The sequence below is a fragment of the Oncorhynchus gorbuscha genome, linkage group LG11 (genome assembly GCF_021184085.1).
Source record: "Oncorhynchus gorbuscha isolate QuinsamMale2020 ecotype Even-year linkage group LG11, OgorEven_v1.0, whole genome shotgun sequence".
NCBI classification, from domain to species: domain Eukaryota; kingdom Metazoa; phylum Chordata; class Actinopteri; order Salmoniformes; family Salmonidae; genus Oncorhynchus; species Oncorhynchus gorbuscha.
Genome location: NC_060183.1, coordinates 69,903,933 through 69,976,021, shown reverse-complemented (window position 1 = coordinate 69,976,021; position 72,089 = coordinate 69,903,933). Strand labels below are relative to the sequence as shown.

At 42.6% G+C, this 72,089-nt stretch overlaps 3 protein-coding genes and 1 pseudogene across 6 annotated transcripts in view; 1 reads left to right on the top strand and 3 right to left on the bottom strand.

Annotated features, from left to right (window-relative positions):
- The window catches only part of sec14l7 (SEC14-like lipid binding 7), a 28,013-nt gene extending 19,538 nt beyond the window's left edge, over nt 1-8,475 (bottom strand). Inside the window, 3 exon segments of the mRNA XM_046290274.1 lie at nt 868-911; nt 8,065-8,140; nt 8,321-8,475. Coding sequence (XP_046146230.1) covers nt 868-911; nt 8,065-8,140; nt 8,321-8,374 — 174 coding nt within the window. The 5' untranslated portion in view covers nt 8,375-8,475.
- Nucleotides 8,476-8,713: 238 nt separating this feature from the next.
- Nucleotides 8,714-16,030, bottom strand: LOC124047940 (trichohyalin-like). Of its 2 annotated transcripts, XM_046368290.1 has the most exons (4): nt 13,179-13,225; nt 12,955-13,038; nt 11,455-11,475; nt 8,714-10,301 (listed from the first exon to the last, which is right to left on the bottom strand). In XM_046368290.1, the coding sequence occupies exon 4, from the start codon at nt 9,737-9,739 to the stop codon at nt 9,299-9,301; it is 441 nt and encodes a 146-aa protein (XP_046224246.1). In that variant the 5' UTR covers nt 9,740-10,301; nt 11,455-11,475; nt 12,955-13,038; nt 13,179-13,225; the 3' UTR covers nt 8,714-9,298. The 2 variants fall into 2 exon arrangements, with proteins under 2 accessions (XP_046224246.1, XP_046224245.1); XM_046368289.1 differs by lacking the exons at nt 12,955-13,038; nt 13,179-13,225 and adding an exon at nt 15,847-16,030.
- Nucleotides 16,031-23,464: 7,434 nt separating this feature from the next.
- LOC123989334 (zinc finger FYVE domain-containing protein 16-like) lies at nt 23,465-57,898 on the bottom strand. 3 transcript variants are annotated; one of them, XR_006830554.1, is made up of 17 exons: nt 57,610-57,897; nt 49,115-49,229; nt 46,359-48,520; nt 41,641-41,749; nt 34,260-34,436; nt 33,849-33,988; nt 33,338-33,677; nt 32,820-32,975; nt 32,202-32,426; nt 30,107-30,189; nt 29,051-29,155; nt 26,903-27,053; nt 26,205-26,448; nt 25,987-26,092; nt 25,647-25,823; nt 25,159-25,372; nt 23,465-25,086 (listed from the first exon to the last, which is right to left on the bottom strand). XR_006830554.1 is itself a non-coding variant. In XM_046290273.1 (16 exons), the coding sequence occupies exons 2-16, from the start codon at nt 49,182-49,184 to the stop codon at nt 25,214-25,216; spliced, it is 4,368 nt and encodes a 1,455-aa protein (XP_046146229.1). In that variant the 5' UTR covers nt 49,185-49,229; nt 57,610-57,898; the 3' UTR covers nt 25,067-25,213. The 3 variants fall into 3 exon arrangements, 2 of the variants coding, with proteins under 2 accessions (XP_046146229.1, XP_046146228.1); XM_046290273.1 differs by having other exon boundaries at nt 25,067-25,372; nt 33,849-33,952; nt 57,610-57,898; XM_046290272.1 differs by having other exon boundaries at nt 25,067-25,372.
- Nucleotides 57,899-64,246: 6,348 nt separating this feature from the next.
- LOC123989332 overlaps nt 64,247-72,089 on the top strand; it is a 26,513-nt pseudogene continuing 18,670 nt past the window's right edge.

Genomic DNA, 72,089 nt, shown 5'->3' with positions numbered 1-72,089 from the left:
AACACAACCTCAAGGCTTTGAACTTTGAACAAAAGGGAACACACATATAATGGAGCATTTTGGAAGCAGTGCACTCTGGGAAGGGATCAGGAGGCTTATACTGATACTTTAGTATCTCCTGTGTGTGTGTGTGTGTGTGTGTGTGTGTGTGTGTGTGTGTGTGTGTGTGTGTGTGTGTGTGTGTGTGTGTGTGTGTGTGTGTGTGTGTGTGTGTGTGTGTGTGTGTGTGTGTGTGTGTGTGTGTGTGTGTGTGTGTGTGTGTGTGTGTGTGTGTGTGTGTGTGTGTGTGAGAGAGAGAGAGAGAGGATGTGTGTGCGTGTGTGTGTGTGTGTGTGTGTGTGTGTGTGTGTGTGTGTGTGTGTGTGTGTGTGTGTGTGTGTGTGTGTGTGTGTGTGTGTGTGTGTGTGTGTGTGTGTGTGTGTGTGTGTGTGTGTGTGTGTGTGTGTGTGTGTGTGTGTGTGTGTGTGTGTGTGTGTGTAATAAGTAGCTTGAAAGATGCAGCTTGCAGGGTTCCATATTATAATCCACTGATGTAGAAGAAAACATTTCCATAGAACTAGATTGTTTCTATTAAACAATCACCATGGAGAACTTACAGACACCAGACAGTCACCTTGTTATGTCACCATCTTTATTATTACATTCTAGTCTCTCTTATCAATACAACACATGTTACTCTTTAATTACAGGGTAATGCATCATGGATACACAGTGTATATTAACATGCACATGGTAAATTGGATATGTAGACATTATTATGTCCAGTCAATAATTACAAGTCAACCTGAGGAAAGGAGCCAGTGTTTAGATATCAGAGAGTACAGGAGGACCTTGTTAGATCAACAAACACTTGAAACAGGGTCTCACCTTTCTAAGCATCGCCTCTGCTTTCTGAACATTGAAGCTTCGGGCTGGAAAAGAAGAACAACACTCTTGTCATGATACAGAATGAGACCAAACGAGATGTAACATAGACAATCATATTGGCCCTCCAAGCATGTACTCTCATTACCAGGCATAACATTAACACCTGCCAAATGCAGGTAGATGTATGTATTGGCAGGTAAGAACGTCTTTATGACCAGACTCGTAGGCGGGTGGTCAATTTGCAGGGCTCTACGGCTCTACAGTGCATTACATTTGCATTTGTGAATAGAAAGTCAAAAGTTAAGTCTGAACACGTGATATATAGCTGAAAAAACTGAGTGTACATTCTGAACCTTGTTTGAATTCAGTAGGTCACATGAGCGAGGAGCTACTGAAATTTGAACATTTGAAAAATTCATGTAAAATTGTATGAGATGAAAATGGACAAATGAAAGGTTGTGCAATGTGTAGGCCCACTGAGTGTACATTCTGAAACAAGGAGCTATTGAAATTTGAATGTAAAAAAAGTTTACAAAAAAGTGCTCCCTAACTAATTCAACTTGGAATACAAAATGCTGCTCACATTTCCACATGTTTATTAGCTTTGCAAAGCAAATTAATGTCCATATCGTGAAAATCAGACCTGTGCAATGTTGTGCACAATTTTTCCAATATGAGGACACTTATGATGACACTTATTTGGAGTCTGTGGCTCAAGTGGTTTGAAAGCTATTGAGGCTTGAAAGTGTGAATATCTGTTGAATATCCAACCAGAAACGGTCTTTATCTCGGTCAAGAGAAAGGGCTCGAGTGGCCACGTTACCAGGGTCACCTCCCGCCCTTAAAGTGGCAGCTGAACATTTTGTCCATCTGATATTTTGGTTAAGACTCACAAAAATGAAATGAAATTGAGCAATATAGGCGAATACAATACCTTCTTACTAATACTACTTTCTTGTTAGCAAAACATTACAAAGCATTGTCATCTCTTTTTTGTGTGATGTTGATATAATTTTGGTGGGAACCTTTTTTTAACCTTTATTTAAGTCAGTTTAGAACAAATTGTTATTTACAATGATGGCCTACACCAGCCAATCCCGGACGATGCTGGGCCAATTGTGCACCGCCCTATGGGACTCCCAATCACGGCCGGTTGTTATACAGCATGGATTCGAACCAGGGTGTCTGTTGTGACACCTCTAGCCCTGAGATACAGTGCCTTAGATCCGCTGCTCCACTATACCTGGTGATGTTCATGTTGTGCTGTTGAGATTGAAATGCAAGACATATTTCACGAAAGGGAGACATAATAAATTATTATTATGCTTGAGTGAAAAAACTCACCTATGGAAATTTGGTTATGCAAATATTCCTTAAGCATACAGTATGGACCATAGAACTGTCATGGCCTTGAATTTAGGTTGGCCGATGCTATTCATTTAATTAAGTGCAAATAGTGTACAGGGTACATAGTAACACCATCCAATGACAGTGAGACAGCGAATCTGACACAGTTGAATAAGCTGGATAAACGTTCTTTTGTAAGGATAAAACACAGGATAAGGGATAACACAAATATTGATCTATTCCATCTGCCTTGAAGTAATGCCCACTACGTGGAAGAGTCAACTCATGTGGACACAAATGTGCACACACACATGATTTAATAGATCATATTTAATGGCATACCTTGCCTGTAGTGAATGCTGATACATGATTTGCAGAATGAGTTTTAATCTTCTACGTTATAAAAGCCCAAAGCCCAATGCATGGCACCTAGTAGCTACTGCAACACTGCTATGTGTGTCTAATGACATTGTTCCCACACACCTGTGTGTACAGACAGTGAGTACACTACCATCATCCAAGTTGCAGTGATCTGGTCCCTGTGTTGTCTAATGACTATTACAGGATAGGTGTCCAGTTGCCTGCCTGGTTGTCTATGGGCTAAAGATACTGGACCTGTTCCCCTACCTGTCCACCTACCTCCATCAACAGGTCAATACACTTCCCTAAGAGACTAATAGGAAATTGAGTGTACTGAATTGATCAGAGCCTTTGTCCAACCACAGAAAATAAAATAATCACACACATTCACAATGTGGCACAGAAGCTGGACAATGAAATACAGTCATAGACAGAACAGTTCACTGTTTGCTGCTTAAAACATGATTTTCTAGAACAGTGGTCGCCAACCTTTTCTGAGTCAAGATCACTTTCTTAATCAAAATGCATGCCGAGATCTACCGCTCTGATTTTTATTATGTAAGCCTATGTAACATTAACCCATTAAAAACAGTACTGTAGCAGTGAGGTTTGTGCAGTAAGCTAAGGCTCATTACATTATCACTGCATTCGGGCTTTGCTTGAATTTACCTGCCAATGCATTGTTGTTCGGTATATTTTTTACAAATTATATTTCAAAATTTGAGGTAGGCTATATGATCACACCGGTAATAGATTCATTGTTGTATTACTTGTGAGGCATAGCTGAGTGAACATACATTTAAATGATTTACTTTTTATTTTACTGGGCTGATGGTGGCTGCATCTGATGGTCAGTCTCAGCGGAGACAGCAGACTGAAGGTCCGTCTCTCAACATCCCTCCGCTCTCCCTTTCCTCCACTGACACTGACCAAAAAGGGACACTGTCTTCCAGCTGATGGCGAAACTCATTATTATTTCTGCCTTGTGCACAAATTCATGTTGTTACTCATATGAACAGAGAAAGTGAAATATTCCTTGATATTAAAAAAGACCCAAGCGACTAATAATAACAACAACAACACAAGAATATAGATACACTTTCCTATTCATTCATTACTGCTGCACTGCTTGTTGAAGCGCTGAGTGGAAATAGGAAGAACGCGCATTTTATGGCTTCTAAAAGTGTTGAATATAAAGTGTTGACAGTGCTGAGTAAGAACTCAGTCATAAAAACATCAGATCTTTGGTGGATGTGTTGACAGTGGTGAGTAAGAACTCAGTCATAAAAACATCAGATCTTTGGTGGATGTGTTGACAGTGCTGAGTAAGAACTCAGTCATAAAAACATCAGATCTTTGGTGGATGTGTTGACAGTCTCTCTCTTGTCACGGCTTTAAACGTTTTGTCAGCCGTAGGCTGCCTGAGACTAATACAAAAAACAAGGCTTTATCATTGGGTTTTTTACTGAAATGTTTGGCGATCGACTTGAAATGCCTTGGAAATCGACAAGTGGATAGCGATCGATCGGTTGGTGACCACTGTTCTGGAATATAGGTAGCCTAGTGGTTAAGAGCGTTGGGCCAGTAACTGAAAGGTCGCTAGTTTGAATTCCTGAGCCGACGAGGTGAAAAATCTGTTGATGTGCCTTTGAGCAAGATACTTAACCCTCATTGCTCCTGTAAGTCACTCTGCTAAATGATGTAAATGTACACCAGCTTTTATAAAGATCAGGTTAGGGAAGTCATCTTATATTTATAATAATAATAATAATAATAATAATATAATAATAATAATAATATAATAATAATAATAATATATATATAATAATAATAATATAATATATGATAATAATATAATAATAATATATGCCATTTGGCAGACGCTTTTATCCAAAGCGACTTACAGTCATGTGTGCATACATTCTACGTATGGGTGGTCCCGGGGATCGAACCCACTACCCTGGCGTTACAAGCGCCATGCTCTACCAACTGAGCTACAGAAGGACCACCCTACTGTAGCTCAGCCTACTTTGTTTGTCAAAACCCGGTCTACTGGCTGAGTAAATATGCTCTTGTGGGCATAGGGCAGGAGGAGGAGAGGGCGCACAGTTCATCCCTATTGGTCAGGCCAGCAAGGTGCCCCATAAGCTGATGTTTACTTCCAAAACCTTATCAGAAACAAAGTGACCGAATGTCAGAGGTCACCAGGGCAGAAGCCACACTGGCAGCCAGAAACGCTAGAGACCCGTCTCTAGATACACAGACATGGATGCAGTCCCCAAATCTTACAAGATTCTTCACCTACCTATACACAAGTTTTGGAACAATCCATGTTTCTGATTATGTAGTGGTGCATCTTGTATCACACAGGTGGTTCTCTCTCTCTTCACCTCACCTCCCCTTTCATTTTCTCTGTGTGTGTGTTTCTTTATATTTATGTTCACAAATGTATTTGCTAGTATTTGATATAGAGGGCACTTTTTCGCTCTTTTTTACAGAATTGAGGCTAATATCGGCTGGGGGGGGGGGGGGGCTGTTTGAAGGGATCTGTATTATGTACTCTCATGTAGCCTGTAATTTTGTGTATGTGTGTATGGGGGGGGGGGTTGGGGGTAGAAGGGGCATAATATTGTTGAAAAATAAACGACTTCCTTGAAGACATGCTCCAGAACTTTGACTACTACTAAATCTCCCACTTTGGACTGGATGTGTAGTTCATAAATACAGTGGGACAAAAAAGTATTTAGTCAGCCACCAATTGTGCAAGTTCTCACACTTACAAAGATGAAAGAGGCCTGTAATTTTCATCATAGGTACACTTCAACTATGACAGACAAAATGAGATTTTTTTTGGTCCAGAAAATCACATTGTAGGATTTTTAATGAATTTATTTGCAAATTATGGTGGAAAATAAGTATTTGGTCACCTACAAACAAGCAAGATTTCTGGCTCTTACAGACCTATAACTTCTTCTTTAAGAGGCTCCTCTGTCCTCCACACGTTACCTGTATTAATGGCACCTGTTTGAACTTGTTATCAGTATAAAAGACACCTGTCCACAACCTCAAACAGTCACACTCCAAACTCCACTATGGCCAAGACCAATGAGCTGTGAAAGGACACCAGAAACAAAATTGTAGACCTGCACCAGGCTGGGAAGACTGAATCTGCAATAGGTAAGCAGCTTGGTTTGAAGAAATCAACTGTGGGAGCAATTATTAGGAAATGGAAGACATACAAGACCACTGATAATCTCCCTCGATCTGGGGCTCCACGCAAGATCTCACCCCGTGGGGTCAAAATGATCACAAGAACGGTGAGCAAAAATCCCAGAACCACACAGGGGGACATAAACCTAAACTCGTCGTGTTTGGAGGACAAAGAATGCTGAGTTGCATCCAAAGAACACCATACCTACTGTGAAGCATGGGGGTGGAAACATCATGCTTTGGGGCTGTTTTTCTGCAAAGGGACCAGGACGACTGATCAGTGTAAAGGAAAGAATGAATGGGGCCATGTATCGTCAGATTTTGAGTGAAAACCTCCTTCCATCAGCAAGGTCATTGAAGATGAAACGTGGCTGGGTCTTTCAGCATGACAATGATCCCAAACACACCGCCCGGGCAACGAAGGAGTGGCTTCGTAAGAAGCATTTCAAGGTCCTGGAGTGGCCTAGCCAGTCTCCAGATCTCAACCCCATAGAAAATCTTTGGAGGGAGTTGAAAGTCCGTGTTGCCAAGCAACAGCCCCAAAACAGCACTGCTCTAGAGGGATCTGCATGGAGGAATGGGCCAAAATACCAGCAACAGTGTGTGAAAACCTTGTGAAGACTTACAGAAAACGTTTGACCTCTGTCATTGCCAACAAAGGGTATATAACAAAGTATTGAGATAAACTTTTGTTATTGACCAAATACTTATTTTCCACCATAATTTGCAAATAAATTCATTAAAAATCCTACAATGTGATTTTCTGGAGAAAAAAATTATCATTTTGTATGTCATAGTTGAAGTGTACCTATGATGAAAGTTACAGGCCTCTCTCATCTTTTTAAGTGGGAGAACTTGCACAATTGGTGGCTGACTAAATACTTTTTTGCCCCACTGTACATAATATATAAGCAGAAATATGGTCTTGCCTCAATTATCTACAAAATCCATAGTTTGAAAGCGTCTGTCTTTCTGGAAGCTGTGTTGTGCCATTTTCCCTACATTTTCCACTACGTGGGCCAGCCCCCTAGCAATTTGAGTTCAACCAATGAGCTTCAACCCCTCGCCATATGAGTGACAGCAAGCAAGATGCCCATCATGTACACACAGCAGAGAGAGAGAGAGAGAGAGAGAGAACAATGATGTGGTGCACATATCTGCACGTATGTGACGTAGTGTAAAAGTGAACACTACTTTCAGAACTACTTGCTAAAAGGTATACAAAATAATCTCTCTAAAGTTGGACTCCATAACAGTAAAACTGCCAAGTCTGTTTGCAATCTTACAACAACATTACTAATGAACACTTTTGTAGGATATCAGCTGATGCTGGAGACACCGGGGAGTGTAGAAGGGGCATTATCTTAATGTTGTTTTGTGGGGGATGCTTGTGAACATTTTAAAATGAAAATATATATATATTGTTAAACAAATCTCCCGTCCTTAATTAAAGACATTCTCCAAAACTTGCCTACTAAGTATTTGTTAAAATCGCAATATGTACATTTTTGGGCGATTGTAACAGTTCCATTGCTGAGTGTGGGTTAACAATACCTCAACACCTTACACCCAATCTGATAGGAAAATTAGTGTCTCTCTGCAACTGTACATTTACAAAAAATGTCACCACCATGAATAGGAGTCAAATATCATTTGAATACATTGTTGTGGATTGACGGTTATTCAAAACACAACACCTTGTCAAAATGCCTCAAATGCCTAGGCTACCTGTGTGATTTAGTTCCCTATGGGGTCAGAGAGTGGAAAGTTATTAGTCTACATTTGTCCTATGTGGTTGTCACAACATAACCTGTTCTCATATTCTTGGACAAGTTTCATTGTAGGGTTCACTCTCTAGGGGGCAGAGAAACTGAGAGCATGTGCTGTTGGCTAAGCCCATGTCCACTACATCAGTGAGATCAAATCAAATAAAAATGTATTTGTTACATACACATGGTTAGATAATGAAGCCTTTAGGTGTACTTTTACTCAGACATAGACTACTGCATCAGCACAAATGTGTCATCCTCTTTCTATTCACGAGGAACATAGGCCTGCTTAAGTAGGAATAGAGATGTTGAAAAGCACTTTAGTTAGTCCTACCCTATTTTAATTTGATCTCAGAAAAAGGAGATTTACACATGACCATCCTACCATCATATTGTAATATATGAAATTCATGTTGCGGGTAAAACAAATACATATAAACATAACCTTCAGAAATGCAGGGTAGGACCATCTCATGTTGCTATGGGAACAAAGAAGTCGTTTAGATTTTACCTCGGAGCCAGCGGAGCAGGTAGTGGTCATGCTGCGCGGGAAGGTCTGGGAGAACGTCCTCAAGCCGCTCCCGAAACTAGCAGCACGAGACAACACAATACTGACACAACGAACTAAATAAACAATTGTTGGGGGGATTAAATAATACACTGAATAGGCTATATGACAAAAACATTTTAGACAGTAACTTGAATAAACAGAGGCTAGAATATAGGCTACAAAGAACATAAAATGTTATAGTGGAAAGTTTAATTACCTCGGCTAAAATGTTCACCTGCTTCGGGCTGAGGTCGCCCACTCGTCTGCTCATTCTCTCTGTTACGATTTGCCGCGCAGGCGCTCCAGTAAATCACTTTCTGTGAATGACCTCCGGTGGAATGAAGTGGTCTTCACTGTCACACACACTCCTCCCATGCCATTCCCCTCCCCTTCCTCCAGGTAGTCATGCGGTCACCCATGACGCCGAGGCACACTGAACCAGGACCAGCCTATCCTTCCCAAATCCTCACCTTTAACTACACTGGGGAAATGCTAAATTGACCTAAGCTCAGCTTCTAGGAACAACTCCATCCCAGATAAACCCCGAAAACAGTACAGTAACGTTAGTGATATAGAATAGTAATAACTCTCCAATAATCAAAGAATGCAATGAATACAATTATATTTTATTATGATATAATATACACATATTTGGCATATTTTACAGGGAAATTTAGCACATCTAACATCATTCCCATGCATTTTAGCACATAGCTTACTGTAAAGATATGATGGTCTAGTTAGGGGCTTTGAAGATACTTTATAGTCTGATTTGGCAGAAATGTGCCCTTGCATTACAACGGTCCTTTACAAAACAGGTATAAAAAGTTAACAAAGGAACAGATGAAGTGGATACATAGAAGGGCCTGGACAACCACTTCAAAAGGCAAAGCACCCTAACAATTGACCAAATGTCAATTACTAACAGAAATAAGATTTCAGAGATTCACAGCAGAGCTCTGTGACCACCAATACAATCAATAATGATCATATCATTGGCCAATGCATTAGACCAGGGATACTTAAATATGTCCCTCTAGGTACTGCTGGTTTCCATCTTTCCCTTCCAGTCAGACAGGGATTGATTCACACCTGGGTCCTGTTTGAACTACTTTGAATTCTTCTTTCCTCTCTCTTTCTTAAAGTGATCTAATCTGGTTGGATTGGTGGAAACACTAGGTTGATAACATTGCTATCATCTGTCATATTGAGTCACTTCTTGGTCTATGAACCTCTTGACATTCTCCACTCTGAACCTCTTGACATTCTCCACTCTGAACCTCTTGACATTCTCCACTCTGAACCTCTTGACATTCTCCACTCTGAACCTCTTGACATTCTCCACTCTGAACCTCTTGACATTCTCCACTCTGAACCTCTTGACGTTCTCCACTCTGAACCTCTTGACATTCTCCACTCTGAACCTCTTGACATTCTCCACTCTGAACCTCTTGACATTCTCCACTCTGAACCTCTTGACATTCTCCACTCTGAACCTCTTGACGTTCTCCACTCTGAACCTCTTGACGTTCTCCACTCTGAACCTCTTGACGTTCTCCACTCTGAACATTAGCACCTTAATGATGAATGATCCTGAGGGTTGAGCTTGCACTAAAGATTGGATGAAGGGGTTCATCTCTGAAGTTGCATTCTACATAAGAGTAGATCTGAGTATTATTGCTGTTGGTCATGTTGTAAAGGAGACTATATTCTTCTCATAATCTACAAATGTATTTTATTTTATTTTACCTTTATTTAACTAGGCAAGTCAGTTAAGAACAAATTCTTATTTTCAATGACGGCCTAGGAACAGTGCCTGTTCAGGCAGAACGACAGATTTGTACCTTGTCAGCTCGGGGATTTGAACTACCCCAACCCTCAACTCATTCTCTTTGTCATTGCGGAAGAGAGAAACACAAGTCCCATCATAAACTCTTACTTCACCCTCCACACACCTCAGAGTCCAGGCACCATCTTTAGATCCAAACCTTACTTTCTTTTCCTTGTTGATGGACATCTTGACCACTCGTACAATCCATGATTGTTCCACATCCACAACAAAGTAAGATGTCCCTGTTATTTGCAGATTTCCCAGGACAGCATGACCTTTTAATGTCTGTTCTTCCTTCTCTTTTGTAAGTGTTTGTCTTTCACATTTAGAGAATAATGTGCTGTTTCAGGGTTTAGGGTGATAGGAACTGGAATGGAACAAATGATGGTTCAAATAGTATTCAGGGATTGTAAATTAGACTGTTTTTGTTATATAATTACTTATAATATAGTTATAAAACATCTAGTAGACTATCATTTCAAGTATCAAACATCAAAAGGGATTACAACAAGTATCTGTCAATGTCAGGTATGCGTAAAGTGGCTGTAAGGGAGTCAGGTGCAGGAGAGCAGATATTGGGTAGCCTATATCTTTTATCTTTTTTATCTTTTCAATATCTTTTATTTAGGTGAACCAAAAGCACATGGCAAAATAAACCCGAAATAACAATTCGGGTTAACATAACCCAGCGCACCAGACTAACGTGCGCATAACATGAAACAGAATAAACAATACCACACAAAGACATGGGGGAAACAGAGGGTTAAATACACAACACATAATGAGGGAAATGTGAACCAGGTGTGTGGAAAAACAAGACAAGACAAATGGAAAATGAAAAAATGGATCGGCGATGGATCGAAGACCGACGACGTCGACCGCCGAGCACCGCCCGAACAAGGAGAGGCATCGACTTTGGCAGAAGTCGTGACAGTCAATTACATAAATGCTCAGCATTACAACCAAAAACCACCTACACACACACAAACAATTTCCCGCTGTCTGATAGATTTATTTTGTACTCACCATGATACTTATTTTTATTCACAGAATCTAAGGGGATAAACATACAGCATTTCATAATGATAACACGTAACATTAAAAATGTCACGACTCCCGCTGAAGTTGGTCCCTCTCCTTGTTCGGACGGCGTTCGGCGGTCGTCATCACCGGTTTTCTAGCAGCCACTGATCCACTTTTAATTTTCCATTTGTTTTGTCTTCATTGTACACACCTGGTTTCCATTCCCATAATTATGTTCCTTATTTAACCCTCTGCCCCCCCAATGGTTTTGTGCGTGTTTGCTCTGTTTTAAGCTGTCGCTACATTTTGTGAGCTGGATTGGTTTCCCTGCGTGGTAATTATTTTGTTGTCATATTGAGTAAAGTCCGTTATTACTCATCCTCTGTGTCCTGCGCCTGACTCCGTCCCACCTGCTGCACATCGACCCTTGACAAAAACAGCTTGTGTTATAGTACATAACGCCATGAAGCAAACACACACACACACACAATGCTTACCTAGGTGTTGCTTGAGACATTCTGCAGACATAAGAAAGAAGATTATTCCATTAGAAACTGAAGTTCTTCCAATTTTGGACATGAAACATGAGCAAACAGAAGCTTTAAATGATCACATACAAATACTACTAACTATGTTTCTTGGCATGTACATTAACTATAAAGAAACAGATTTTAGTCAGGAAGAGGACATACAGTTAATGATTATCAATGCTGACCGACAATGTCCCACTATCATTTGATATGATAACAGCGAGAAAAGGCGAGATGATAAAATGGCAGAAGTCATTCATTATCAACAGAGAGCAACTTGTGGTAACGTAAGCGATGTAACTATGCATAGGTGATATGATTCTGGTGGGCAGTGCAAAGTGAAAAAGTTTAAACTTTCTACATTATCAGTGATGTTGCAGGTGAAGTTCACACTGACATTCTCAACTATCTGTCAGTTTGACTTGTGGACCAATTAATGAATAGTTAAATAACTCAAATATATTATTTACAGTGCATTCGGAAAGTATTCAGACCCCTTGACTTTTCCACATATTGTTACCGTACAGCCTTATTCTATGTATTAAATACAGCCAAACATTATTCATCATGTCACCAGAATAAGACCTTGGATATATAAAAGAGCATTAAGCTCTTCACCGTGCACTTTCACCACACTGTGAAGTTCATCATAACTTATTTCATCTGCACGCCTCCAACTCAATTATCAAGTTTGCAGACGACACAACAGTAGTAGGCTGCAGATGAAATAAGTTATGATGAACTTCACAGTGTGGTGAAAGTGCACGGTGAAGAGCTTGATGCTCTTTTATTTATCGAAGATCTTATTCTGGTGACATGATGAATAATGTTTGGCTGTATTTAATACATAGAATAAGGCTGTACGGTAACAATATGTGGAAAAGTCAAGGGGTCTGAATACTTTCCGAATGCACTGTAAATAATATACTGCATCGTTTCCTGAGTCGTAGTGGGAGGACCACACATGTCATTGCGTGACTCCCAAGTTAACTTAGATATGATGATGGTTACTATATCAATATTTGCAGAAAAATGCGTTTCCACCACCATTTCTCGCATTATTAATTTTACAGACACAAAAACATCACACCTTGTTTAGAGTATTTTGTTTTATCGACATTTGGAAAGTTAACCGACAAATTAGCGGTTCCCATCGGGGCTGTCATGAAGTGTTCTATATCCGACATGTACTTTACTCACATAAAAAGGTTGGATGGGAACCTTGTTACTGTCTCTATCTCCAATAAAGACAAAGATATGTAATAATATTCCAGTTTGAGGGCAGAAACTACATGTAGGTGTACATTCAGATCTATATGGTGTTGAAACCAACACGTTGGTTTCAGTCAGGAAGAAGTCAACTTGTCATGGATATTAACAACTATGGCATGGCATGTATAACTATGACAAACTGTTAATAACATAGCCTGATACACATTTACAAGAACACACACACACACTACTTACCAAATGACATGACATGTTTACCAACAGTAATAGCAAACACAAAAAAATAACATTGTCCTGAGGCCTGAGGATAGTTGTAGGGCTCTGCAATAAAATCAATACAGTTGAGAATTGTTATACTCTTGATGAATCAATGGGCATATATCATTAATTTAAAACAAATAAAATGGATGGACCAATAACTAACTGATTGCCGCTTGAAATCTGTCAAATGGTAAACTTACTTAATGGATCAATTTCTCCACATTCCACTCCCTTTCTCTCTTAAAAACAGAAGTGAGGTTGATGTCAATAACAATAAAGGCCAGATAATTGAAAGCAAAGATAATTGAACTAAATGACTATCGTCCCGCAGCACTCACCTCTGTCATCATGAAGTGCTTTGAAAGACTAGTCAAGGATCACCTCCACATTACCTTCCACCCTAGACCCACTTCAATTTGCTTACTGCCCCAATAGATCCACGGACGATGCAATCGCCACCACGCTGCACACTGCCCTGTCCCATCTGGACAAGAGGCATACCTATGTAAGAGTGCTGTTCATTGACTATAGCTCAGCATTCAACACCATAGTACCCTCCAAACTCATCATTAAGCTTGGGGCCTTGGGTCTGAAACCCACCCTGTGCAACTGGGTCCTGGACTTCCTGACAGGTCACCCCCAGGTGATGAAGGTAGGAAACAACACCTCCTCTTTGCTGATCCTCAACATTGGGGCCCCACAAGGGTGTGTGCTCAGCCCCCTCCTGTACTCCCTGTTCACCCATGACTGTGTGGCCAAGCACGCCTCCAACTCAATCATCAAGTTTGCAGACGACACAACAGTAGTAGGCTTGATTACCAACAACGACGAGACAGCCTACGGGGAGGAGGGGAGGGCTCTGGTAGTGTGGTGCCAGGAAAATACCTTCTCACTCAATGTCAACAAAACCAAGAAGATGATTGCGGGCTTCAGGAAACAGCAGAGGGGGCACCCCCCTATCCATATCGATGGAACTGCAGTGGAGAAGGTGGAAAGCTTCAAGTTCCTCGGCGTACACATCACAATGGTTCACCAACACAGACAGTGTTATGAAGAAGGCGCAACAGTGCCTCTTCAACATCAAGAGGCTAAAGAAATTTAACTTATCACCTAAAACCCTCACAAACTTTTACAGATTGAGAGCATCCTGTCGGGCTGTATCACCGTCTGGTATGACAACTGCACCGCCCACAACTGCAAAGCTCTCCAGAGGGTGGTGCAGTCTGGCCAACAAATTTCCCGGGGCAAACCCCCCCCCCCCCTTCCCCTCCTGGACACCTACAGCACCTGATGCCATAGGAAGGCCAAAAATATCATCAAGGACATAAACCACCCAAGCCACTGCTTGTTCATCCCAGTATCATCCAGAAGGCAAGGTCAGTACAGGTGGATCAAAGCTGGGACCGAGAGACTGAAAAACAGCTTCCATCTCAAGGCCATCAGACTGCTAATCAGTCGGCTGAGGCGGCTGCCTATAGACATAGATTAGGAATCACTGGCCACTTTTAGAAATGGATCACTATCCACTTTAACAATGTTCCGTATCTAGCATTACTCATCTCAAATGTATAAACTGCAATCCACACTATTCTTCAGTATCTTAGTCACTTTTAAATTGTGTTTACATATTGCATCACCCATTTCATATATATATACTGTGTTGTATTCTATACTACACCACTGACTGTTCAACAGCCATCTCCAGCACATCAGAGGCTGCTGCCTATAAACATAGATTAGAAATCACTGGCCACTTTAAGGAAATGAAACAACAGCCACTTTAATAATGTCTCCGTATCTTGCATTACTCATCTCTTTTGTGTAAACTGTACTCTATTTATTCTGTAACGACCCTTGGTTTATAAACGCAGATATCGACTCTGCAGCACGAGCATGCTTTTGCGGCACAGTCGATAGCGCGCTGGACTTCGGTCTAGAAGGTCGAGGGTTCGAGGCCAGCTCCATGCTGTTTCATTACAATACTATTCCATGTTATCTTGATCACTTTAATTGTGTGTAAATATTGCGTCACCCATCTCACATGTATATACTGTACTCTATACTATGCCACTGTATTTTAGTCCAATGCCGCTCTGACATATATGTATATATATATATTCTTAATCTATTCCTTACTTAGATTTACGTGTATTTTGGGTATATGTTGTGAAATTGTTAGATATTACTGCACTGTCGGAGCTAGAAGTAAAAGCATTTCGATACACCCACAATAACATCTGCTAAACACGTGTATGTGACCAACACATTTGATTTGAACACAATAACGCAATTAGCTAGGCAGAATGGTGATCTTGCATTTAATTATTACGTTGATGCACACGTTTGCATACCGTACAACTTCTACAAAACGTAAGAGTTGTCAAAAAGCGCAGGTCTCTTATAATGGCCGAGAATAGTTTCCCACTTTAGCAAATAAAGGCAGTCTCTAACAGACGCCATGCCAAAAATGTTTAAATACACAGACAAGCATTTCGCAGATATGCTCCTTTGGAATTTCATAGCCCATCTGTACCTCACGCAGAATAATAGGGAATGTTTGATCTGTGCAACAAGCAAGAAAGATCACTTCACCACTTTTGCAATTCATGTTTTAAATATCAACCAGGGCTATCAATGACAGAACTGATTCACGACAGTAGCTATTTTTACCAACTTGTAGAGTTCGGCTTTTCACACCCTAAACAGCATGAAACCCCAACCTCCAGTATTGTACGTCTCCAACAGAAGCCGGACAGCTTCGTAGTTTAGGCAAATAAACGGCCGGGCTATTAAATGAAGTGTCACAGTAGCTTGTGTTGAATACATACATAGGGTATAAAATAGCTTTATGTGAAGAATCCAACTCACCATGTTTCAGCAGTTGTATCCTGGGGACCATAACAACCCATTGGACTGAGACAAGAGACAAATACTAAGATCAGAGCCTGTGTGCATATCACAGACATACTTTTTGAATATAACTGATCAATTTAAACTTATCACTTTACAATGACATTTTGCAATAACAGAACCAGGGATTCTGAATGTCATGGTCTATTCTAATTTGTAGGATTGTAGATATTATAATGGATTCAAAACTAAGCAAAAACGAGATTACCAACGATATACGATCCCCTTCGTATTTATTTGGACAGGGAAGCTAAAACTTTTCCTTTGTCTCTATACTCCAGCATTTTGGATTTTGAGATCAAATGTTTTACAGGACAGAATGTCACCTTTTATTTGAGGGAATTTTTGTACATATCCGTTTTACCGTTTAGAAATGAATGCACTTTATGTATCTAGTCCCCCTATTTGAAGGTGCCATACGTATATGGACAAATTCACTTATAGTGTATTCAATTTTGTAAAAAGTTTAGTGTTTGGTCCCATATTCCTAGCACAACTGACCACATCAAGTTTGTGACTTTACAAACTTGTTGGATGCATTTGCAGTTTGTTTTGGTTGTGTATGATATGTATGTGTTTCTCACACATCATGATTAACTCATGATTCTCCATAATCATAATAGCATCCACATTAATGTAAAGGTGTTCAGAAACATATTATATTCTTATTTACAATTCATTTCTATTGGTCAAAACATAATCCGAAACATACAGGAAATATGTTTGGCATAACACAAAAGATAACACAGTAGAAAAAAGGATTCCAAAAAGATTATACTTTTTTTCTATTGTGTTATTGACTGTGAGCTTGCTTATTCCATGTGTAACTCTGTGTCCTTGTTTCTGTCACACTGCTTTGCTTTATCTTGGCCAACTCGTGAGAACCTGGCTAAATGAGAACCTGGCTAAATAAAGGTGAAATAAAAAAATTAAACATTTGGATAGGATAACCCTTTTTTGTTCCAAGTAGAACCCTTTTTCTTGTCAAGTAGAATCCTTTCAGGTTCTACATAGAACTCTCTGTGGATAGGGTTCTACCTGGAACCAAAAAATGGTTATTCAACAGGTTCCCCTATGGGGACAGCTGAAGAACCCTTTCAGGTTGTAGATAGCACCCTTTTTCCCCAAGAGTGTAGTGTTATTTCTTAATTGGAGAATTAAACAATCAAACTCACTTTTTGATCTGTGCTGCTCATGCATTTATTTTTTTTATTTTTTTATTTAACTAGGCAAGTTAGTTAAGAACACATTCTTATTTACAATGACAGCCTACACCAGCCAAACCTGGACGATGCTGGGCCAATTGTACGCCGGCCCATGGGACTCACAATCACAGCCAGTTGTGATACAGCCTGGAATAGAACCAGGGTATGTAGTAACACCTCTAGCACTGAGATGCAGTGCCTTAGACCGCTGCACCACTTGGGAGCTCAGTAACATCTGCAGCACCAGTAACATCTGAGTCTTTAATATCATCAGTCACACCTGGTATGACACCTTGTGATTCCTTTTACCTTTACATAGAATAACTTTGCCAAAATAGTCAATTCATCCACACACAGACATAGACTACACACACAGGGATGGTTCAGGCTAGACACAATTCGATGATTTGCTTAGCAATACTATTGACGATCCACCCAGACAGTTTTTTAAGTGCATAATTGTTTTTTTCTTATTTTTTAAAACTTGTACCCCTTTTTCTCCCCAATTTCGTGATATCCAATTGGTAGTTACAGTCTTATTCCATCGTTGCAACTCCCCTACGGACTTGGGAGAGGCGAAGGTCGAGAGCCAGGCATCGTCCAAAACACGACCCTGCCAAGCCGTTCTACTCACTTAACCCGGAACCCAGCCGCACTAATGTGTCGGAGGGAACACCGTACAACTGGCGACAGTGTTTGTGTGCATGTGCCCGGCCAGCCACAGGAGGCGCTAGAGCTTCGATGGGACAAGGACAACCTGGCCGGCCAAACCCTCCTCTAACGTCGCCTCATGGGTCTCCCGGTCGCGGTCGGCTGCGACACAGCTCGGGATCGAATCCGGATCTGTAGTGACGCTTCAAGCACTGCAGTGCATTAGACCGCTGTGCCTCTCAGGAGGCCCTATATTTGTGTTATTTAGCAACTTGCAGCTATCATGTTCTTGCACAGAGTGAGGCTATTGGAGTCATTTGGGGTATTTTTGAGACTGGACTGCTGAAAGTAACTAAATAACCCAAATATCAACTTAAACCTGTCAGGATTGATTGAGAACAAACAGTCTTAGTACGTGGAAACTTGGTTAAAAAAAAGATATGGTCAGCCATTCCTTAAAGAACCAATAGGTAGCCCCGCCACTTGGTTTGTTATAAAGCTGAGGGATGGGGCTTGAGAAATGTACAGTAACCACTCTGAAGTTCAACATGATCATTTTAACCACAATTTAAAGCTATGGGTTTGTTGGGAACTGACTTTTAAACTTCAAAATATGAAATAACCTTTTTCATGTCACTGAGGGAGAGAGGGGAATGTATAATGTTTACATTCTGTCCGGATATGTTATTGTTAGCCATCAGGGGTCCTATGGGAGGAGAAGAGACACAGTCTTGTACAAGTCAACATGACAGCCGTGAGTTGGGGAGGAGTGAGCAATTTGGGGCCGAATTCAGGTCAGATGAAGTGAGGAAGAACAGATATCAGTAAGGTTCTGTCTAGCAACAGAGATGCAGTGGCTGTTCAGATGTTTAGGAGGAGACAGAGTATAGGAGAATGGGTTAAACATCAGTGTTTGTGTGAACATGTCTTTTGTCTTATGCAGCTGTATGGGTGAATACACTTGGTTTAAGTTTTACTAGGTTCATTTAGAACCTAACAGGTTGTTTTCAATAATCTCTTGAGACAGATTTAGACTGTCAAAGGCCAGAGTTCATGGAAGATTTGGTTGTGGATTAGAGTAAGACAGTAAGACAGTTGAACTAAGCTCATGAGTAATTTATTAATGACATTCTTCATGAGTCAATGGATATAAAAGACCAAAAACAGCTGTAAGTATCATAGTAACTTACCCCGACTCCACGCATTACCTGAAAATGAAAGAAAAGCAGGTTAGGTACTTAATTCTAATGTATTGTATATGAGCTGGTTATGAAACATTAACCAAGAAATGTTACTTGGTTTACTGTATGCTTCCATCAAAAACCTCTTGTTCTAGTCGGCATTACCTGTGACCAAGACCAAGTGACTTTATAGTGACTTAACTTTTAGGTCAAGGGTACAGTCATAAGGCCCTGCTTTGCCCCTAAATAATGCCAACTTGTTTCTTGAAGGCTTCATGTTCTGCAGGAATACAGTCAGGGGGTCAGGTATATTGATGATGTTATCCTGTTTGGGTTTTGGAGGCTTGGAACAAAAGCATCAAGGGTTTGTTCCAGGAAGAAGGCTTCATGTTCTGCAGGAATACAGTCAGGGGGTCAGGTATATTGATGATGTTATCCTGTTTGGGTTTTGGAGGCTTGGAACAAAAGCATCAAGGGTTTGTTCCAGGAAGAAGTCTTCATGTTCTGCAGGAATACAGTCAGGGGGTCAGGTATATTGATGATGTTATCCTGTTTGGGTTTTGGAGGCTTGGAACAAAAGCATCAAGGGTTTGTTCCAGGAAGAGGGCTTGATGTGTTAACAAGCTAAGTTAATAATAAAATCATTCAGAATTTCCTGCTCCAGATAGAAAGCTTAACTCATAGCCATATCAGATCCTGTGGTAACAAATCCTCCACCTCTATAGATATCAAATGTAGGCATTGTTGATAAGTACATTTAAAAAAATCCTTCTTCTGTGGCATATTATTCCTTTATTGTTCGGATGGGCAGTGCCTATGGCAAAGGACTGACTACAGACAGCAGAAAACATGCTGAAAACATGCTTGTTTTAAAAGAGTGATTATGTTGAAAAGTTCAACATAATTATGACTTACCTCTCATTCTCCTTTTCTGTTTCCACCTGATAACTGCTATGAACAGAGCAATTGGAGAAACTATGAAAACACCAACTCTGGCCACAATATAGGTCCCAATGGGTGTTTTAGGAAACAAATCACCTGAAACAAAAAGTTGTTTTAAGCATCATGATGCCTACAGAGGGAAGACAGGGTGAACTTTCATCTCGTTTTCTCATTGTCCCATGGCACTCCTTCAGCTGTGCTCCCAGCTTTGTGTCTGTTTGTTTGTATATTGTGACAGCAAAATGATCAATTACCCTTGAACAATGAACAATAATGTATATGTACTAAGTATACCCAGCAGAATGTGATGTGATGGTTTTATTTGATGTTTTCGGGTGGAGTTCTATCCTATTGTACTGTAATAACAGTTCTTACCTGGAATATTCATATTGTGTTGTGTGATCGATCAGCTTCTGTTGAACTCTGCAGATGAACCTGTTGGTGTCACGGCTGTAAACAAACACATGTCCTGTCACAGTATAGAAGTCATCAGCGTCCCTGTGTGTCTCTGCAGGTTCAGAAGTGAGGATAACTCCTTCACTGTCCAGCCACACCACTTCTGGCTCAGGGTGCCAGCCTGTAGATTTACATATCAGATCCAGGCACACAGTAGTATTGTACTGGTACCATATCAATCTTGTTTGCATTTGTCACACAACAGTATTGTAATTTTATTGTTATTCTAAAACACAAAGTTTCCCCAATGGAGACCAGTGGTATAGATCCTGCACCTACACAGAAGTAAATATGGATCACAATATAATTTTGACTTATGTGACAGGCGGTTAAACTTACATTGGGGAAAATCAAATACCTGTATTGTAAATGTACTATCAATAAACAATCACAATTGCTGATGTTTGACCAAGAATCCTTCTTCTAAATTCTAACTAATAACATCACTTAACGTGCATCATAAGTCACAGGACTCATTTAAATATTGTCAGTGTTAAGGACTGATTGCATCCCTGCTTAAATATGTAATCAATAGATGGAAGTCAATTTGACATACAATTTATAATGTTGTGCATCTGAATTACTCATGCCTTTAACAGAAACTTCAAGATCAGCCTCCTCAAACCAGGTCGGTGTCTGAACCAAGCATTTCAATTTCCCCTCGGCAGAGTTTCACTTTGATCAGTTTTAATGACATGTTGCCTCTCTGAAGGTCCTCTTTGAACATAGCTGTTCTTCCTCTGTAGGAGTCACTCGGCCCCTCATCTATGTCTCTCTGGTTTTCATAAAGATGGACAGTAGCGAAGGCCATTTCTGGTATGGGCCACTGTACCTTCATGCCCACAGCACTGATGCTGGGTTGAAGGTTACAGGGCAAAATGACATAATTCCCCGCTAACACAACAGGACCAGGTCGACCTAAGAATTTAAATAAAAAATAAGTACGTTTTCATGATATCCAGGCAGTTGATTATCACGGACAGACCCAGCAGTGGGTTATAGGTAAACATTCTAGTGACCACAGGAGGGTTCTGAGAGGATGACGGCTCATAATAATGTCTGGAATGGAGTTTGGTATCAAACACATAGAAAACGTGTTTGATGTGTTCGATGTCATTCTATTAATTCCATTCCAGCCATTACTATGAGCCTGTCCTCCCCAATTAAGGTGCCACCGGCCACCTGTGCCAGTGATACATAGGCTAGTGGTCAATCGTCAAAAAGGGCTTTCGTTTTTGAGATACCCCTACCGAAGGTACAACCATGCTTTTCCACATCTCTAATGTCTCCCATTTATGAAATGGATGGTGGTGTTAAAATATTCTACTGCAAAAGTGGTTAAATGTATATACATTGTGACATACCCCCTTAAGTCAAAAAGTGCAGAACAAAGGCTGGCTGGTGGGGGGATGGGCCACAGGAGTTCATGTAACCCAATATTACAAGCTCTGATATTTCTAAAATTCAAAAATACAAGTAGTGTTGTCTGCCCTACATACACTAACAGAAATACACTTAATCTTGTAAATATAGACATGTAAACAAAGAGATACAATAGGGGAAAATATCAACTATGAATATTTATGATGAGCTGATGCAATAATTCAAGTCAAATCTGCTCTCATTTAGTGCTGTATTTTGTGGCTATTGTAATCGGCTCTAATGAAAGCAAGTGGCCTTGCTCCTATATCACACCTATAGCATAATTGCGCAAAATTGTATGCAGCATCATCTGGATATGTGTGTAACAAAAGATCAACATTCACTTTCTGCTACCATTTCTGTCAAGCCGTCTACTCAAAGAGTCTGATGCATAGGTTTGATAAATCCAACATACACACCACACAGAACTCACTGCAACGCAATGCTGCAAGGCAAACGTAGCATTCCACTGGAACTTAATATACAGTGGGGCAAAAAAGTATTTAGTCAGCCACCAGTTGTGCAAATTCTCCCACTTAAAAAGATGAGAGAGGCCTGTCATTTTTATCATAGGTACACTTCAACTATGACAGACAAAATTAGAAAAAAAATCCAGAAAATCACATTGTAGGATTTTTAATGAATGAATTTGCAAATTATGGTGGAAAATAAGTATTTGGTCAATAACAAAAGTTTATCTCAATACTTTGTTATATACCCTTGTTGGCAATGACAGAGGTCAAACGTTTCCTGTAACACTTCACAAGGTTTTCACACACTGTTGCTAGTATTTTAGCCCATTCCTCCATGCAGATCTCCTCTAGAGCAGTGATGTTTTGGGGCTGTTGCTGGGCAACACAGACTTTCAACTCCCTCCAAAGATTTGATGAAAAGTGCAGGCCTCTCTCAGCTTTTTAAGTGGGAGAACTTGCACAATTGGTGGCTGACTAAATTATTTTTTGCCCCACTGTATATCATTGAGTTAATAAAGCTGCATACAAACATGGGTTCGACTCATTCATTGCTGTATGTTCCTGCCTTACAAAATACTTAGTTATACATGTTTTTCGATGTTGTGGCTATACTAATCGGCTATAATTGAATACATCCTTGGGAGGTCCCTACCCCATTGAAGTTTAAATGTAAAATGGTTAATGGTAGGGTTATGGTTAGGTTAGGGTGGAGGGGACTAGATTTGGCCTCAAATCTAATATGAAGTCCAAAATCCAAGATGGCTGCCTTAAAACCATCTGATGGAGGTTAAAACTATTCTATCGCGCCCAGAAACCTGCTCCTTTTACACTCTGTTCCGAATATGCTAGACAACCAGTTCTTATAGCCTTTAGCCATACCCTTAACCTACTCCTCCTCTGTTCCTCTGGTGATGTAGAGGTTAATCCAAGACCTGAACTTCCTAGCTCCACTCCACTCCTGCTTACCTATTGCAGATTCAGTCTTCCCAGCCTGGTGCAGGTCTACAATTTTGTTTCTGGTGTCCTTTGACGGCTCTTTGGTCTTGGCCATAGTGGAGTTTAGAGTGCGACTGTTTGAGGTTGTGGACAGGTGTCTTTTATACTGATAACAAGTTCAAACAGGTGCCATTAATACAGGTAACGAGTGGAGGACAGAGGAGCCTCTTAAAGAAGTTACAGGTCTGTGAGAGCCAGAAATCTTGTTTGTAGGTGACCAAATACTTATTTTCCACCATAATTTGCAAATAAATTCATTACAAATCCTACAATGTGATTTTCTGGGGTTTTTCCCCCCTCATTTTGTCTGTCATAGTTGAAGTGTACCTGTGATGAAAATGTCAGGCCTCTCTCATCTCCCTTTTCCATAGTGGGCAAACCGTTTGGACGTTACAGACGTTTTCGTGAGACTGATTTTTGGGATGTCTCATGGTCTGACAAACACCGCTGTAGCTCTGCCACCTTTCACCGTAGACGCGGAAGGCCGCCATAGGCAGATGCGGTGGAATGAGATATCAGATATCTCTAGTTTAAATTGAAGGATGTTGATGGGGAATTTATGTTACTTATTATGTCGACTCTAGAGGGTTTTAAGAGTGCCGCAACACAACACGATGAGAAATGAAGATATGGTCAATCAACGTCAGTCATATGCATCAATAGGAATTTATATAGATCAATGTTACATTAACACTCACCTTCATCAGTAAGATTGGACCATGTCAATAACATCAGTCAGTATCGGTGATATTGTTGAATAATGTGTCTGGCTGGTTCAAGGCTTTCTAGGGCAGCTAATAACAGACAAAATGTGGAGGGAACTTTTAATTCCTTTACAGTGTTCCTCATCAGGGGAAACTCTTGTCCATTGTTTTTTTTCTGTGCTCCTCAGGCCTCATTTGCACGACACCTGCGAAAGTGACTCAGCTAGCTAACGTCCTATCAAAAATACGAACATCAATTCCATTTACGTAACGGTTCCAAAAAAAATAGTACTTTAAGCTTAAAAAGCTTGATATAATTTCTATAGATTTGGACGAGACAGTGAGGGTTGTCCGAGAATTCCCCACATATAACACACAACTGGAGAGACCACTGGTCTGCTAAACAAGACTCTGCATTCTGCCGATGAAGAGAGAAGAAGTTCAAAACGCCATTCTAGAATTTACTCATTCTAAAATAGCGCTCACATCCTCAAATAACAGTTTATCTAGAAACTTCTACAAAGCACATCAGTGTCTCATGTCATGCTGCTCTTCTCAAGCTTGGCATACAGCTGTCAATCAAGTAACTTCAATATAATTCGTCACTGATTTGCCATGTGGTCATTCTAAATATACAGTAAATAGATGAAAAGAAGAGTAGAGAAAAGAAAGCAGTTTGTTGACAGTGTCGGTTGGAAACATTCAACAAGGTGTTCCTTGGCTGGCTGACAGACAGATGCCAGTGAGAAATCAAGGCAGAGCAGGAAGAGATGAGAAAAGTCAGTTTCAGGAGAGTTCATTCTTTTTGGGATTGTTGTTGTTATTTGTGCTAAATGTTTGGCCTCGTGGGTTAAAGCAGCATTCATAATGTTTCTCAGACTTAAAGCCATTTCACTGTTCCAGTTTCTCCACTGTCCATCCTGGAACAAAGACCTACATCTCTATTCTAAGGCCTTCAGAGAGAGACTCTGTGGGAATGTCCTGCCGTTGGCGGCGTGTGTCTTCAGTTCAGTTATTAGCCACGCCTGATTGGCTGTTTGTGTACTCAGGCTCTGTCAGTTTGTCCAAGGTCCTCTGAGCTCCAGCCTTTTACTTTGAGGAAAGACATCCAGGCTGTGTGTGTGTGTGTGTGTGTGTGTGTGTGTGTGTGTGTGTGTGTGTGTGTGTGTGTGTGTGTGTGTGTGTGTGTGTGTGTGTGTGTGTGTGTGTGTGTGTGTGTGTGTGTGTGTGTGTGTGTGTGATGGCACGTACAGTGTTTAACAGTTTTTGTGTTTCCATGTGCGAGACTGTGTGTGTTAGACAGTGTGTGTGATGTAGAAGATAAACTCCATGTCCATGGCTGTCTGTGGCACTCTTGCTGAACCTCCGTGGATGACGGGGATCAGAGCGCTGTCTAGCTCGTTCATATAGCGCTGGGGTAGGAGCCTGCCTCCTGAACCGGCCTGGTACTCCACCTGACACACACACACACACACACACACACACACACACACACACACACACACACACACACACACACACACACACACACACACACACACACACACACACACACACACACACATACACACACTTCAGTTAAGATCCTTAATATCCTTACAGTTTTGTTTGGCTCCAGTGGGTCTCGTTTCTAGAATATTAAATCAACCAAATGTTTTTATAGCTCTCTACATTTGTCACAAAGTGATACCCTTTCATAGCATTACAGTGTGTTAGTACATTAGTTACCATGTCAGTGTGTGTAGAGACTCTGAGGGCGAGGGAGTTGATGCCGCTGGCTGAGAGGACAGAGAGGTGAGGGGTCAGAGCACTACAGCTGGCCACAGCCATCTCCCTGTGGAACACACTGCAGGACGGCAGCACCGCAGACAGGGACATGTCTGGACTCTTCAGCCAGTAGAACACCTGGAGGGAGAGACAGACAGAAGGATGGCGTTCGACAGGTACAGACAGACAGGTTTAAGTGACTGAATGTGTGTGTTTACAAGTGTGTGTTTCAGAGAGATGTGACTCAGAAGGTGAACAGAACTCCATGTCTGTATATATGACCTGTGTGCTTGTGTCCTACCTCAGTACACCTGATGGTGCGTCCGTCCGACTCAAATTCTGTGTCCTGCTGCATCCTCACACTGTGGACCCCCTCTAGAGGTTTCCTGTCTACACCACTGGTCACTCTACAGGGACATAAATACATAAATTCATGTATTGACCAATCATGCACCAGGGAGAAGATCCCCATTATGTGTATATGAGTCTGTATGTTTTGGTGTGTATCATATCCCTTACCCAGCGTTGACGGGGGAACTCCAGTCAATCCAGCGGACGGTGACATTGTCCCGGAGCTCCCCTCCGTCAGCCTTGCCACAGGGGATGTGGAAGTCAGTCTGCCCCCTCAGGGCGGCACGCAGGGCCTCCATGGTCTCTGGGGGGATCTGAACCATCAGGCCGTCCTCCACGATGCTTGACTTGGCGATGAAGCCTGACGAGGCCTTCAGGGCCCCGTTGAACACCACGAAGCTGGCCCCCGTCACTATAGAATAACACAATAATACACTGGTTAGAATAACAGAATATCATAGATAAAATCCCAGCAGATTTACCCATTTCGTTTGAATTCTGGTTTGGTACTGATAAAAGACAAAGACACAAATCAAGTATATTCTTTCATTTAATTACAAATAATATGTTTTAACAAACAGAATGACAAGCAAGGACTACTTAATGTTTCAACTAGTCAAGACCACAACTGCAAAATAAACACCTGCTTCATATGTGGGACGTATTCATTATCCACCAAATAGGAAAAAAACTCTGACTGAAACAGGGGTGGGCTACATGTCGTTGTCCAATAAGAAACATTCTTTATCATTTTCTGTTGCAAAACATTTTAGATTTTGCTCTAATGAACACAACCCTGGTTTCTGAAGCAAAATAAACAAACAGTTTATTCTGACCTCTAGTGGGCAATCTGGGTTGTTACTGACCTGTGCGTGTCTTGCCAGGCTGGCTGTTGGCCTGGGTCTGATAGGTGCCCTCGTTGTTCTGGAAACAGACCAGGTGAGAGTCAGCCTCTGAGCTGAACCCGGCACCCACACTGATCACATGCTCGTTAGACGCATTCACAACCTTCAGCATCTGGAAAACACGCACATATACACTACCGGTCAAAAGTTATAAAAACACTGTTATTCTACAATGTATAGGTGAAGACATCAAAACTATGAAATAACAGAAATAGAACCATGTAGTAACCAAAAAAGTTTTAAATAATTCAAAATATATTTTATATTTGAGATTCTTCAAATAGCCACCCTTTGCCTTGATATCAGCTATGCAGACTCTTGGCATTCTGTCAACCAGCTTCACCTGGAATGCATTTCCACTAGTCTTGAAGAAGTTCCCACATATGCTGAGCACTTGTTGGCTGCTTTTCTTTAACTCTGCGGTCCGACTCATCCCAAACCATCTCAATTTGGTTGAGGTCGGGGGGATTGTGGAGGCCAGGTCATCTATTGCAGCACTCCATTTAAAACAAATATTTATTTTATTTTATCTTTATTTAACGAGGCAAGTCAGTTAAGTACAAATTCTTATTTTCAATGACGGCCTAGGAACAGTGGGTTAATAACTGCCTTGTTCAGGGGCAGAATGACAGATTTTTACTTTGTAAGCTCGGGATTCAATCTTGCAACCTTTTGGTTACTAGTCCAACACTCAACCACTAGACTACCTGCCGCCATCGCTCTCCTTCTTGGTAAAATAGCCCTTACACAACCTGGGTCAGTGTTGGGTCATTGCCCTGTTGAAAAACAAATGATAGTGGGACCAAGCTCAAAACAAATGGGATGGCGTATCACTGCAGAATTCTGTGGAAGCCATACTGGTTAAGTGTGCCTTGAATGATAAATAAATCACACAGTGTCCCCAGCAAAGTACCCACACACCATAACAACTCCTCCTCCATGCTTTGCGGTGGGAAATACACGTGGAAAACATCTGTCCACTCACACCTCATCTCACAAAGACACGGCAGTTGGAACCAAAAATCTCCAATTTGGACTCAAGATCAAAGGACAGATTTCCACCGGTCTAATGTCCATTGCTTGTCTTTCTTGTCCCAAGTAAGTCTCTTCTTCTTCTTGGTGTCCTTTAGTAGTGGTTTCTTTGCAGAAATTCGACCATGAAGGCCTGATTCACACAGTCGCCTCTGAACAGCTGATGTTGAGATGTGTCTCTTACATGAACTCTGTGAAGCATTTATTTGGGCATTAATTTCTGAGGCTGGTAACTCTAATGAACGTATCCTCTACACCAGAGGTAACTGGGTCTTCCATTCCTGTGGCGGTCCTCATAAGACCCAGTTTCATCATAGCCCTTGATGGTTTTTGCAACTGCACTTTAAGAAACCTTTTCCATTTTGACTGACCTTCATGTCTTAAAGTAATGATGGACTGTCATTTCTCTTTGCTTATTTGAGCTGTTCTTGCCATAATATGCATTTTGTCATTTACCAAATAGGGCTACCCCCCCGGGTGGAGGCAGTCAGCTTTTCTCAAACTATTTAAACATAATTGTTTAAAACAAGGACTTTCTTTGTTTCAAATTCCGAACATAAGAATTATGGAATTATTTTATATATACAGTGCATGCCCAATTTTTCAGTTTTTGATTTGTTAAAAAAGTTTGAAATATCCAATAAATGTCGTTCCACTTCATGATTGTGTCCAACTTGTTGTTGATTCTTCACAAAAAAAATACAGTTTTATATCTTTATGTTTGAAGCCTGAAATGTGGCAAAAGGTCGCAAAGTTCAAGGGGGCCGAATACTTTCGCAAGGCACTGTACTTCCTCAAATGACATTCAAAACAGTATTTATCATGTTCTATTGGTTTTTAAATCAACTTTCTCCAGCATCTAAAGGCACAAACCTTGTCATATTCACAACCCTTGTCATATTCACAACCCTTGTCATATTCACAACCCATGCTTGTTGTTCTTTATATCTTCCCTTTCAACATTTCTAAAAGAGATGTTCATCTCTGTCACATAGGCTATGGAACTGCTCGCATCATGTGCGCTGTTTAGAATGGTGTTTTCCTGGGAACCCTGAGACACACACACATTGGTCTAACCTCAGGGAAGCTGCTCTTGGGAATGTCAATGTAGCTGTGGCCCATCTCCATGTGGATCCTCAGACCCTCCACAGCAGGCAGACTGTACTGGTAGTTCCTCAGGTCCTGTGAATGATCAAAACACACACGTCACCGGTTTATTTTGGGGACATTAATAGTATGTGGCCTACACTACTCTTTAAAGTCATTATTGGACAGAAATGACACACTGTGTGTGAGTGAGTGAGTGAGTGAGTGAGTGAGTGAGTGAGTGAGTGAGTGAGTGAGTGAGTGAGTGAGTGAGTGAGTGAGTGAGTGAGTGAGTGAGTGAGTGAGTGAGTGAGTGAGTGAGTGAGAGAGAGAGGTTCGTTCATGTGTTCTGAAGGCAGCAAACCTAACTGCTGTACCACCTGAGACCACTAAAGGCTCCCCTCTCCTTCCGCCAGACAACAGCTGGCAGGGAACCAAACTACTGCAGTATGTTCTCCCATCAGAGACCTGATCTAGCTCTGTGTGTCATTTCGGTCCTCTGTCTCTAAATTTTATTTATTTATTTTTAGTTCACCTTTATTTAACCAGTTAGGTTAGTTGAGAACAAGTTCTCATTTACAACTGGAACCTGGCCAAGATAAAGCAAAGCAGTGCGACACAAACAACAACACAGAGTTACACATGGAATAAACAAACATACAGTCAATAATACAATAGAGAAAGTCTATATACAGTGTGTGCTAATGAGGTAGGATAAGGGAGGTAAGGCAATAAATAGGCCATAGTGGTGAAATAATTACAATATAGCAATATTGGCTGGCCTCCTGTGGGAAAACACACTGCACAGCATATGGCTCAGTGATCATCACAGACGATCAGCGAGACGGATCTCAACTTTACATCAGGGCTAGAGACCTACATTTACTGCCTGGCTTCAGTGTGATGTGAATGGTTATTATCAATGCTTCACAGTGATCAAATTGCTAAAAGAAAAGGAAATACTCTAAAATACATGAGATTTACAATAAAAGACTCCAGCTATTCTTTATAACCATGTGTGTGTGTGTGTGTGTTTTCAGTACTTACAGCCAACAGGTTCATGATGGTGTGTCCTGTCTCTCTGAACACAGTTTCTCTGAAGCGGACGCTGACCAGAGTGCTGGGGTACACTGCAAAAAAACACAAAGGTCATTAGAATCAGGCTCCACATTCATCTAACCACTTGTTATAATCATTTCATTATTATTTCACCATGTCATTATTGTAAGTTATGGGCACGTGTGTAAAGTGAAAGCAGTGGTGATCGCAGTAGCCTCCAGTCTACAGCAGATATCAAGTTCAAAAGTTTGAAACAGCTATCAAAACAGATTTTGACTTTGAAAACCAGTCAAAGTGAAAAGCCTTCTAAAACGAATTACCATGAACACTACATGACCAAATGTGGACACCTGCTTGTCGAACATCTCATTCCAAAATCATGGGCATTAATATGGAGTTGGTCCCGCTTTGCTGCTATAACAGCCTCCACTCTTCTGGGAAGGCTTTCTACTAGATGTTGGAATATTGCTGTGGGGACTTGCTTCCATTCAGCAACAAGAGCATTAGTTAGGTCGGGCACTGATGTTGGGCGATTAGGCCTGGCTCACAGTCGGTCTTCCAATTAATCCCAAATGTGTTTGATTGTGTTGAGGTCAGGGCTCTGTCAAGTTCTTCCACACAGATCTTGACAAACCATTTCTGTATGGACCTCGCTTTGTGCACGGGGGCATTGTCATGCTGAAACAGGAACGGCCCTTACCTAAACTGTTGCCACAATGTTGAAATCACAGAATTGTCTAGAATGTTATTCTAAGCAGTAGCATTAAGATTTCCCCTTCACTGGAACTAAGGGGCCCGAACCATGAAAAACAGCCCCAGACCATTGTTCCTCCTCCACCAAACTTTACAATTGGCACTATGCGTTGGGGCAGGTAGCGTTCTCCTGGCATCCACCAAACCCAGATTCGTCCTTCGGACTGCCAGATGGGGAAGCGTGATTCATCACTCCAGAGAATGTGTTTCCACTGCTCCAGAGTCCAATGGCGGCGAGCTTTACACCACTCCAGCCAATGTTTGGTGATTTGAGGCTTGTGTACGGCTGCTCGGCCACGGAAAACAAATTTCATGAAGCTCCCGACGAACAGTTCTTCGGCTGACGTTGCTTCTTGTGCTGACGTTGCTTCCAGAGGCCGTTTGGAACTCGGTAGTGAGAGTTGCAACCGAGGAGAGAGGATTTATACACGCTACGTGCTTCAGCACTCGGCGGTCCCGTTCTGTGAGCTTGTGTGGCCTACCACTTCGCGGCTGAGCCGCTGTTGCTCCTAGACATTTCCACATCACCATAACAGCACTTACAGTTGACCGGGGAAGCTCTAGCAGGGCAGAAATTTGACCAACTGACTTGTTGGAAAGGTGGCATCCTATGACGGTGCCACGTTCAAATTCACTGAGCTCTTCGGTAAGGCCATTCTAATGTCAATGGAGATTGCATGGCTGTGTGCTCGATTTTATACACCTGTCAGCAATGGGTATGGCTGAAATAGCCAAATACACTAATTTGAAGGGGCGTCCACATACTTTTGTATATATAGTGTACACTGAGTGTACAAAACATTAAGGATACCTTCCTAATATTTAATTGCACCCCCCCTTTTGCATTCACGACAGACTCTACAAGGTGTTGAAAGCGTTCTACAGGGATGATGGCCCCTGTTGACTCCAATGCTTCCAACAGTTGTGTCAAGTTGGCTGGATGTCCTTTGGGTGTGGACCATTATTGATACACACGGGAAACTGTTGAGCGTGAAAAACCCAGCAGCGTTGCAATTCTTGATACTAACAAGTGCGCCTGGCACCTACTACCATACCCCGTTCAAAGGCAGTTAAATCTTTTGTCTTTGAATGGAACACATACACAATCCATGTCTCAGTTGTCTCAAGGCTTAAAAATCATTCTTTCACCTGTCTACTCCCCTTCATCTACACTGATTGAAGTGGATTCAACAAGTGACATCAATAGCTTTCACCTGGATTCACCTAATCAGTCTAAGTGTTGGAAAGAGCAGGTGTTCATAATGTTTTGTATACTGAGTGTATTTATTTCCACTGAACTTCGACAGGCTAGTAACTGTTGGGGGCTCACCACTGTGTTCTGCTCCCAGCCGTAGCAGCAGTCTGAGGGGGAACACCTTGGCCCAGGGCACCTCCAGCCTCTGGATGAGCAGACCACAGAGGAAGGGCTGTGGGGGCAGACAGAGGCCCTCCAGGGGCTGGAAGGTAGGGGAGTAAAACAGCACGCCGCCGTGCTCCTTACTCCCCAGGAAACTACCTGTGAATGCCACGTTGCCCAGCTCCTCTACATACTTCCCTGGAGGTGAGGAGGGAGAGACACATAGTGGGCAGTGTGTGTGTGTGTGGCTTTCTAGGTGTCCTGGTAGATGGAGTGGTGTGACAGAGTGCGTATGTGTGTGTGTGTGTGTGTGTGTGGGTGTCCTGGTTAGTGTGTTACCTCTCTGTGCGTCCTGGTAGATGGAGAGGCGTGACAGAGTGTGTGTGTGTGTGTGTGTGTGTGTGTGTGTGTGTGTGTGTGTGTGTGTGTGTGTGTGTGTGTGTGTGTGTGTGTGTGTGTGTGTGTGTGTGTGTGTGTGTGTGTGTGTGTGTGTGTGTGTGTGTGTTACCTCTCTGTGCGTCCTGGTAGATGGAGAGGCGTGACAGAGTGCGTATGTGTGTGTGTGTGTGGGTGTCCTGGTATGTGTGTTACCTCTCTGTGCGTCCTGGTAGATGGAGAGGTAGAGTGTGAACAGGTCTTTGGGCAGAGCCCTCTCCTCTGGCAGAACCTCCAGGATGAACACCACCTCCCTCTGTCCCACAGTCTGTAGACCACTGGAGCCCAGACACCAGCACTTCCTACAGCAGTCTACAGCACAGTAGACATACACACAGTGAGGATACACAGACAAATACAGACACACATTGCCTGCAAAACACCTATAACCACAATCTGATAAAAATAACAGAGATACACACAGGATACACATTCATTTTTAGAATGGGCCTAGGGGTACATCGCAATACTCTCTCCTTGTCACCTTTGCTTTAATAAGAACTGATCTGAAAGAATTGGACAGGTGAAAGCTAGCCCCCAGTAGGCATCGGGTAGGCTACATTGTTTCACTTGTCCCGTCTTTACAGATCAGTGCAGATGAAGGAAAGGAGACAAGAGGAAGACACTTCACATTATTGAGATGTACCCCAGGAAGAGATGGGTGTTCAACTCACAGGTGACCAGTTTGATGTTGACCAGCAGGTTTGCGTTGAGGACAAAGGTCAAAGGTCGCGGCCCTCCCTCCTCCAATAGGAGAAGGATCTGGCAGGGGGCGGGGCGCTCCTCCACCAATAGATCCCCTCCTCCTTCCTCCTCTCCGGTGGTGATGAGTAGAGGTGGCAAGCCCTCCTCATCCTCTGGCAGCAGACTGGGGCACCTCTCTACACAGCCCCCCACCCCACACAGTAGGCTGTAGTCCCAGGGTCCTGACACTGGGGGGCGCACCACCTCGACTGAGGCCGACACACCACCCTCCGACACCGCTGCAGAGCCAGGGGACACTCTGCTGCCAGCCTGGAGGACACAGACGGATAAGATATGGATGAATAGACGTATTAACAGACAGAAATAGAGATAAATGTATGTATGTGTCCAGGTTACATGTGTATGTGCTCTTTATGTGTGTTTCTGTGTGGGGTCTAGCCACATACATGTGTCTCAGTGTGTGTGTATGATGCCTCTTACCGTAGGTGGGTCAGGTGTGACAGGGCTGGACTCCTGGGAGCCCCTCCTGCCAGTCACAGAGAGCCTGGTGGTGTTGGCCACCTCTCCATTGGGCAGGATGCCATCTGCAAACCACACACGCTTCTGCTCACGAGGACAACCTGACACAAGCACCACACAGGGACAGGAACTTCTGTCACTTTCCCTTTCATTTAAACTGTTGTTTAGATTAGAGTGTCAAAATTTATATAAATGTGAAACAAACAGAAAATAGAAAATCAGAATTAAAAAAATAAATAAATAAAAAATGTAATCATAACCAAACTGTGGCTGAATAAGCTATTCTATGGAGAGTACCCGGATGTTTACGCTTTTGGGACTACTGTTACACAACTAGCGACTACAGCGGCCCATGTAGGGTTGCATACGTACCATCGCTGCCAGGGTTTTTGAGCACGGAGACAGGCACCATGACGGTGGGCGGAGGGGAGTTGAGGGTGCCTGCAGCCCGGGCCTGCTGCAGGGGGGGGATGGTGCTGCAGTACTCTGACGGGACGTTGGGGTTGGGGCTCGGACCTGGTGGACTCCTCATACGCTCCAGCGCCTGGGCTAGAGGGGAGAGGGAGGGGAGAGACAGGTAGGTACAGTCGTGGCCATAAGTTTTGAGAATGACACAAATATTAATTTTCACAAAGTCTGCTGCCTCAGTTTGTATGATGGCAATTTACATATACACCAGAATGTTATGAAGAGTGATCAAATGAATTGCAAAGTCCCTCTTTGCCATGAAAATGAACTGAATCACCAAAAAACATTTCCACTGCATTTCAGTCCTGCCACAAAAGGACCAGGTGTGAGTGTTGACGAGGACAAGGCTGGAGATCACTCTGTCATGCTGATAGAGTTCGAATAACAGACTGGAAGCTTCAAAAGAAGGGTGGTGCTTGAAATCATTGTTCTTCCTCTGTCAACGATGGTTACCTGCAATACTTATTTTCCACCATAATTTGCAAATAAATTCATAAAAAATCCTACAATGTGATTTTCTGGATTTTTTTTCTCATTTTTTCTGTCATAGTTGAAGTGTACCTATGATGAAAATTACAGGCCTCGCATCTTTTTAAGTTGAAGAACTTGCAAAATTGGTGGCTGACTAAATACTTTTTTGCCCCACTGTATAGAGAGAGAGGGTGAGATATATATATAGAGAGAGAGGGTGAGCTATATAGAGAGGGTGAGATATATATAGAGAGAGGGTGAGTTATATAGAGGGTGAGATATATATAGAGAGAGGGTGAGTTATATAGAGAGGGTGAGAGATAGAGAGAAAGAGGGTGAGATATATAGAGAAAGAGGGTGAGATATATAGAGAGAGGGTGTACACCACTCAAAAATATAAAGGGAACACTAAAATAACACTTCCTAGATCTGAATGAATGAAATATTCTTACTGGCCTGTCTCCTGGTAGCGCCTCCATGCTCTGGACACTACGCTGACAGACACAGCAAACCTTCTTGCCACAGCTCGCATTGATGTGCCATCCTGGATGAGCTGCACTACCTGAGCCACTTGTGTGGGTTGTAGACTCCGTCTCATGCTACCACTAGAGTGAAAGCACCGCCAGCATTCAAAAGTGACCAAAACATCAGCCAGGAAGCAAAGGAACTGAGAAGTGGTCTGTGGTCACCACCTGCAGAACCACTCCTTTATTGGGGGTGTCTTGCTAATTGCCTATAATTTCCACCTGTTGTCTATTCCATTTGCACAACAGCATGTGAAATGTATTGTCAATCAGTGTTGCTTCCTAAGTGGACAGTTTGATTTCACAGAAGTGTGATTGACTTGGAGTTACATTGTGTTGTTTAAGTGTTCCCTTTATTTTTTGAGCAGTGTATATATAGAGAGAGGGTGAGATATAGAGAGGGTGAGATATATAGAGAGAGAGGGTGAAATATAGAGAGGGTGAGATATATAGAGAGAGAGGGTGAGATATATATAGAGAGAGGGGGTGAGAAATAGAGAGAGAGAGGGTGAGATATAGAGAGGGTGAGAAATATAGAGAGAGAGGGTGAGATTTTGAGAGAGAGGGTGAGAAATATAGAGAGAGAGGGTGATATATAGAGAGGGTGAGATATATAGAGAGAGAGGGTGAGATATAGAGAGAGAGGGTGAGAAATATAGAGAGAGAGGGTGAGATATAGAGAGAGAGGGTGAGAAATATAGAGAGAGAGGGTGAGATATAGAGAGAGAGGGTGAGAAATATAGAGAGAGAGGGTGAGATTTTGAGAGAGGGTGAGAAATATAGAGAGAGAGGGTGAGATATAGAGAGGGTGAGATATATAGAGAGAGAGGGTGAGATATAGAGAGAGAGGGTGAGAAATATAGAGAGAGAAGGTGAGATATAGAGATGGTGAGATATAGAGATAAAGAGGGTGAGATATAGAGAGAGAGGGTGAGAAATATAGAGAGGGTGAGATATATATATATATTATATATATATGAGAGAGAGAGAGAGAGAGAGAGAGAGAGAGAGAGAGAGAGAGAGAGAGAGAGAGAGAGAGAGAGAGAGAGAGAGAGAGAGAGAGAGAGAGAGAGAGAGAGAGAGAGAGAGAGAGAGAGAGAAGAGAGAGAGAGTAGATGATTTAAGGAAAGTGAGTGATGACCTCATGGGGGGAGGAGAGAAGTGCTGACTGGGCTCTGGACTGCATTATAGTGATGTAACGTCATATGATCTTTATCAACCTGGTTGGACTGGCCCAAGCTAACAGTCTGTCAGGCTACCTGTAGAACACACAAACACACACAGGGACACACACATACACTGGAACACATACACAAACACTGGAACAGGAAGTCACACGCACACCTACAGACAGTTGAAGAGTTTCAGACTGTTGAAGAGTTTCACCTTGATCTCAGACTGACAGAATGACACAGCATAACAACGTTAGCAGTCAGTGTCCTTCACCAAGCTGGGAGTAGACTCAACAAGCCCATACAGATAAACACAGACATGACCTGAAATACATTCAGTGCGTGTGTATGTAAGCAGCATGAATGCCGTGTGTGTGTGTGTGTGTGTGTGTGTGTGTGTGTGTGTGTGTGTGTGTGTGTGTGTGTGTGTGTGTGTGTGTGTGTGTGTGTGTGTGTGTGTGTGTGTGTGTGTGTGTGTGTGTGTGTGTGTGTGTGTGTGTGTGTGTGTGTGTGTGTGTTTGAGACATCAAGCAGAAAGTTCTCCACGTTGCGCACCACATACATACAGAGAATAAGATAGTAACAGATAAACCAGTATGAGAGAGAATAAAATGGTAACAGATAAACCAGTATGAGAGAGAATGAGATGGTAACAGATAAACCAGTATGAGAGGCAATGAGATAGTAACAGATAAACCAGTATGAGAGAGAATGAGATAGTAACAGATAAACCAGTATGAGAGAGAATGAGATGGTAACAGATGAACCAGTATGAGAGAGAATGAGATGGTAACAGATAAACCAGTATGAGAGAGAATGAGATGGTAACAGATAAACCAGTATGAGAGAGAATGAGATGGTAACAGATAAACCAGTATGAGAGAGAATGAGATGGTAACAGATAAACCAGTATGAGAGAGAATGAGATGGTAACAGATAAACCAGTATGAGAGAGAATGAGATGGTAACAGATAAACCAGTATGAGAGAATGAGATGGTAACAGATAAACCAGTATGAGAGAGAATGAGATGGTAACAGATAAACCAGTATGAGAGAGAATGAGATGGTAACAGATAAACCAGTATGAGAGAGAATGAGATGGTAACAGATAAACCAGTATGAGAGAGAATGAGATGGTAACAGATAAACCAGTATGAGAGAGAATGAGATGGTAACAGATAAACCAGTATGATGAGAGTAACAGATGAACCAGATGGTAACAGATAAACCAGTATGAGAGAGAATGAGATGGTAACAGATAAACCAGTATGAGAGAGAATGAGATGGTAACAGATAAACCAGTATGAGAGAGAATGAGATGGTAACAGATAAACCAGTATGAGAGGCAATGAGATGGTAACAGATAAACCAGTATGAGAGGCAATAAGATGGTAACAGATAAACCAGTATGAGAGGCAATGAGATGGTAACAGATAAACCAGTATGAGAGAGAATGAGATGGTAACAGATAAACCAGTATGAGAGGCAATGAGATGGTAACAGATAAACCAGTATGAGAGAGAATGAGATGGTAACAGATAAAGCAGTATGAGCTAGAGCATCAAGTTTCTCCTTCTCTTTTTACAAAAGTCCGTTCCCATCTTACCTTTTCCTCGTCTTCACTCCTCCAAACTCCCAGGTAAGACAGTCCCCTTGGTCACGCTAACCTACTTAGCCTTACTGACGCTAGCCCCAGTTAGCTGAATGTAAATTGTCTGTATTAGCTAAAGCTAACTATATTAGCCTTGTTACAGTAGATGCTAGTGACTGAAGCTAGCTCTGTTAGCCCCACTGGGCCGTTAGCTGCGTTAGCCGCAGACTCCAGGCAGGCAGGGGGGTGTACTGAGAACCTCACAGGCTGCTCCCCATACTGATGAGAGCAATGAGGGGGGGATGGAGGGAGGGAGGGAGGGAGCATCACTCTGTCCCAGCACTCACAGGTCCAAGCAAAGTAGACGGCCCCCTCTCTCCTTCACACGCAATCTCTACCAGACTCACACAGCAGACAAGGAGCCGAGAATAGAATAGTCACACCAGCCTGTCCCTGGACCGCAGAGAAGCTCGGAGTATGTGTGTCTGTGCCAGAAAGGGAGTCAAGGTGCTGTGTGTGTGTGTGTGTGTGTGTGTGTGTGTGTGTGTGTGTGTGTGTGTGTGTGTGTGTGTGTGTGTGTGTGTGTGTGTGTGTGTGTGTGTGTGTGTGTGTGTGTGTGTGTGTGTGTGTGTGTGTGTGTGTGTGTGTGTGTGTGTGTGTGTGTGTGTGTATCACACTCTCACTGCGTCAGGTGGCTCCAGTCCCACACTCACAGTCAAGGACACACACCAACGTCCTGACTCCTCTCAGCCATAACTAGTTAGCTCTCTCTCCCCCTCCTCTCTCTCCCCCATCCTCTCTCCCCCCACCCTCTCTCTCTCCCCATCCTCTCTCTCTCCCCATCCTCTCTCTCTCCCCATCCTCTCTCTCCCCCATCCTCTCTCCCCCCACCCTCTCTCTCCCCCATCCTCTCTCTCCCCCACCCTCTCCCCCCACCCTCTCTCTCTCCCCATCCTCTCTCTCTCCCCATCCTCTCTCTCTCCCCATCCTAATATAATAATAATAAATAATAATATATGCCATTTAGCAGACGCTTTTATCCAAAGCGACTTACAGTCATGTGTGCATACATTCTACGTATGGGTGGTCCCGGGATCGACCCCACTACCCTGGCGTTACAAGCTCTAACCAACTGAGCTACAGAAGGACCACATCCTCTCTCTCCCCCATCCTCTCTCCCCCACCCTCTCTCTCCCCCATCCTCTCTCCCCCATCCTCTCTCCCCCATCCTCTCTCCCCCATCCTCTCTCCCCCCACCCTCTCTCTCTCCCCCTCCTCTCTCTCCCCCACCCTCTCTCTCTCCCCATCCTCTCCCCCTCCTCTCTCTCCCCCCATCCTCTCTCTCCCCCATCCTCTCTCTCCCCCATCCTCTCTCTCCCCCATCCTCTCTCCCCCATCCCTCTCCCCCCACCCTCTCTCTCTCCCCATCCTCTCTCTCTCCCCATCCTCTCTCTCCCCATCCTCTCTCTCTCCCCATCCTCTCTCTCCCCCATCCCTCTATCCCCCATCCTCTCTCCCCCATCCTCCCCCCCACCCTCTCTCTCTCTCCCCATCCTCTCTCTCTCCCCATCCTCTCTCTCTCCCCATCCTCTCTGCACCAGTCATAATGTCCTGACTCTAACCTCAGCTCAGTCTCTGGAGAGGATAAAGTCCTTCATCACCTGACTGGGGAAGCAGAACCATAGAGAAGGGATGCATAGAACAAAAACGCTTTTTAATTCCACATAATTTATCTCCACTCACCAATAACAGCATAGAGCAACGTAAATCACTGGTTAGTAGTGATCTGCGAGCACATAGAAAAGCATTGTTTTCAATGGGGATGGAGGTTCTAGCCATTTTGTTTCTATAGCAGCTCAGTCTCCCAGTGAAGGCTAGAGTCGTTGTTCAGTAGAGCAGGAGATTGGAGAAAGCAGACACACAGAGAGACAGGGGCGCACACACACACGTACACACACACACACACACACACACACACAAAAACACAATCACACATACTCTTACACAACCTGATCTTAAGTTTTTACGCCGTCCCACACAGACACACTCAAACAAAGTAAACACTTTCACGCAGGCTGTGTAAGAAAGCACTTTAGGCACTAGGCTCTCTGATACAAGGTAGCCATTTTAGCCTTGAGATTACAATGCACATGTAACTTCACTGATCATTCTTAGGCTGCGTCTGAAAACTTCACTTGCTGTTAAGTCCTTGCTTCCTCAATTCCTCAGAAAGCCAATTAGAGGAGGTCCAAGAGAGGGACATTAGGTCCTCTCATCCAATGAGCTTTGAGATAAATTGAGAAAACAAGGATGGAGGAAGCAAGCATTTAACGGCTAGTGACGTTTGCTACACTGTGACCATGCCACAAACAAGCACAACAACTTCCATCTAAAAAACAGGGCTATTCATCAGTCATGTATTGCTCTAGATATGATGAACCTTTATAAAGCGACTCTTCTAACACCGTACCCAAACCAACCACACGGGCGCAAATGTATTTTGTCCCCCCACACCAAACACCATCACAACACGCAGGCTGAAATATCAAAACAAACTCTGAACCAATCATATTCATTTGGGTACAGATTGAAAGAATTAAACATTTATGGCAATTTAGCTAGCTAGCTTGCAGTTGCTAACTAATTTGTCCTGGGATATAAACGTGGAGCTGTTATTTTACCTGAAATGCACAAGGTCCTCTACGCCAACAATTCATTCACACATAAAACTGTTAGCCAGATCGTTTCTAGTCATCTCTCCTCCTTCCAGCCATTTTTCTTCTTTGGACTTTATATGACGATTGGCATTTAACTTTCGTAGTTATCACGACGACTGACCAAACTCAGTTCATCTTTCAATCACCCACGTGGGTATAGCAAATGAGGAGATGACACGTCTATCTGCTTCTATAAACTAATGAGGGCGGCAGGGTAGCCTAGTGGTTAGCAGGGTAGCCTAGTGGTTAGTAACCGGAAGGTTGCAAGTTCAAATCCCCGAGCTGACAAGGTACAAAAAAATGGTGAGATGACCCGCACTGAGTTCAGTGTCACAAATAGAACTGACTTCTATTTCAGCGCTTGGCAAGGTTGGCGCGAGTGTGGGTGCAATAACATGTATGCTTAGATATATTTTTGTGACGCGAGTGGTGTGGTCAGCATATAACAGACCATGTCTGTTAATGACAACTCCAGACATGGTCTGTTAATGACAACTCCAGACATGGTCTGTTAATGACAACTCCAGACATGGTCTGTTAATGACAACTCCAGACATGGTCTGTTAATGACAACTCCAGACATGGTCTGTTAATGACAACTCCAGACATGGTCTGTTAATGACAACTCCAGACATGGTCTGTTAATGACAACTCCCAAGTTGAAACAGTTTAAAGATGAATGAGTCACCTTATAGGGCTAGCAGTTCAGAGTCAACGTAAACTGTGTTCCTTTCCCTGCATCATTCACTGACAACAGAGCTCCCTTCTTAAACATGTGTATGATGCTCTAGACGAAAACACACTCAAACCTTGTGTTTTACTCCTGTGTACGGTCTCGAAGCAGACGACACACACCCGGGCCTCCTTGTCCAGGTACTTTAGCTTGCATCTCCTGTTGCAGCAGATGGCACAGTACACCTGCATCACGGATGGGAGGACAAACATCAGGCAGGAGACAAACACTACTGCAACACACCACTATACGTACACGCAATCTACATGAAGTTATTCATGTAATGTTAAATGTGTAACCCATGTCTTGCCCTAGCATAAAGAAAAGCAGTAAATTAAAGGAATAATTGATATAATTGATTGTGCAGCAGGGCTTGGTATTACTACATGTATTTGGTCATTTTGAGTGAAGTGACTTTTATTAATCATCTCTGCTGTCCTGCACCTGACTCCACTGTACCTGACTCCTCTGTACCAGCTACACCCAGGCCATTACAGGTTTGGTTAGCTAAACTAACAAGTCAGTTTGTTTGGTTAAAAATGCAACTAGTAAACTTGCTAGCTACTTCAGTGGATGTTGAACACATTTCTACTGACAAATAAACACATTTCTAGAGGCAAATGCGTTAAATTATGGACATGGTATAAAAAGGGATAATCGATTTGGGGCTCTATGTGTTCTCCTGAAAGTAATGCAACTCTGTGGAAGGTTAGTTCCACGTCGTTCATTATTTTCCACAGAACACGTAGCCCCTCGCTGATCATCCCTTCCATATCCTGTAGTACTGCAGTAAGTAGCTTATAGTGTTAATGCCCCTGGGACTCCTGTGTAATGCTGCTTTAAATCAGTGTGGGATTAGTCACTGGGTTGTTGGGGCCTTAGCTCTGGCTTTAGTCACTGGGCTGTTAGGGCCTTAGCTCTGGCTTTAGTCACTGGGCTGTTAGGGCCTTAGCTCTAGCTTTAGTCACTGGGCTGTTAGGGCCTTAGCTCTGGCTTTAGTCACTGGGCTGTTAGGGCCTTAGCTCTGGCTTTAGTCACTGGGCTGTTAGGGCCTTAGCTCTGGCTTTAGTCACTGGGCTGTTAGACCTGGCTTCTCAGACCTCAGAGAAGAGGAGATATATAGAGAACCTGGAATAAGAATAATTGACATGCCTCTATCTGAGTAAGCTATATATACAGTGGGGCAAAAAAGTATTTAGTCAGCCACCAATTGTGCAAGTTCTCCCACTTAAAAAGATGAGAGGCCTATCATTTTCATCATAGGTACACTTCAACTATGACAGACAAAACTACTATGACAGAGAAAAAAAATCCAGAAAATCCCATTGTAGGATTTTTAATGAATTTATGTGCAAATTATGGTGGAAAATAAGTATTTGGTCAATAACAAACGTTTACCTCAATACTTTATTATATACCCTTTGTTGGCAATGACAGAGGTCAAACATTTCTGGGAGTCTTCACAACACACTGTTGCTGGTATTTTGGCCCATTCCTCCATGCAGATTCCTCTAGAGCAGTGATGTTTTGGGGTTGTTGCTGGGCAACACAGACTTTCAACTCCCTCCAAAGATTTTCTATGGGGTTGAGATCTGGAGACTGGCTAGGCCACTCCAGGACCTTGAAATGCTTCTTACGAAGCCACTCCTTTGTTGCCCGGGCGGTGTGTTTGGGATCATTGTCATGCTGAAAGACCCAGCCACGTTTCATCTTCAATGCCCTTGCTGATGGAAGGAGGTTTTCACTCAAAATCTGACGATACATGGCCCCATTCATTCTTTCCTTTACACTGATCAGTCGTCCTGGTCCCTTTGCAGAAAAACAGCCTCAAAGCATGATGTTTCCACCCCCATGCTTCACAGTAGGTATGGTGTTCTTTAGATGCAACTCAGCATTCTTTGTCCTCCAAACACGACGAGTTGAGTTTTTACCAAAACGTTCTATTTTGGTTTCATCTGACCATATGACATTCTCCCAATCTTCTTGTGGATCATCCAAATGCTCTCTAGCAAACTTCAGACGGGCCTGGACATGTACTGGCTTAAACAGGGGGACACGTCTGGCACTGCAGGATTTCAGTCCCTGGCGGCGTAGTGTGTTACTGATGGTAGGCTTTGTTACTTTGGTCCCAGCTCTCTGCAGGTCATTCACTAGGTCCCACCGTGTGGTTCTGGGATTTTTGCTCACCGTTCTTGTGATCATTTTGACCCCACGGGGTGAGATCTTGCGTGGAGCCCCAGATCGAGGGAGATTATCAGTGGTCTTGTATGTCTTCCATTTCCTAATAATTGCTCCCACAGTTGATTTCTTCAAACCAAGCTGCTTACCTATTGCAGATTCAGTCTTCCCAGCCTGGTGCAGGTCTACACTTTTGTTTCTGGTGTCCTTTGACAGCTCTTTGGTCTTGGCCATAGTGGAGTTTAGAGTGTGACTGTTTGAGGTTGTGGACAGGTGTCTTTTTATACTGATAACAAGTTCAAACAGGTAACAAGTGGAGGACAGAGGAGCCTCTTAAAGAAGAAGTTACAGGTCTGTGAGAGCCAGAAATCTTGCTTGTTTGTAGGTGACCAAATACTTATTTTCCACCATAATTTGCAAATAAATTCATTAAAAATCCTACAATGTGATTTTCTGGATTTTTTTTCTCATTTTGTCTGTCATGGTTGAAGTGTACCTATGATGAAAATTACAGGCCTCTCATCTTTTTAAGTGGGATAACTTGCACAATTGGTGGCTGACTAAATACTTTATTGCCCCACTGTAGCAGCAGAGGATGGGGGTGTGGTATATAGGCGATATCGTGCCTTACTGTGTGATCAAGTGTGACGTATGTAAGCAGGGAACTCCATGTTGCTTTGTAAACACGAGCATGGAAGTGTTCTCTCTACAAACAGAAGGTAGGTAACAGTCTGGATGAACTGAATCATAGGTAGGTCACTGCTCCACATTGTAACCCACATTTACACTTGAATCCTCTGACTCAGTAAATACAGAAATGTGCTTCATTGGAATTGGCAGTATCGCTGCTGTATTGACGTTTACTGATTGTTTAATTATGTTTCATTATGAGAGGAAGAGATTACCCTATTTATTATTTTCTTCAGCTTCCATTCATATTCAGGATCTTTGTGACTGGGTCACACACTTATACTCAACAAAAATATAATCTCAACATGCCACAATTTCTAAGATTTTACAGTTACAGTTCATATAAGAAAATCAGTCAATTGAAATACATTCATTAGACCCTAGTCCATGAATTTCACATGATGGTGGACACCACTTCAAATGAATGGATTCGGCTATTTCAGCCACAAAAACGAGCACACAAAAACGAGCACACAACCATAAACCGTATATAAAAACCATAAACCGTATATAAAAACCATAAACCGTATAAACCGTATAAAAACGAGCACACAACCATGCAATCTCCATAGACAAACATTGGCAGAAGAATGGCCTTACTGAAGAGCACAGTGACATTCCACGTGGTCCTATCATAAGATGCCACCTTTCCAACAAGTCAGTTCCTCCAATTTCTGCCCTGCTAGTGCTGCCCCCGGTCAACTGGAAGTACTGTTATTGTGAAGTGGAATGCCTAGGAGCAACGATGGCTCAGCCGCGAAGTGGTAGGCCACAAAAGCTCACAACGGGACCGCAGAGTGCTGAAGCGTGTAAAATTGTCTGTCCTCGGTAGCAACACTCACTACAGAGTTCTAAACTGCCTCTGGAAGCAACATCAGCACAAAAACCGTTCTGTCGGGAGCTTCATGAAATGGGTTTCAATGGCCAAGCAGCCGAACACAAGCCAAAGATGACTATGCGCAATGGCAAGCGTCGGCTGGAGTGGTGTAAAGCTCGCCACATTTGGACTCCGGAACAGTGGAAATGCGTTGTCCCACCCTCTTCAATGGCTGTGCGAAGTTGCTGGATATTGGCGGGACCTGGAACACACTGTTGTACACGTCGATCCAGAGCATGCCAAACGTGCTCAATGGGTGAAATGTCTGGTGACTATGCAGGCCATGGAAAAACGGTGACATTTTCAGCTCCCAGGAATTGTGTGCAGATCCTTGCAACATGGGGCTTTGCATTATCATGCTGAAATTTGAGGTGATGGCGGCGGATGAATGGCACGACAATGGGCCTCAGGAACTTGTCATGGTATCTATGTGCATTCAAATTGCCATTGATAAAATGCAATTGTGTTCATTGTCCGTAGCATATGCCTGCCCATGCCATAACCCCCACTCAAAACTTGAGACATCTGTGGCATTGTGTTGTTTGACAAAACTGCACATTTTAGAGTGGACTTTCATTGCCCCCAGCACAAGGTGCACCTGTGTAATGATCATGCTGTTTAATCAGCTTCTTGATATGCCATGCCTGTCAGGTGGATGGATTATCTTGCAAAGGTAATATGCAAACAAATTTGTGCACCAAGATTTTTGTGTGTATAAAACATTTCTGGGATATTTGATTTAATCTCAAGAAACATGGGACCAGGACTGGGGCTGGGGCAGTTGGGCAGCTGGGGGCAGTGTCATAATACAGGGAGTTTAGGTCAGGGAGAGAGTGTGGAACTGCATGTTGCATTTATATTTTTGTTCAGTGTATGTTAGAGCTCTTTATTATGTGTTACTATGTAAAAGTATATTTAGCTACTAACACCTAATGTCAATAAAAATGAATATCTTCAAAACACCAAATATGTTATCAACAACAGTGCAAAAGATGACCCTAGAAATTAAGGTAAAGAAAGTCCCTTCATGGCCAGATTTGGGTACGTACCTTCCCACAGGCCCGGCAGTGGTGCCTCCTCCTGGTGAAGGTGAACTTCTGCCAGCAGTTCATACAGTTGGGTGCCTCCGAATCCGGCACCCAGGGGGGCTGCTTGCACCCCAGCCCATCTGCATCCTCCGCCTCCCTCCCCTCTGAGGACACGCTCCCCTCTCCAGCAGGTTTGCCAGGGTAGGGTGGGGGCTCAGACAGTTCGTCGTACCCCACACTGCTCACATAGAGCTCAGGCGGGGAGTAACCTGGACAGGGTACACCTTGGTTAGAGGGGTCCTCGGCAGGGTTGGGGCTGGGAGGAGAGGGGCTTTGGTCCACCTCTTCCCCAGTGTCGGTGCGGTCTGTGGGGCTACTGGGCCCTTGGTCCTCCCCCGCTGCTGGAGGTGCTCTGGGTGCTTGACAGTGCAGCTGTTTGGGTCGGGCCCCTCCGTAGTAGGGTGGTGGGAGGTTACTGGGACTACAGGGGCTGGAGTCTTTGTGGCTGGGGGAGTCCTGGGAGGGAGCGGAGAGAGCTCGACTCACGTTCCCCTCTGCAGACAAGATCCTGTCACTCTCCCGGGAGGCCAGCCTCTCCAGCCCTTCCCCTAGGCTCCGGCTGCAGCTCCGCAGCTCCTCCTCCACTAGCCGCTCCTCCAGGTTCCCGTTGAGCTCGGAGAATCCCTCATCCTGGAGGTTCTCCCCAGGCCTCCCGCAGTCAGGGACCCCATTGTCCTCCTGGCCCTGGGTCTCCCCCCGGAGGAAGGCGTCCAGCTCCTCATCTGTCACAAGCAGCCCGGCCTGGTCACTCTCCGGCAGGTACTCAAACCCAAACGCAGGTGGGTCCATTGGGTTGGGGCTGGGCTCTGAGGTAGGGGAGCCTGGGTGCTGTGGAGCCCCTGTGACTGGCTGCTTTTCCACTAGGGAGAAGCTGACCTTCAGTGGCCGCTGGGAGACGGTGGAAGCCGAGGCTGCCATGTGGAAAGCCATGGTGGTTGTCTCTGGGCTCTGTGTGCTAGGTGACTGGACAGGTTTGTTTTCAGGGGCATCATCAGGGTTGGTACAGTCCCCCACAGTCTCAGGGTTCTCTGGGAGAGTAACTTCCTCCTGGACTTCGAAAGCAGACAGGGACTCTGCCTGTAAGGTCTCAGTTAGGCCAGCCTCCCTTCCCCCCTCTCCCATGCCTTCCTCAGGGTTCTTGGATGCCACCAGGGCCCCACACATGGACACGCCCATGGGCAGGCAGGACAGCGAAAGCTCAGTCTCTGCTGATGGGCTCTCGGCTACACCACCACTGCCGTCCTCAGGGTTAGGTTCCTGTCCAGTGCAGCTCCCAGAGCTCTCTGCTTCAGTCAGCTCAGAGGGCTCCAAAGACCCCTCACCCTCCTCCCTGGCCTCTGTGTCGATATCACACGTGGGAGTGTCCTCTTTTTTAGTGTCTATGGCAACAGGTGGGACACTAGCCTGGTCCTGGTGGGCTGGTGTGATTTTCAGGTGTTGATTGACGAAGGCCACCTCTGTCGCTTCTCCCTCTCTGTCGCGCTCTTCCTCCGTCTCTCCAGACTCAGAGTTCCTCAGTGAGGGGGGCCTCTCCACAGCAGCAGGGAGAATCACATCCAGCAGACTGAGAGTGGCAGAGTAACCACCAGAGTCCAGCCCCAGCAGCCCCTCCCCTCCCCCGGCAGCCTCCCTCCCCTCAGTCCTCCCAAGGCCGGGACCCAGACCTGCTGAGGAGTCCTCAGGCAGTGCCACCAAGGGGCAGGTGAAGTCCACCAGAAGCTCCTCCTCCAGCCGTCTCTCCACCACATCCAGCTCACTGAAGGCGTCGTGGCTGTTGGCCCGGAGGAGGAGGTGGGCTGAGCCTGTGTCACTGACCAGGTCACACACAGGCTTCAGGGCTCGCTTGGGGAAGGGTGGCGCACAGCTCTTAGCAGCCCCCCGGCCGTCCACAGAGGAGAGCAGGTCAACCCCCATGAGAGGCCGTCCCCTGGCCTCGCAATCTCCAGGACTGGGGCTGGGACAGTCAGGGCAGCTGGGGGCAGTGCCATAGTGCAGGGAGTTTAGGTCAAGGAGAGAGTGCGGAACTGGAACTGTGGAGGTTTCCGGAAGGAAACCCTGGGGGCCCAGAGAGTGGCCGGGGTACGCTGGAGGTGACAGAGAGACTGATCTGTAGTTGTGCTCATCTGGTCGGGAGGGAAAGAGAGATTTATCCGTTAAACAATTCTGTCGTTAATATCTCAGCAGAACGTGTGAGCAACACGTTTTAAGTTAGCAACTACAAAGTACAATGTGCACCACATGTACAAGTATCAACTAGTTTAAAAACAATATTCATTTTTCAGTGCAGAATTCGCTCCACCATTTCCTGGTTGTTAAAATTAGAATAGTTTGCCTTATTTGAGTTCATGTGACAAAACAAGCAATGTTTAGCGTAGAGAATCATTGTACCATCTAAACCGCTGTGAAATATATTTTCAATACCCAGAAATATTGTATTTTTAGCTGTTTGAAGCTGGTGTACAAACCCAAAGTAAAAGACGCACAAAACTTTAGAATGGGAAGCATAGAAATAGGGCACATAGAACAGATCTACTGCTTCTTAGACTTGCTTTCAATGCGAATGACATATCTATAACTCACATTTCTATGTAAAGTTGGTCAGGTCATCCAAAAAGTTACATTTTGCAGCTTTAACACCACACCCTCCCAACCCACATAGAGAAAATAAAAATAAATATATGCCATCAATGGGGTTTTTCATAGTAACCACATCTAACCTGTATTGAGCTCAAAGTCATCCAGAAGCTTGTCCAGGTCACATACAGCAGCCTTGAAGAAGTTGTCCATGCTAGGCTTTTGGCGGGAGAGAGGCTCCACTCACTACTTCACCTCCTGAAAGTAGAACAAAATAAAGTATTGTTATCTGTTATCTATTGGTCTTATGTGGACTGGGCGAATGCATTTCAATCAACATTTCGGTTTCCATTTCAGTTTCCAAGTCAGTGTAAAAATGTTGTAATTAGTTAGGTATAGCTTAGGTATAAACCAAAGCCTTCATCCACAGTTTCCACTCCTCAGACAGGTTGATGAATTAATAACATATAAATTGTTGACCAAACAGCATCTCAACGTTCTCCAGCTTTGTGTTATTGTGTACTTCAGACTCTGACCCCTGCTCTCCATGTTTATGGAGAAATCTAATTGAAGATCTACTATTAGGGAAGATACCAACGGAAAGAATAGCCCCATAGGGTGTCACAATAAACAAGTCTGTCACAAGTTTACAGCAGCCTCATCCGTTTAAGGACACAAAGGAATTTTACAATGCTTTATGTGTATTGCACCAACTATTTGGTGTGGAAATGTGACTAGGGCAACCCTTAATGTGAGAAAACAGCCAGCTAGTCATTGTAGATGTATACAAATGTTGAAATCGTAGCAACAAATGGATACCAATCATGAATTATACACCATTTATTCAACAATGTGACAAAGACACTATCCACTTTATATTTCTACATAATTTGAAGGAGGTTTTTGGTGGTTTCTGTACTTTTGACATTTTTGGCAACCTTTACTCCACTACATTCCAAAGAAAATATATACTTTTCAAATGCTTAGCAGGACAGGAAAATGGTACAATTCACGCACTTATCAAGAGAACATCCCTGGTCATCTACTGCATCTGATCTGGAGGACTCACTAAACACAAATGCTTTGTTTGTAAATGATGTCGGAGTGTTGGAGTGTGCCCATGGTTATCTGTAAATTCAAATAACATTTATGTTCTATTAATGTTCTGTATTATGTCATGTTTCATGTTTTGTGTTGGACCCCAGAAAGATTAGCTACTGCTTTTCATCAGTTATTCTGCGCTGTGGCACACTCAGACGAGAGTGCTCTGAAATCGGAGCCAGAGTGAATTTATGTCCATTATGTCCATATTTCCGACAGAGATGGCCGCCTCGCTTCGCGTTCCTAGGAAACTATGCAGTATTTAGTTTTTTTACATGTTATTTCTTACATTGGTACCCCAGGTAATTCTAATCTGCTCTTGCAACAGCTAATGAGGATCATAATAAAATATCAAATACCAATAAGAACAAGAAAATCATGCTTTCTGGTTTGCTTAATATAAAGAATTCTAAATGATTTATTATTTTTATATTGATACTTAAGTATATTTGAGCATTTACTATTACTTTTGATATTTAAAAGCAGATACTTTTAGACTCGCTCAAATATATTGAACAACAGTGGTCTAGGGCACAGCCTTGCAGTGCTAGCTGTGCCACCAGAGACTCTGGGTTCGCGCCCAGGCTCTGTCGCAGCCGGCCGTGACCGGGAGGTCCGTGGGGCGACACACAATTGGCCTAGCGTCGCACAATTGGCCTAGCGTCATCCGTGTTAGGGAGGGTTTGGCCGGTAGGGATATCCTTGTCTCATCACGCACTAGCGACTCCTGTGGCAGGCCGGGTGCAGTGCACGCTAACCAGGTCGCCAGGTGCACGGTGTTCCTCCAACACATTGGTGCGGCTGACTTTCGGGTTGGATGCACGCTGTGTTAAGAAGCAGTGTGGCTTGGTTGGGTTGTGTATTGGAGGACGCATGGCTTTCGACCTTCGTCTCTCCCGAGTCCGTACGGGAATTGTAGCGATGAGACAAGATAGTAACTACTAACAACAATTGGATACCACGAAAAGGGGGAGAAAAGGGGATAAACATTTAAAAATATATATATATATATATTGAACAAATATAAATGCAACATGTAACAATTTCAATGATTTTACAGTTTATAAAAGGAAATCAGTCAATTTAAATACATTAATTAGGCCCTAATCTATGGATTTCACATGACTGGGCAGGGATGCAGCCATGGGTGGGCCTGGGAGGCCATAGGCCCACCCACTGGATAGTCAGCCCAGCCAACAAGAATGAGTATTTCCACACAAAAGGGCTTTATTACAGACAAAAATATGCATCAGTATCATCAGCTGTCCTGGTGGCTGGTCTCAGACGATCCTGCAGGTGAAGAAGCTGGATGTGGAGGTCCTGGGCTGGTATGGTTACATGTGGTCTGCGCTAAAGATGCCGGTTGGACGTACCATGTCTCTAAAACGAGGGCTTATGGTAAAGAAATAAACATAACATTCTCTGGCAACAGCTCTGGTGGACATTCTTGCAATCATGCCAATTGCACACTTATGCCTGCCCATACCATAACCCCCATTCAAAACATGAGACATCTGTGGCATTGTTTCACAAAACTGCACATTTTAGAGTGGTATTTTATTGTCCCCAGCACAAGGTGCACCTGTGCGTATGGAACATTTCTGGGATCTTTTATTTCAGTTCCTGAAACATGGGATCAACACTTTAGATGATGCGTTTATATTTTTGTTCAGTATAGTATTTTACTGGGTGACTTTCACTTGAGTCATTTTCTATTATGTATCTTTACTTTTACCCAAGTATGACAATTGTGTACTTTTTCCACCACTGCCTATTGTGTACATATGTTGTACTACTATGAATACTACTAGGGATGTCAAACATTCAGTGTTTGTCTATTGTTGTGACCTAGATGAAGATCAGATCAAATGTTATGACCAATTTATGCAGAAATACAGGTATTTCCAAAGGGTTCACATACTTTTTCTTACCACTGTAAGGAGGAAATAATCACATTTGGAGCATGAATGGAGAATGTTTTAGGTACAAACAGGTTCATGGGGGATACAAGTGTATGGCCAGCTGAAGACAATAGCTGTGTTCGAATACCCATACTAAATATTAGTTCATATTAGTGTACTGTAAATGAACGGTATCCTTTCAGTTGAGCATACTAGCGCTACGCCTGTCTACCAGAAGTTGATTATCTTGCTATGCAACCACTTGCTAGCTTGTTAGCATAAAAAATTACTAGATATCATTTTTTTTGTGTTTGTAAATTCTTAAATTCAGAGAGTTGTCAGATTGTATATTCGTAAATTCTGAGCGTTTCCCCTCTCAGAGCATTCAGAGCGCACACTGGCGGAGGAGTAGGGTTGATCCGAGCGTTCTGACAATCACAAGGCAGTCAAGAACACAAGCTAACTGGCAAGCTACTTCCAGACACAAATGAGAGAACACCTCACTCTGACCATTTTTCTCGCCATAGCAGAGCTGGTTAGGTTGTTTTCATGTTATCTACAGCATTGGTGACTAACTGTGCTGCCGACGGAAGCACAGTTAAGGCAAAACACAGGATCCGCTTCGGGAAAGTCATATTCCTGGTCGAAATGATGGTGAGTTGACGTTGCTCTTATATTCAGTAGTTCCTCCCGACTGTATGTAATGAAACCTAAGATTACCTGGGGTACCAATGTAAGAAATAACATGTAAAAAAACTAAATACTGCATAGTTTCCTAGGAACGCGAAGCGAGGCGGCCATCTGTCAGAAATATGGACATAATGGACATAAATTCACTCTGGCTATCTACTCCGATTTCAGAGCACTCTCGTCTGAGTGTGCCAGAGCGCAGAATAATTGATGAATTTACGAACGCTCAACTTCCGTTTAATATGGCCGGTGTCCGTAAACGTCTGCAGCACAGCCGGCGACACTAAACAATGATGCCGTAAAAGGGGCAAACGAAATGGTCTTCTGGTCATGCTCCGGAGACGGGCACATCGCGCACCGTTCCCTAGCATACTACTCGCCAATGTCCAGTCTCTTGACAACAAGGTTGATGAAATCCGAGCAAGGGTTACCTTCCAGAGGGACATCAGAGACTGTAACGTTCTTTGCTTCACGGAAACATGGCTCACTCGAGACACGCTAACGGAGTCGGTGCAGCCAGCTGGTTTCTTCACGCATCGTGCTGACAGAAACAAGCATCTTTCTGGTAAGAAGAGTGGCGGGGGGTATGCCTTATGATTAACGAGACGTGATGTGATCATAACAACATACAGGAACTCAGGTCCTTCTGTTCACCTGACTTAGAATTCCGCACAATCAAATGTCGACCTCATTATGTACCAAGGGAATTCTCTTCGATTATAATCACAGCGGTATATATTCCCCCCCAAGCAGCCACATCGATGGCCCTGAACAAACTTTATTTGACTCTAGGCTAATCTGAAAACAAGACTCCCTAAATTCTATCAGCATATTGATTGTGCTACCAGGGCTGGTAAAACCCTGGATCATTGTTATTCTAACTTCCGCGACGCATATAAGGCCCTCCTTTTGGAAAAGCTGACCCCTACTCCATTTTGTTGCTTCCAGCCTACAGACAGGAACTAAAACAAGAAGCTCCCGCGCTCAGGACTGTTCAACGCTGGTCCGACCAATCTGATTCCACGCTTCAAGACTGCTTCGATCACGTGGATTGGGTTATGTTCCGCATTGCGTCCAACAACAACATTGACGAATACGCTGATTCGGTGAGCGAGTTCATTAGAAAGTGTATCGGCGATGCTATACCCACAGCAACGATTAAAACATTCCCAAACCAGAAACCCTGGATTGATGGCAGCATTCACGCGAAACTGAAAGCGCGAACCACTGCTTTTAACCAGGGCAAGGTGACCGGAAACATGACCAAATACAAAAAGTGTAGCTATTCCCTCTGCAAGGCAATCAAACAAACAAGTGTCAGTTTAGAGACAAAGTAGTCGCAATTCAACGGCTCAGACACAAGAGGTATGTGGCACGGTCTACAGTCAGTCACGGATTACAAAAATAAATCAGCCCCATCGCGGACCAGGATGTCTTGCTCCCAGACAGACTAAATAACTGTTTTGCTCGCTTTGAGGACAATACAGTGCCACTGACACAGTCCGCTACCAAAACCTTTGGGCTCTCCTTCACTGCAGCCGACGTGAGTAAAACATTTAAACGTGTTAACCCTCGCAAGGCTGCAGGCCCAGACGGCATCCCCAGCCGCGTCCTCAGAGCATGCACAGACCAGCTGGCTGGTGTGTTTACGGACATATTCAATCAATACTTATCCCAGTCTGTTGTTCCCACATGCTTCAAGTGGGCCACCATTGTTCCTGTTCCCAAGAAAGCTAAGGTAACTGAGCTAAACGACTACCGCCCCGTAGCACTCACTTCCGTCATCATGAAGTGCTTTGAGAAACTAGTCAAGGACCATATCACCTTCACCCTACCTGACACCCTAGACCCACTCCAATTTGCTTACCGCCCCAATAGGTCCACCGACTACGCAATCGCAACCACACTGCACACTGCCCTAACCCATCTGGACAAGAAGAATACCTATGTGAGAATGCTGTTCATCGACTACAGCTCAGCATTTAACACCATAGTACCCTCCAAGCTCGTCATCAAGCTCGAGACCATGGGTCTCGACCCCGCCCTGTGCAACTGGGTACTGAACTTCCTGGCGGGCCTCCCCCAGGTGGTGAGGGTAGGTAACAACATGTCCACCACCCTGATCCTCAACACTGGGGCCCCAGAAGGGTCCGTTCTAAGCCCTCTCCTGTACTGCCTGTTCACCCACGACTGCGTGGCCATGCACGCCTCCAACTCAATCATCAAGTTTACGGACGACACAACAGTGATAGGCTTGATTACCAACAACGACTAGACGGCCTACAGGGAGGAGGTGAGGGCCCTCAGAGTGTGGTGTCAGGAAAATAACCTCACACACAACTTCAACAAAACAAAGGAGATGATTGTGGATTTCAGGAAACTGCAGAGGGAGCACCCCCCTATCCACATCGACGGGACAGTAGTGGAGAGGTTGGTAAGTTAAGTTCTTCGGCGTACACATCACGGACAAACTGAATTGGTCCACCCACACAGACAGCGTTGTGAAGAAGGCGCAGCAGCGCCTCTTCAACCTCAGGAGGCTGAAGAAATTTGGCTTGTCATCAAAAGCACTCACAAAATTCTACAGATGCAAGATCGAGAGCATCTTGGCAGGCTGTATCACCGCCTGGTACGGCAACTGCTCCGCCCACAACCGTAAGGCTCTCCAGAGGGTAGTGAGGTCTGCACAACTCATCACCGGGGGCAAACTACCTGCCTTCCAGGACAACTACACCACCCGATGTCACAGGAAGGACATAAAGATCATCAAGGACAACAACCACCTGAGCCACTGTCTGTTCACCCCGCAATCATCCAGAAGGCGAGGTCAGTACAGGTGCATCAAAGCAGGGACCGAGAGACTAAAAAACAGCTTCTATCTCAACGCCATCAGACTGTTAAACAGCCACCACTAACATTGAGTGGCTGCTGCCAACATACTGACTCAACTCCAGCCACTTTAATAATGTAAATTGATGTAAAAATGTATCACTAGCCACTTTAAACAATGCCACTTAATATAATGTTTACATACCCTACATTACTCATCTCATATGTATATACTGTACTCTATACCATCTACTGTATCTTGCCTATGCCGTTCTGTACCATCACTCATTCATATATCTTTATGTACATATTCTTTATCCCTTTACACTTGTGTGTATAAGGTAGTAGTTGTGGAATTGTTAGGTTAGATTACTCGTTGGTTATTACTGCATTGCCGGAACTAGAAGCACAAGCATTTCGCAACACTCGCATTAACATCTGCTAACCATGTGTATGTGACAAATGTGGCAAGTTCAATATATTAGTAGCCAACTAATGAGGTAACTAACTAACATACCTACTGCTGTAATGATATGCGGTTCGTAAAGATAGCGTAGCCAACCCATTGTGAGCCAACAAAACGTGTTGTGCAATTTATTTTAAAAGTCATTCGTTTATTACATTGCTCAACATTTTCTTAACATTTGTCAAAATTAGTTAAAGCAATGAATTTGTATCTGCTCTTGTCGGACTGTATATTTTCCTCCTCAAGTCTGAAAACGGTGTGAAGCCAAGCACATTTTCTGAAGAATTTCATTATGGGCCTTAAAAGTACAGAAAGTGTCCTCTGAGTGAATTCTTCGTATTTTGTAGAATGTAGTACAGCTGGGAACTTTTGGCATACTAACTATCCATACTATGACCAATAAGTATACTACATACTCAATTTACATCACAAATCGTATGGTTAGTGTGGTCGAACACAGCTAATGTGTTTGGACGTATGATGAAACGACTCAATATCGCCATCTGCTGGTCTTTGGGCTATATCATGACTAACGATCAGCTAGCTAGCTTACTATTAGCTATCTAATTATGCTGCTAGTATCCATGGTGACCAAAATGTCCTAATCATGACAACGGGTAAATAGTAATACTAGGGCTACAATCCAAAAGACACCCTCATCCACTTATGCCCTTGGGGGAATCCCCGTCGCCATCTTGGAGGGTGGTGAAAATGATTAGCTAAGCAAGGGAAGTTTGCAATGTCAGCCCCTCAGTCCTCGTTTTTAGTCGGCTTCGCGAGTGTTCACTCCGGGCCTGAAACTCCCCATAATTCAATTTGCTATGATTGTACATCCGCTAAGAAAAGTCCACGAAAACTTAAAAACAACATCAATGGAGAAGTCAACCTACAAGTGTAAGTAAAAACAAATGCAAATAAGTTAGACATTTTGCTACTACATAAAAAGTAAATATGTTTTTGTTTGGTTATCTTTTGAAAATTGTAGAAATATGTTCCAGCTAGACAGGCTAACGTTTGTTAGCTAATTAATTTGCAAGCTATCATACAGTAGGCGTATATTAATAATTATATATTTAATATAAGTAGACATACACTCATAATTGAATGTAGCGCATATAAAAACACCCACAAGCTACGGGTGGCTGAGAACACAATCATCACGGGATGAACGAGTGACGAGTTTCCGGCCAAGTGTGGTCCATTTAAAAATCATTCATACCTCGCCCTGAAAGTGTATACTCGTCAGACGTCATCAGAAGGTGTCCACTTAATTTGAGGGTGTCTTTTAAGTGTTTGGACCATAACCTAGGTTATATCTAGAGGTGGTATGGCTATCATTTGCTCAATTAGCTAGCAATTCATCTCCCAGTTGTTAACTAGAACGCCAGGTAATGTTAGCTGGCTAGTCCGATAACGTTAGTTAACTAGTCCGTTAGCTATAAATTAGCTAGCTAATGTTAGCGAGCTAGCTAAACAGTTTGACATTACCTGCTGACATTACCTGAAACACACATCACTGTTATCAAGTCATCATTATCGTGCATCATCATCCGTGAATATCACAGGTTACATTAGCTTAGTTAACACTAGCCGGATAGCCAATGCAATTTGTCTATATTTACAGTCAACAATCAATTTTCTGTGTCATTACCGGAAGATTCATCATTTAGCCTTCCAACCGTTTTACGATTCTTCTGGTTATAACGAAGAATGTGTGTCTACTCTTGATTGCATCCTCTTTGCCCTTTTGTTATTCCTGAAGTTTTTAAAGCTCAGTGCAGTTTTTACTCCGGCGTCCATTTTGGATCTATCCACCGGTGGAATCGGTTACCATAGCCACAAAGCTATCGTAAAAATTGATTGAAACTAAAATTAGATTTTGGTCTTAATTTGAAGTTAAGGTTAGGCATAATGTTAGTAATTTCGTTATGGTTCACATTTTAAGAAGCGAAATTGTAGGAATAGGCGGGGTTTGTGGCTGTGGTAACTAGTGACGACCGGTGAAATCGCAACCTTCCTTAATTAAAGTGAGCGCACCTATTTTGCTTTGTTTACTTGGGGCAAAGCAGTCGGTCACCTTTGGTAGTGGGTGACTAGGCAAGCACATTACCTGGCTGAAGGAGCCCAGACCTATGCAGAGTTTACATGCTGTCGGAATGAGTTTCCAATGGGAAATGTCACTTGAATGACCCTTTTAGTGGGAATTAAAAGTGGTGGAAGTGAGAAAATCAAGCCGTTGTGAAGTTTCACCACTGATTTTTTACATTTTCAACCAAAAGATGACTGCAAATCCGTTATGGACAATTACTAACCTATCAATATGTATAATTTAGCTAGTATGGCTATTGTCAATGTTAAGCAAGTTAGTTAACTTTATTAGTAAAACAGTTTGTTAGCTAAAGTCTTAGGCTATTGGTTGAATAATTGTTCCGAGTTTAATAGCGCATGAACACAATCATGTCGCCAATTTTACGACTTCCCAGTTGCCCAATTCCGACAAGCGCGTGAAGCCAGCACTATTGATACACATAAACTCACTTTATGTTGGAGGTAGTGTTTCCAATTTACTGCTTCCATCTATTTACCCTGTCAGATACGTGATCAATGGGCTGTAGGTAGAGGTTAAGGCAGTCACAATGTTGTTGTCGCCCTGAACTACCTTATCTGATTAATCAAATCAAGGGTTATGTTCCACTGCTTAGACCTTGCCAGATCTTACAACGCCTGGATAGGTACTTTACCTATCAACTAACAACATCATACGTTATAGCAATCTGGCAGTTGATGAAATATGCCTGCATTCAAACAACTTGGAACTCGGAAATCTCTGACTTCAGTGCGTTCAAGACCACTGGGAACTCTGGAAAAAAATAGCTCCAACTGGGAAAAATTGTTTTGAACAGTCATCCAACTTGAAATTCCAACTCAGTAACTCGGGCCTCTTGCTAGAGCTCCGACTTCCCGACCTGAAGATCACTAACGTCATGATTTGACCTCGTATTTGTCTGAGTTCCCAGTTGTCTTGAACGCACCAACATTCCATTAAGACTCAGTCACACAGTTGATTACGTAGGACGCAACCATTGGCCGCCCATCCTTTTTTTTGCCAGAGGAAGCAGGAAGGGAAGGGATTAACTGTGGAGGAGTTTGTGGTCCAAACGAATGTGAAATCATTGTGACTTCCTAACAAGCATTATATTACACTCTCTCTAAAGTGATCCTAAGACTAATTAAGCAGACACATTGGTCCCGTACTATTAATGTTATTTAAATGTATTTCTGAAATGTACTGTTTCATAGTTTTAGATTCAGCTACCAGTGTTTATCATAATCAGTTGAAGAATGAAAAGATTGTTAAAGAATCTAAAAGAAGATTAATTGAGAACTGCTCAATTAGATGAAATGTTAGCCACAAAGTTAACCACTTGGCTTGTACTATTTATTTTTTTAAGGAGTGGAAATTGTCATTTTATTTAACAGATAGGACAGTGGAGAAAAGACAGGAATGCAACTCACAAGGGCAGTGGGTCAGATTCAAACCCACATCGACCCCCCTGGTATACATGGGTCAGCAGCGGCACCAACTGCTGGACCTCACAAGCCACTGCTATTTTAACTTTATTGCCAATATATCTCAGATTAGCATCACTGGGTTACATTTGGCGTGGTTTGTTTGACCAGATGGTATTGGAGTGAGATGTGGGGTTATTTTTAAATGTGTTTATACTATAGGCTGTCTCCACTGCAGGTTTTGACTTGAGGGTGCATCTCTGCATCCGTTGGCCTCTTTATCCCCGCCTTAATCCCAGAGTGGGAGGTGACAGCCAGAATGTGTCTGGTTGTAAATTCACTACATACTGATGTGAGACAGGTGATGGTCACTTTTATGGGCCCCAGAGAGTCGGACTAAGATGGCTTTTGCGTGGAGTGTCTGGGGTCATGGGGAGCTCAAGTGGCTGTTTATGGCACCCTCTTCTCTGTTTGGGATATTACAATTGCTGTACAATATAGCTTAGAGACAGCCATGTTACAGAAAAACCAGGCCAAAGTAAGCTAATGCTGCCACATCTTGTTTGGAAACAACAAAGAAGCATCACTTTAATTACACAATCATATTTCTTACGACATTAAATATTCCGTTTACCTTTATGACTGTCTAATGTCCATTACCATGTTCCCTCAAGACATAGTCCTGTTTGTGGGGTGGATTGCAGGACTAAACAGCCGTGGTGTGAAAGCCGTTGAATTCAGTGTCCCAGAGAAAACAGCTGCTGCCCAGTATTCAAGGCTATTACTACGACAGCTGCCAAACTCAGGAGACTACCTCAAGTTTTACTATGTAAAGATCCTTGAGCTCTAGAAAAGCACTATACAAATCCAATCAGTTAGGTCTATTATTCTTAGTCTTATTTTTAACCCTTTCATGGACAGACAGGACCATCTTTCCTCAAACAAATGGCATTCTATCAAATAATCAACATAACACACATTCAGAAATACTTTTGGACTCCTTTGTGTGTTCTCAATGTATTTTGGACTCCTTTGCTGTCACTTGCATTCACTTCCTTTCAGGGCTGAACTGGAGGAATCTCCTCTGTGACCCCAGTTACCCGGGCAGCTGCTACTCAAACGACTTCAAACCTGTTAACCTGTGGTAACCTGTGTCTATATAAGGCCATATCCTCTAGTATACAGCTCAAATGGCAGCTGATCACATTCAATATTCTCTATTAGGGTGGGTTCTAAAGCAATCCCCAGTCTCCAGATTGTGCTGTGATGCTGTATGTATTTCTGACACCCAGTACCTCCATGACCATTAAGGAAGTTGCTGTTGGGCTTGTAAATTATGTTGTTATTTTTTACATCTTGTACTTCATCAACTAGCATCCCACTGGCCACAAACGTCAGTTCAATGTCAGTTCAACGATTTAGGTTCAAAGTTGGTTGAAAAAAAGACTACATTCTCTTACGTTAATTACTTTTTAAAATCCAATCAGTTTTCCACATTGATTCAACGTCATCACATACAGTATCATTTCTTGGTTGAAATGACTTGGAAACAAATGCATCCCAGGTTATTTGCACATGCAAATAGCTTTTTCAATCAATGATACTGTATATCTGTAGTGCCTAATGAATTAGAAAGATTACATTTTAAAAGATGATTTTAAAATATACATAATTGTTGTCTAAAGTGACCTATGACAACAAAAACATGGCGTATTAGGTTTTTCAATTGTGATAAGGTAAGAGAGTGGTACATGAAGGTACAAGTAAGTTACTGTTGAAGTCAGAAGTTTACATACACTTAGGTTGGAGTCATTAAAACTTGTTTTTCAACCACTCCACAAATTTCTTGTTAACAAACTATAGTTTTGTCAGGTTAGGACATCTACTTTGTGCATGACACAAGTCATTTTTCTAACAATTGTTTACAGACAGATTATTTCACTTATAATTCACTGTATCACAATTCCATTGGGTCAGAAGTTTACATACACTAAGTTAACTGTGCCATTAAACAGCTTGGAAAATTCCAGAAAATGATGTCATGGCTTTAGAAGCCTCTGATTGGCTAATTGACATAATTTGAGTCAATTGTAGGTGTACCTGTGGATGTATTTCAAGGCCTACCTTCAAACTCAGTGCCTCTTTGCTTGAAAATTAAAAGAAATCAGCCAAGACCTCATAAAAAATTGTAGACCTCCACAAGTCTGGTTCATCCTTGGGAGCAATTTCCAAACATCTGAAGGTACCACATTCATCTGTACAAACAATAGTTCGCAAGTATAAACACCATGGGACCACGCAACGTCATACCGCTCAGGAAGGAGATGCGTTCTGTCTCCTAGAGATGAATGTACTTTGGTGCAAAAAGTGCAAATCAATCTCAGAACAACAGCAAAGGACCCTGTGAAGATGCGGGAGGAAACAGGTACAAAAGTATCTATATCCACAGTAAAATGAGTCCGATATCTATCTAACCTGAAAGGCCGCTCAGCAAGGAAGAAGCCACTGCTCCAAAACCAACATTAAAAAATCCAGACAACGGTTTGCAACTGCACATGGGGGCAAAGATCGTACTTTTTGGAGAAATGTTCTCTGGTCTGATGAAACACAAATATAACTGTTTGGCCATAATGACCATTGTTATGTTTTGAGGAAAAAGGGGGAGGCTTGCAAGCCGGAGAACACCATCCCAACCGTGAAGCACGGGGGTGGCAGCATCATGTTGTGGGGGTGCTCTGCTGCAGGAGGGACTGGTGCACTTCACAAAATAGATGGCATCATGAGGAGGGAACATTTTGTGGATATATTGAAGCAACATCTCAAGACATCGGTCAGGAAGTTAAAGCTTGGTCACAAATGGGTCTTCCAAATGGACAATGACCCCAAGCATACTTCCAAAGTTGTGGCGAAATGTCTTAAGGACAACAAGGTCAAGGTATTGGAGTGGCCATCACAAAGCCCTGACCTCAACCCCATAGAAAATTTGTGGCCAGAACTGAAAAAGCATGTGCAAGCAAGGAGGCCTACAAACCTGACTCAGTTGCACCAGCTCCGTCAGGAGGAATGAGCCAAAATTCACTCAACTTATTGTGGGAAGCCCGTGGAAGGCTACTTGAAACGTTTGACCCAAGTTAAACAATGTAAAGGCAATGCTACCAAGTACTAGTTGAGTGTATGTTAACTTCTGACCCACTGTGAATGTGATGAAAGAAATAACAGCTGAAATAAATAATTCTCTCTACTATTATTCTGACATTTCACATTCTTAAAATGAAGTGGTAATCCTAACTGACCTAAGACAGGGAATATTTACTAGAATTGTATGTCAGAAATGGTGAAAAACGTATTTGGCTAAGGTGTATGTCAACTTCCTACATCAACTGTATATTCTTCTAAACCAAAAGGGGTATATTTATTAGTTGGACACTTAAGTTCATCATATATAGCCATTGATTCTGGAAGAACACACTGTATAAATGCCTCATGAGCTTTGTTCAACTGTCTAACCCATCAGAACCCAAAATATAAGCTTGTTTTATGGCTTTGTTTGTAAACAAAGCAATTGCAAACAAACACTGTATATCATAGCCCTGTCTATGAATTTGTTGGTTAAGACAACATATACAAAATTGTTGCATTTCTCCAGGCCCATACTTCAGCAGTTTACTGGTGTCCACTTTGTTATTGTTTGAGCTGCAGATTGCCCCTTTAAAGTGAACATCCGACACTGGTCTTCTGTAGACTACACACTATTGAAGCCCCATGATCTACTATGTAACACAGAGATCCGGTGCTGGGAAGCACAGTAAATTGTCCATATTAGTCATCCCAATCTTCACGATACTGAAATCAGTACTGCAATAAACTTGCCACTCAGATATGTTGTCAGGAACATACTCTGGCCTCTCCCAGGTCCCCGTGTTATGAGTTGCAAATCACAAGTTTGACTTTCACTGCAGGGACATGAATGATGTAAATCTTGTTATTACAAAATGCTGAGAGGCAATAAACTCATGCTGGCAGTTATGATCTCGAAAATGTTCTACCCCAATATAATTTAAATAATCCTTACCGCAAGGGATGGTTTACCTTCTTACTCAATGACAGCAAACAGTTGTTCGTAAGGTTTTGGCGTAATGTTGATAAACAAATATACATATATTTAACTCATTCTTATATGTGTCTGTTTGTGTTTGTGTTTGGTAGTAATTAGCTTACTACAGTAACATCTACAAATGTATGGATAATGATTTGTAAATGACAAACAACTATAAGCAATGATTTAATAAGATACCTTATTATAACACATTACCTTTATTTGAAGTTAGCAAAATCCAATTCAATGACAAATATCACAGAAATACATAGTGGCAAGAGGAGTCAGCCCCCAATTCTCTCCTCCAATCCACATCCTTGATTAGAGGAGCCATAATTAACTTCTGCTTGGTTAGCACTCCAAACTCTCAACCAGATAAATAGAGCCTCAGAGCAGCATCAATGACAGACAGCTTCTACCTCTGTGGTAAGACTCACTCCTTTAACTCTGTTTATTCTAATGTCTCGGCACCTGATAATGTAGTTGTATTGTAAAGTTGCAATCTGTTCTAAATGCATTTGTCTGTTGTGACAGGGTATGAAATGTGTTTTGTGCATGGAATGTGTTTTTAAGTGGATTAATCTGGGATGCCATTCAATTTTTCTTACAACTCTTCAGGTGGGATGAGACTAAGTACTGGTAATGTGTGTTTAATCATGACACCTCAATGTCTTACAGAACCCTCTAACACACAATTTAATCTGGGAGAGGAAGACAAGGTGAGACATTGTTAGAGTTTTTCACTCACATTTTTTCTATTGGAGAGAATACAACACTGTCTCATAGAATAAACTACACAAGCTTACTACTTACCTAACTTTGTTGCTAATGTATAAAAGACCCGCTCACAGGATTGGTTAACTCTTGAGGTCCGTCTGGTCTCGACCAATTTAGGTAAATCCTCTTATCCTTTTATTGCCCCCCGTTGTTGGAATTCATGAAACCATGAATTCCCTGGTGCCGTCACGGCAGTTTAGGACTGTGGTGTTGAATCAATTCATTGAGGATTGCAGCTGTTTCAATTGATTGTATAATTTATTTGTTGAAATTGTGGTGTTGAGGTTGTGCCTTATGGTTATATTTATTCTTATTATTTTAATTGTTATGTCAATTATTCTTCCTGTTGTGAGAAAATGTTTGTACTCAGGGCAACGTTGGGAATGAGACCTTGGTCTCAATTGGGTTATCCTGAATAAATTAGTGAATTAAAAAAAAAACAGTAAAAAAAAATAATTTGTTTGCTTTGTTTATGTTTCTCAGTGAGTCGCCACCATGAGTACCGACGCAGAGATGGCTTCTTATGGCAAAGCCGGTGTATACCTCCGTAAGCCTGAGAAGGAGAGGATTGAGGCCCAAAGCCAGCCCTTCGATGCAAAGAATGCCTGCTATGTGACCGATGTTAAGGAGCTGTACCTCAAGGGTACCATTGTTGGCAGAGAAGGGGGAAAGGTCCAAGTGAAAGTCCTTGACACTGGGGAGGTAAGCCTACAACATAGGACAGAATTCAGTTTCAAGTTGAAGTTTGTTTATTCACAATTATATCTCAAAGCAAAATAACTTCAGATGTTGCAGGAGAACTTAAACTTGTAGTTTATTTGAGGTTTAAAAAGGCTTCTGAATATTGCAATTTCACACATAAAAATGAACATTTCCTGTTGCTGCAGGATTATTTTACTGCTGTAGTAAACTGACTCAAATGAAGATCCTACATCTGTACAGTAAAATATATGACTGACTTGATAATTACTCAATTAAAGCAGTGTCGACAGATTCAGTAACAGTTCTTCCAATTGATCCAAGTGTAATGTAGATTACCGACTGATTTTCAGACTAATGACTTCAATGAAGCTGATGTCTTCGAAATGAACCCTCCAAAGTTTGACATGATTGAGGACATGGCCATGATGACCTACCTCAATGAAGCCACTGTCCTGTATAACCTCAAAGAGCGTTATGCAGCATGGATGATCTACGTAAGAAACCTATTCTACATATAAATTACTGTATATAGGTATATATACACACTCATAAGTGAACATAGGACACCACCATATAAGGGAAATCTAAAATGCCCAAACTCCAAAATACACATGCTGTTTGTAAATTAAAAACACCTTTGCAAAAAATAATGTAACTGAATACAAGAAACACTTGTAAGTGTTCCACAGAAGCTCTATACAGTTTAACAGAAAAGGTGATTTTGTTAATCACCTAACTTCCTTCCCTTCATCCAGACCTACTCTGGGCTCTTCTGTGCCACGGTGAATCCCTACAAGTGGCTCCCTGTGTATGACGAAGAGGTTGTTAACGCTTACAGAGGAAAGAAGCGCATGGAGGCTCCACCCCATATCTTCTCTGTCTCTGACAGGGCCTATCAGTTCATGTTGACGGGTATGATCTTATACATGTGGATGAACGGATAGATTGATGGATAAATAGATAGAAGCTCACACAAGCAGATATGGGCAGCCAAGGTACTAGCTGGAAAAGTCAATGCAATAATATCTTTTTTATTTACATCTAGTGAAAAGCGTGTGCAACACTATCTACTACTTTAAGATAATTGGCAAATGCCATAATGTATCAAAACGGTTTATATTCATATTCTTTGTTGTTTTTTTGCCTGCAGATAGGGAGAACCAGTCTATCCTGATTACGTAAGTTCTCAAGTAACATCTAACATTATAGATAGTTGGATATCATAACAATTATTAAGCGTATACGTGAACTATAGTAAATGAGGAAACATCTCAAAGTGTACTTTTTAGTGATTATGTTTTGAATGTCTGACACTGAAACATGAACCTCTTATTCTCTGTCATATAAACCAGTGGAGAATCTGGTGCAGGAAAGACTGTCAACACCAAGCGTGTCATCCAATACTTTGCCACCATTGCTGTGTCTGGAGGAGAAAGAAAGAGGGCGGCAGAACCCGGCAAAATGCAGGTACAGGTGTAGGATCTTAATTTGATGACCCTGTTGCAGGACAACTTCCAATGCAATGCAGGAAATGTAAAACTTGTAGTGTGTTTTAGGTTTAAAAAGCCTTTTGAAGTTTCCACTTTGACATTTCAGACTTGATTTCGCCTTAAGAAAAATGTATCAACCCCTACAAAATGTCCATTAATTGTACTAAACAAAAATATAAACGCAATATGAAACCATTTCAAATATCTTACTGAGTTACATTTCATATAAGGAAATCAGTCAATTGAAATAAATTCATTAGTCCCTAATCTATTTCACATTAATGGGAATACAGATATGCATCTGTTGGTTACAGATCCTGTACCTTTAAAAAAAAAGTAAACCAGTCAGTATCTGGTGTGACCACCATTCACCTTATGCAGTGCAACACATCTCCTTGCATAGAGCTGATCAGGCTGTTTATTGTGGCCTGTGGAATGTTGTTCCACTCCTCTTCAATGGTTGTGCGAAGTTGCTGGATATTGGTGTGAACTGGAACAAGCTGTCGTACATGTCGATCCAGAGCATCCCAAACATGGCATGACAATGGGCCAAAGGATCTCATCACGGAATCTCTGTGCATTCAAATTTCCATCGATAAAATTATATTCTATTTAAACATGAGACACCTGTCGCATTGTGTTGTGTGACAAGACTGCACATGTTAGAGTGGCCTTTTATTGTCCCCAGCACAAGGTGCACTTGTGTAATGATCATGCTGTTTAATTGTCTTCTTGATATGCCAAACCTGTCAGGTGGATGGATTATCTTTGCAAATGAGAAAAACAGGGATGTAAACAAATTTGTGCACAGCATTTGAGAGGAGTACGTTTTTTGTGTATATGGAACATTTCTGGGATTTTTTATTTCAGCTCATGAAACATGGGACCAACACTACATGTTGTGTGTATATTTTTGTTCAGTGTATAATCCACATAATAATTCACATTTCCTGTTGCTGCAGCATTATTTTGCTGCAGTGTCAAACTGGCTCAAATTAAGATCCTACATCTGTAGGCCAGCTATATATATATATATCTATCTATCTATCTATCTATCTATCTATCTATCTATCTATCTATCTATCTATCTATCTATCTATATATATATATATATCTATATATCATATATATATCTATATCTATCTATATATATCTATCTATATATATCTATCTATATATATATATATCTCAATCACTGCTTATTTTAAGACAGTTCCACCACTGTTGAAAAGGGTGTTCTATAGTACTGTAAGTCATGCTGTTTCTGACCAATTTGTGTTCGTGTCCTTCAGGGGTCTCTTGAAGATCAGATTATTGCTGCCAACCCTCTGCTGGAGGCTTACGGTAATGCCAAGACAGTTCGGAACGACAACTCTTCTCGTTTTGTAAGTATGAGGGACACACTTGCCATACTTAAATATTCCTTATTGATCTAGAATGACATGACAATGAAAGGCTGTACGATTGAGACATATCCAGTATTTCCAAATGTCCGTGTTAAACAACGGTTTAGAAATAAAGGAAAGCCCTATTTTCCGAGTACTGAGATGGACACCATGGCAGTTTCCTTTTGTTGACTCATTCCCTCTTTTACAACCCCCATGCTCTTCTTTAGGGTAAATTCATCAGGATTCACTTCCACAGTAATGGAAAGCTGTCTAGTGCTGACATTGAGACCTGTAAGTTGGGTGGATTGTTTGTTGGATTGTTTGTCATGAATGCACAATGTCCTAAATTCACAGAGATGATGTTTTATGGAGACCAAGCACTGAACTTGAATACTTCTTCTCTTTCAGACCTGCTGGAGAAGTCCAGAGTGACCTTCCAGCTGCCCGATGAGAGAAGCTACCACATATTCTACCAGATGATGACCAACCACAAGCCTGAGCTGATTGGTACGACAAAGTAGAAAGCTGTTTGACTATTTGCATGGAGAACGACTGCATGGAGAACGACTGTACTCCAGTGGAAATTATGGGGTAAAATCAATCAAACAATCCACGACAAAGTGACAATTTACCACTCAAGTGTTGCCCTCATTTGATGACAAGTTAAATGGTATTGTGAAAGATGACATTTCCAGCCTCAGTGAGTTGGAGTCGCGCAAACCAATAAAGGTTCTTCCTGTAGTTTAATGTGTCTGTGAGTCATAAAGTCATTCCTGTGGTATAGACTCCTAGGAGGAATAGGGAGGGGAAAGGATCAAATCCATACGGTTTCATTTGACCGCTCTATTTTGCATTGCATTACATTTGTATTTTGAGTTGCATTTGGCTCCCAATGCAGATACAGTACGTCCTTTATGTCCGCACTTTCTAACCTTAATCTTCATCTCATGCAAAAGAGGAAAAGGGAGGGGAAAGCAAATTCCATCTGGTTTAACTAACTCTGTCCGGTTCTCTGTCCCCACAGAAATGACGCTCATCACCACCAACCCCTACGACTTCCCCATGATCAGCCAGGGGCAGATAAAAGTGGCCTCTATCGATGACAAAGAGGAGCTGGATGCCACAGATGTGAGTCTCTCAAACTATATACAAGAATGAATAACGTCTCTATCTCCTCTGAATGCAATGCACAATTATGTTGTTACTTAACTCCAAGCAGTGCAGCCCCATGACACTTTTGTCCAGTTTGAAACTCCCTGCACTTGTGATATCTCCTGTATGTGCGTACACTAAGTTTAACTATGGAGTTCCTGTCGCTCAGGCCGCCATTGACATCCTGGGCTTCACCAATGATGAGAAGATAGGCATCTACAAGCTGACCGGCGCTGTCATGCACCACGGCAACTTACGTTTCAAGCAGAAGCAGCGTGAGGAGCAGGCCGAGCCAGACGGCACAGAGGGTGAGTCCTTTCTCCAAACACCGGAATAGAGAAAATGAAACTGGTTTCTCTGTCAGAGTAACACTACATTTGTCCCTGTATATGAGTCTGATGCTCTTTCTCTCTACAGTAGCTGATAAAATTGGTTACCTCTTGGGTCTGAACTCAGCTGACATGCTGAAACTTCTGTGCTACCCCAGAGTGAAGGTTGGCAATGAGTTTGTGACCAAGGGACAGACCGTGCCTCAGGTGAGGTCTTTACATCCAAGATGACATAATTGCTACAACACCACAATTCATTTTGTGTTAGATTTTTTTTTAAAATCAAGCTCTATACCAGCAAGACATGAGCATTGTCTCACCTGTTTTTGCACAGGTGTATAACTCTGTGAGCGCTCTGGCCAAGTCCATCTATGAGCGGATGTTCTTGTGGATGGTGATCCGTATCAACCAGATGTTGGACACCAAGCAACAAAGGAACTTCTACATCGGTGTGCTCGACATTGCTGGGTTTGAGATCTTTGATGTAAGTATGTGATTATTACAGAATAAACAGTTTATGGCTTTAAGGTCTTATGACAGAAGGTGATTGAACTAATCTTCTTTGAACTTCACTAACAGTTCAACACCATGGAGCAGCTGTGTATCAACTTCACCAATGAGAAACTGCAACAGTTCTTCAACCATCACATGTTTGTCCTGGAGCAAGAGGAGTACAAGAAGGAGGGAATCATCTGGGAGTTCATTGATTTCGGCATGGACTTGGCTGCCTGCATTGAGCTTATTGAGAAGGTATGCAGACTGAGAATTCTACTTAAAAAATAATGTACTTTAGAATGGCCTACAACAGAGTTGACAGGGACGGATGTTGGAGTTGCGAGTGAATTATTATCCCTTTGATACAAGATGGCTGCTATTAATGTTACATTTTTCATCAGCCAATGGGCATCTTCTCCATCCTTGAAGAGGAGTGCATGTTCCCCAAGGCTTCAGACACTTCCTTCAAGAACAAGCTGTATGACCAGCATATGGGCAAGAAAAAGACTTTCCAGAAGCCCAAGCCTGCCAAGGGAAAGGCTGAGGCCCACTTCTCCTTGGTGCACTACGCTGGTATTGTGGACTACAACATCTGTGGCTGGCTGGACAAGAATAAGGACCCCCTGAATGAGTCAGTGGTGCAGCTCTACCAGAAGTCTTCAGTTAAACTGCTGGTTCTTATCTACGTTGATTCTCCAGCTGAAGGTCATTTAACATTGTTAAATAATCGTTTTTGCCAATATTCCCGATATCAACATGACATTACACAAACTATTTGGTAGCAGTTTCAAATAGATTATCTCCAAAATAAAATATGGTGTTTACCAAATCACTCATGATTTGAACTATTTTTTTTACAGACAGAGCATCCAAGAAGGGAGGCAAGAAAAAGGGAGGCTCCATGCAGACAGTGTCTTCCCAGTTCAGGGTGAGCTTTTCAAACCAGATAACTTTGAATGCAGGTTAACTTATCTGGTCAACATTTTTAACGCATCTTATTGACCAGATAAGTTCATTTGTATGAACGATTTCTGAGACGGCTGTTTGGTGTGTCCCCGCCCTGCAGGAGAACTTGGGCAAGCTGATGACCAACTTGAGGAGCACTCACCCTCATTTTGTGCGCTGTCTGATCCCCAATGAGTCGAAGACTCCAGGTACAAGAATCCTCGAGTGAAATACAAAATTGTAACCCAATGGTTTAGCAGCTAGTGAGATTCAGTACCTTAAAACAAAATAAGTACTAAGTAACTACCTGTACTTACATGTGGTACAAGATAGCTGTTTAAGTTATTCCCATATATTTACCCAGAAATAATGGCACTTACATCACCACAATCTATTAGTAGCTCTTACAATGTTTCAGTGTTTCTTAGCTTTAATGATATTTTGTGTTTTTCAGGTCTGATGGAGAACTTCCTGGTTATCCACCAGCTAAGGTGTAACGGTGTACTGGAGGGTATCAGGATCTGTAGAAAGGGGTTCCCCAGCAGAATCCCCTACGGTGACTTCAAGCAGAGGTACCCTTTAGAAATGTCATCTATCTAACATGGCTCCATGTTAACTTTAGAATATAACTGAATTTGAAAAAAATAATAAGAAACTCAAACTCTTTCATTCTGAGAGCTTAAAATATTACATTCTGAGATTTAATAAATACAGACCAAAACAATGTTTGGCATCAATTGGCCTATGCTAGAGTTCATAAAAAAATGTAAAAGAATGGCTAGAATGTTCCACTGATTTCATAAACAGTGGTAGAACTTTGACACAGCAACATAATAGCTTTGTTTGCCCACAACTTAAAAACTGACAGTTGCCAGTCTCTCCTAATCCAGGTACAAAGTACTGAATCCCAGTGTTATCCCAGAAGGAACATTTATGGACAACAAGAAGGCTTCTGAGAATCTGCTTGGGTCAATGAATGTGGCGCACGAGCAGTACAAGTTTGGACACACCAAGGTCAGGGTTCAAATACACTCAGGAAAGCAAACACAAAACATAAGTAAAACAACAATGTAAATGCTAACCACTCAATACCTTTTTACAATAAATCTTGCCGTGTTGATCCCTCATTTAAATTCAACTCTACTTTCTGACTTCTGATGACATCCATTGATAATGTTGACTTATTCTCAGGTATTCTTAGTTCTTACCGGTGTCTCGGGCATTTACCTTCCTGTTACATGCTCTCA

Coding starts and splice junctions, on each gene's coding strand:
- LOC124047940 (XM_046368289.1), bottom strand. CDS start 9,739: ATGAACCCCTTCATCCAATCTTTAGTGCAAGCTCAACCCTCAGGATCA.
- LOC123989334 (XM_046290272.1), bottom strand. CDS start 49,184: ATGGACAACTTCTTCAAGGCTGCTGTATGTGACCTGGACAAGCTTCTG. Junction 32,976..33,337: donor CAACATCAAACTGGTCACCT/GTGAGTTGAACA, acceptor ACTGTGCTGTAG/ACTGCTGTAGGAAGTGCTGG. Junction 26,093..26,204: donor AGTTCCCCCGTCAACGCTGG/GTAAGGGATATG, acceptor ATGTCCCTGTAG/AGTGACCAGTGGTGTAGACA.